The 71,806-nt window shown below is 45.3% G+C and overlaps 2 protein-coding genes across 6 annotated transcripts in view; both read left to right on the top strand.

The window, feature by feature from the left end:
* zeb2a (zinc finger E-box binding homeobox 2a) overlaps positions 1-25,198 on the top strand; it is a 58,624-nt gene extending 33,426 nt beyond the window's left edge. For 2 of the 3 annotated variants that reach the window (XM_070976365.1, XM_070976364.1), the window contains exons 3-10: positions 8,765-9,043; positions 10,478-10,543; positions 11,117-11,311; positions 11,678-11,892; positions 14,846-14,954; positions 16,022-17,946; positions 18,907-19,087; positions 22,135-25,198. In XM_070976365.1, the coding sequence (XP_070832466.1) occupies positions 8,765-9,043; positions 10,478-10,543; positions 11,117-11,311; positions 11,678-11,892; positions 14,846-14,954; positions 16,022-17,946; positions 18,907-19,087; positions 22,135-22,745 (3,581 nt within the window). In that variant the 3' untranslated portion in view covers positions 22,746-25,198. The remainder of the gene's footprint in view (positions 1-8,764; positions 9,044-10,477; positions 10,544-11,116; positions 11,312-11,677; positions 11,893-14,845; positions 14,955-16,021; positions 17,947-18,906; positions 19,088-22,134) is intronic. The other variant, XM_070976366.1, reaches the window with a different exon arrangement.
* A 1,898-nt stretch (positions 25,199-27,096) lies between these two features.
* On the top strand, positions 27,097-64,598 carry gtdc1 (glycosyltransferase-like domain containing 1). 3 transcript variants are annotated; one of them, XM_070976373.1, is made up of 11 exons: positions 27,097-27,128; positions 36,867-37,057; positions 39,256-39,423; positions 43,904-44,077; positions 51,738-51,830; positions 52,572-52,688; positions 56,174-56,283; positions 57,659-57,803; positions 62,292-62,362; positions 62,459-62,547; positions 63,262-64,598. In XM_070976373.1, the coding sequence occupies exons 1-11, from the start codon at positions 27,117-27,119 to the stop codon at positions 63,334-63,336; spliced, it is 1,245 nt and encodes a 414-aa protein (XP_070832474.1). In that variant the 5' UTR covers positions 27,097-27,116; the 3' UTR covers positions 63,337-64,598. The 3 variants fall into 3 exon arrangements, with proteins under 3 accessions (XP_070832474.1, XP_070832472.1, XP_070832475.1); XM_070976371.1 differs by having other exon boundaries at positions 62,456-62,547; XM_070976374.1 differs by lacking the exon at positions 62,292-62,362 and having other exon boundaries at positions 62,456-62,547.
* Positions 64,599-71,806: the final 7,208 nt, after the last annotated feature.

The raw sequence follows: 71,806 nt of genomic DNA, 5'->3' as shown, positions 1-71,806 counted from the left end.
TTGAACAGAAACATTTATTCTTCCTCTTGTTTCCTTCTAATTCTTCCTCCTCTGCCTCCCTCTGTCCCTCTTTCCTTCCCTTTCTCATCTTTATTTCCCAAAGTTATTTCTTCTTGCTTCCTTCTCTCCTTTCCTACCTACTTCCGTCCTGTTATCCTTGTTTCCTCTTTGACATGTGACATGTGGTCACTTGGCCTTAACGGCAGACTCTGTGAGCCAATCAGGACAGAGGCTGTTAACTGTGAGTTTAGCAATAGCAAAGAGGCAAAACCAAAAGAAAACAGTTCAGGTGTTGAGCACCTCCACCTGTCTGATCCGACACCTGACTGATGACCAGAGAAATGAGCAGCTTCCGTCTGATCTGATCTCTGCAGGTCTGCAGCTGATGGTCAGCAGACAGGAAGGAAGAAACGCAATAATCCAAACAAATATTGTTCCTCCTGAAGGAAACAGGAAGTTTATCAGCTGCTTTGTGAAGCCACAGAAATGTTTCTTCTTTGTTTGAAAAATAATCCTCAAAAATCTCCATTCTGAGAATTATAAGAATCATCGTTCTGTTTCTGTCCGATGAGACGACCTTTATTTTTGAAACTTTGTTAGTTGAATGTCTGTTGCCATGAATGAATGAATGAATGAACGAATGAACTGTGCTCAGTCCAGAAAATACACACAAATCGAACCTTAGTTCAGTTGTTCCTTTCATGTGTAAGAAATCACAAACAGAAACTGTTTCATCTAAAATCATGTGATCAATCAGGGACAGAAACGTAATTTTGTGACCTGATTACTTTCTTTTTAATTCTGCTTCACACATATTCTTCACATTTCTGAGTTTTTTACCCCAGTCCTTAAGCTTCTGTCGCATAAAATGTGGTTTTGGCTGAAGCATGTTGGGAGACCGAGGACAGACCCGCCAGTCTTTATGGTCTTCCTCCACTGTCATCGTTTAGTACTTCAACATGTAGGATGTGATGTTTGACCCTTCTCCCACTGTGATTTGATTTCTGATGCCTATCTCGGTCAAGGTCAAGGTCAATTTTATTTATATAGCACATTTAAAAACAACCAAAGTTGACCAAAGTGCTTTACAGACTTCTAAGCACTACAAAAACAACATACATGAACATAAAATGAAGAAAGGCAATATATATGCAGCCAGGATGTCAACGCCCAACCGAACTGAAAGCCACTGAGTAAAGATGGGACTTCAGCTGGGACTTAAAAGATTCCACAGTCCGAGCAGCCCTAATGTGCAGCGGCAGGCTGTTCCAAAGTTTAGTCCTGAGTCTGGATCTGGGGACCTCCAGGACCACTGGAGTGGACGACCTCAGGTCTTTAATAGGTTTGTGGACCTGAATAAGGTCTGCTAAATAAGGTGGGGCCAACCCATGTAAAACTTTAAAAACAAGAAATAAAACCTTAAAAACTATTCTAAAATGAACAGGAAGTCAGTGAAGCGATGCCAAGACTGGTGTTATATGCACCCGCTTTCTAGTCCCAGTTAAAAGCCGAGCGGCACCATTTTGGACCAACTGCAGCCGGCGGAGAGAAGACTGATCGAGGCCAACATACAGAGAATTACAGTAGTCCAGCCTGGTCGTGATCAGAGCGTGAATGACTCTCTCAAAGTCACCACGAGGAAGGTATGGCTTGAGTTTGGTGAGCATCCTTAACTGGAAGAAGCTGTTTTTAACGACAGTGCTAATCTGTTTGTTGAAATTAAGGGCATCATTAGTGCCAATGCCCCACCATGACCAGCACTGACCAGATCAAAAACTGTTTCATGTTAACCTGGACATCAACGTTGGTGCCACAGCCAGCTACTGATACTTGACTTCAGTGAAACCTGAAGACACCAAGTTTTGTCTCACTCATAACAGCATGATATTCCATGTACTGAAGTGCAGGAGAACTTCATGGATTCATCCACCTTCACACCACCAGCATTTGGTTGACCAGGTCATCATGTTGGGGAGCAACTGGCAGGATGTCAGGGTGACGAAGGACAAAGGTTAATGTGTTCCTGGATGTTGGACTGACCATTGACAGTCTGGATCTGGAGGAAGCATCCCAGATGCCCCCAAGGAAAAACAACGTGTAAGCGTCATAACATTCTTCACCTGCAACAGGAACACAGCGGACCGGCCTTTGTTGAGGGTCTAGAACAGCACCTGAGTGTCTAAGCTTTGTGCATAGAGGCACTGAGGTGGACTGGATTGCCCTGAAGACAGTGCTGCATCTGGCATCCCTCAAATCAGTTGGTCTTCCCTTACATGTACGTCAAGGCTGGTTTGATGAGAACAATGCAGAAATCCAAGCACTCTGTGATGAACAACATCACCTGCATACAGCAAACCGGAATGACAGCAGCTCAAGCTTGAAGGTCTTACAAGACAAAGGAGTCATACAAGACACCTGGCTGTGAGCAAACGCTGAGGACATCCAGTCCTACGCTGGTAACACCAAGTGCTCTTTCCACCGAGGAAACCAGGAAATTAACATCAGACTGACAAAGCCAGCACAGCCTGGCTATGGCTTGAGCGGTCTGAGGAAACTGCTGAGGATCAAGTGACAGGACAGAATCCCCAGCAGTCCTCTGCAAGGCCGGTATTCCCAGTGTCCCAGCCCTGATGGACTGGACATGGGAATGGAATGCCCTGTATGAGACAGCCAAACCAAGTCTTCTTTGGCAAGCTGAAAAATAGCAAGCAAGTGCAACAAAGACGCCCTGAAAGCCTCCTTGAGCTTTGGATTTGAGCAGGTGCTCAGGACAGCCTGCCTGGAGGAGGAAGTCCAGGAAGGTGCAGGAAAATCTCCTGTATGATGTTGAAGAGGCAGCAGCGCAAATCTGGCTGCACCCCAGAGCTCTACTTCCTCACATACAAATACATGAATCAGAATTTAAGTGTGTAATTATTTCCACATTCAAGCACTATGCTATATGACAATAATTGATCATCAATAATCACAACAGGATGATTCGTGTTTCCTTCATATTAATCAGCGTGAGATGCAACAGGGAGCCTCTGTTGACTCTGATGGTTGGTGGGTGGGGGGCCGGTGGAGGCCCCTGAACATTTGTTGACAACAGTGACATGTGCGGAGATCGGGCACAGATGGTGGCTTCGTGTCAGTGGAGGTGGAGGGGGTGGTGGGGGTGGTGGGGGAGTCTCCCAGCTCTGTCCTCTCTCTGCTGGCGTTTCCAGCCTGTTGCACCGGGGCCCCTGCATATAAATGGGGCCTTAATTCAGTCACTGTTGATGCCTTTCTGTGCAGAAAGCTGCAATAACGCAGGTTGTTTTCATACAAACATGTTTTTAATAGAAAACACAGATTCAGTTGTACGCTATGTGTCCAAAAGTAAGTGGACACTTGGTCTGGTTCTGTTTGTGCTGTTGGGGGCTGGATCAGATTTGTTGGCTTGTTTCCTACTTCAGCACAAAGCAGATCCAGTCTGGATAACTGGTCTGAGACCTGAACCCCATCAGCACCTCTGATGAGCTGGACCATGGAAGAGAAGCTGTGTGGAATACATTCACTATGTGGCCAAAAGTATCAAGACAAAGTCCACCTTAATTGCATGTAAAAGGTGTCCACATACTTTTGGACATGTTTTTTTGTTTGTTTGTTTTTTAATGAGGTTGTAGGGAAATCATAGCGCAGCATAAATAAATACATATTATGGCCAAAAGTATATGGACGGACCTTTGGGTTGACTCCATACAGATGTCCCAGTCAGCTGTCCACATACTTTTGTCAGTGTGTGTGTGTTACCTGCCTCAGTGTTTCCTGTCTGTGAGGAATCAATTCAGCTTGTAGCCGCTAGGCAGCGACCTCATTTCCACAGAGCCTTACCTACCCCCCTCCCCCCCCCCAGTTGTTCGCCCAGGTGATGTGCTCTCAGGCGAGAGAGAGCGAGAGAGAGAGAGAAAGAGAGAGAGAGAGGAGAAGAGAGCGAGCTGGTTTCATCTCTCATTACCTTTCAGCGAGCGGCAGGATGTGGATGCAGCACCTGGACGAGGACCAGCGCTGCGCAGTCACAGCCATTTGTGGACATACTGATCGATCTATCGGAGGAAACGCAGTGTGGACACCTGCTCGGTCCAGAGAGGAATAAAATGTCTAATGTGCTGCTTTAAAGGGACAAGACGTCTGACAGGTTCACTTTGTCGTCATCCAAACGGCTGAAAATCTGCTCTGAAGCCCCGCCCTCCTCGCTCGTGATCGCTGGCGTGTGATTGAATGGGCAGCGGTGATTGGCTGCCATCATTTGAGCCTCACATTAAGGTTTGACACTGATTGGATGTTTTATATGACGACTGAACATCTCAATTAGTTGATCAACAGAAAATGTTGTTTCCAGCTTTTTTCTACACAAACATTTAAATTAAAAAGTATCAATTAGGAAAACACTCATCAATAATCATCAATAAGTGGTTGTAAGGTTACTGAAGACAGTGTTCCTCAACTTGAGGGGCGTGACCCCCCCAAAGGGCTCGACAGACAAACAGTTGGAGGGGAAGCTTGGTCGACAGTTTAGATTTGTGTTGTATTTGTTGTGATTGTTACCGTTTTTGTCGTGTTCGTGTCATGTTTGTTTTTGTGTTTGTTGTTGTGTTTGTGTCGTGGTTGTTTTGTTTGTATTTGTTGTGTTTGTTGTCGTGTTGTTGTGTTGTCGTGTTTGTGTCGTGTTTGTTGTCGTGTGGTGTTGTGTTTGTTGTGTTCATTGTCGTGTTCGTGTTGTGTTTGTTGTCGTGTTGTGTTTGTGTTTTTGTTGTCCTGTTCATGTTGTGTTTGTTGTTGTGTTCGTGTTGTGCTTGTTGTTGTGTTTGTCGTGTTCGTGTTTGTTGTTGTGTTCGTGTCGTGTTTGTTGTCGTGTTTGTGTCGTGTTGTGTTTGTGTTTTTGTTGTCCTGTTCATGTTGTGTTTGTTGTCGTGTTCGTGTCGTGCTTGTTGCTGTGTTTGTTGTGTTTGTCGTGTTAGTGTTTGTTGTTGTGTTTGTTGTGTTCGTGTTTGTTGTTGTGTTTGTCGTGTTCATGTTTGTTGTGTTTGTTGTGTTCGTGTTTGTCGTGTTGTGTTTGTTGTTTTTGTTGTCCTGTTCATGTTGTGTTTGTTGTCGTGTTCATGTCATGCTTGTTGTTGTGTTTGTCGTGTTTGTCATGTTAGTGTTTGTTGTTGTGTTTGTTGTCATGTTTGTTGTCGTGTTTGTTGTGTTTGTTGTCGTCTTCGTGTCGTGTTTGTTGTGTTCATGTTTGTTGTCGAGCGTCTCCTGTCCTCATGTCTTCCTTCGGTCATCTGTCCGATCCGTTGAACGTACCTTCTCTCGACCACCTGCCCAGAAACTCGGAGCCCCCTCCCCCGTTCACCCCCTCCCTCAGAAACAGCTGGCGGCATTAGTTCGCATTAAAACACCGGCGTGTTCCTGCGCGCAGAGAGAAAACGTTGGTGCTGAGGAGGAGAGGATGACGACACTGCAGGAGGAGGGCGAGGAGGAGGAGGGGGAGAAGATTAATGTGTCTTTGTAAGTCGCCCTGTTTGGGGGGGGGGGCTTTGGGGGGTAATGCCCTGCGATGTGTTGTCGCTGCTTTGTCCTCGACTCCCTGAATGGACACAAAGAGTCGATGGCTGCAGAGGTGACGGTGACACAATAGAGCTCTGTGAGATTAGCGGGTCGCGGCGGAGGAACGGCGAGTTGGCGGCGGCGAGAACGAGCGTCAGAATGGACGAAATCAAAGTTTTAACACTTAAAGAAGCTGCAGCCTGACTGGAGAGGTGTGTGTGTGTGTGTGTGTGTGTGTGTGTGTGTGTGTGTGTGTGAGAGAGAGAGAGAGAGTGTGTGTGTGTGTGTGTGTGTGTGTGTGTGTGTGTGTGTGTGTGTGTGTGAGAGAGAGAGAGAGAGAGAGTGTGTGTGTGTGAGTGTGTGTGTGTGTGTGTGTGTGTGTGTGAGAGAGAGAGAGAGAGAGTGTGTGTGTGTGTGTGTGTGTGTGAGAGAGAGAGAGAGAGTGTGTGTGTGTGTGTGTGTGTGTGTGTGTGAGAGAGAGAGAGAGAGAGAGTGTGTGTGTGTGTGTGTGTGTGTGTGTGTGTGTGTGTGTGTGTATGTGTGTGAGAGAGAGAGAGAGAGAGTGTGAGAGAGAGTGTGTGTGTGAGTGTGTGTGTGTGTGTGTGTGTGTGTGTGTGTGTGTGTGTATGTGTGTGAGAGAGAGAGAGAGAGAGTGTGAGAGTGTGTGTGTGAGTGAGTGTGTGCGTGTGTGAGTGAGTGTGTGTGTGTGTGTGTGTGTGTGTGTGTGTGTGTGTGTGTGTGTGTGTGTGTGTGTGTGTGTGTGTGTGTGTAGGAACAAAATGGTGGACAGTGTTTTCAGATGAGCCGGCTGCGTTGCCCCCGGTGACATCTGCCACTCTGCCAGAGTCATGTGACCCGGCAGGCAAACAGCGCCGTGAATGGCTTTTGTTTGGGAGGTCAGTGCGTCTGTGTGTGTGTGCCTGCTGCCCACCAACACACAGAGCGACCAATCACAGCGTAGACACACACACACACACACACACACACACACACACTCACTCTCTCACAGTCACACTCACACACACACATTCACACTCAACAACCCGCCACCTTAAACTCTGGTCACCGGCTTAAGTTTTAAGGTGGAATTTTTCCTCTTTTTGGCTGAAAATAAAAGAAATGAAGAAAATGTGCAGAACAGCAAAATACACGAGCAGAACCAGGAACTGTGTACATATTTCATGTACTTATACTTCACTGTAGTATTTCCATTTGCTGCCTTTTAATGAAAATCATGTGATTAGAAGTGATTGATAACTCTTATTACTTGTGATCTATGAATGAAGCATTCATCAGACCTCCGTGTCCTCAGTGTCTGTCCGGCGTCTTCACGCCTTATTTCTTGTGTTTTTTGAATGAGGTCTGGCAGCTAATGACACCTCGTCTGGTAGTTTCAGGTTTCTTCATCCTGTGTCTGAACGTCTTCAGTGCGACGTTTCCTCCAACTTTGTCTGAACTTCAGAAATCTGTCGATAAGTTGGTGTGATTTGCTCGTTGTGTTTTTGTTGTGTGTGTTTTTGTCTGCAGGATTTTGTGTTTGTGATCAGAACTGAACTAAGCTTTGGTCTGAATGTCACTGTGAACAAAAGGCAGTGAAGGAACTTCAGATTTCTGCTTCTTCTTCGTCTTCGTCTGCTGCAGGTCACAAATGCTTTTAGCCAAAAGTTAAAAAGCACAGCGGCAGTGGGTGTGGGGGGGTTGGGGTGTTCCACGGGGGGTTGCGTCGTCGAGCGAGATCATATTATATCCTCACATATACCTTCGACCACACAACGAGCCTTCACGTCTCACTTTTCAGCTCTTTCTTTCCCTCGTCTTTTCTTTTTTTGATCACAGAGGGCATTACCCGGTCTGAACTCCCCCTAAATCCTGGTGGTCACACCTCTTATTAAAGCCGGTTTTGTCCCACGCCCTCCACCCCCGCCCCCGCTCTTGGTATTCAGCCCAGGTCAGCAGATTTCGGCCCGGCCCACCGTGGATCCCCTTTTTAATTTGCACCTGTTGTGCAGTTGTCCGGGAGGCAAGTGCCGCAGACAAAGATCATATTATGAGCAGATATGCGGCCTAATCTCCGTGTACCCGAAGGGGAAGGAAAAGCCCAGAGGCTGTATTTTATTTTCTCCTCCCTGGGAACCTGCGCGCCACTCGGATGTAAAGGGTTACAGTTTGGAAACTGGCAGCAGATAAAATCCCCGGAGGAGGAAAAGCTTCACTTCAGCCACTTCCCACTCGCTCCTGAGCCGGCAGCCCCCTCCTCAGATAAGACGCATGGTGGAAATATGGCTTTATTAGGCCACGCTGACGGGAAAATAAGCTGAAAATTGTTCTCTTCAGGCCCCGCGAGCTGGTTCCCATGATGTCATCCCCCTCACTTCACCTCCACCACAGTGTGGAGCAGGTTTATCTCTGGGCCAGTCTGCTGGATCATGTATCAGCCAGCGGGACGTTTGGACCTCGTCCTCTGAAAAATCCTGTTGACGTGAACAACGACCAGCGATCATCAGCTGAACATTTGTCACTTCTGGTCGCCTGGATCAAAGACACACACATCTTTAGTCAGTGCTGTTAGTGGAACCAGTCCAGCAGGAACCTGGAGCCTGGCTGCTCCTCACCATCTCAGAGTGGTGCTTATTGATTAATTTATTGATTGCTATTGATCAGTTCTGATGTCACAATGGGGCTGCACTCAATAGAGAGAACGGCCTCAGTGTCCTCTGTGATTACGCTCTTTTGTACACTGAACGTGACGTTTTGCTGAGTACTTTCAGTGAGTAATATTTGCAGTGTAGGACTTACACTGCAGTATTTTTCTGTTCTTACACTTCAGTTTTCACACACATGAAACAAACAACGGTGGATCTTGTTAGCTTTGGACAGAGCCAGGCTAGCTGTTTCCCTGCTCCCAGTCTTTATGCTAAGATAAGCTAACACAGGGTTCCTGTAGCGTGGTATTAGTACTTTTACTTCAGTAAAGGATCAGAGTTTGCAGTCTTCTCATTTGAATGAGGTTTATGTTCAGTCACGGTCCCTTGAGAGTGCAACAGAAAAAGCCTCCCAGTCCAGGAATGTGCCCTCCTCCTCCTCGTCCTCCTCCTCGTCCTCGTCCTCCTCCTCGTCCTCCTCCCCCTGTCCTCCTCCTCTTCCTCCTGGTTTTTGTCTGTTGTTGAAACCTAACATGCCTGCTGGTGTTGTGTTTGTCTTGCAGTGTTGAACTATGAGAATGTGCTGGAGACGGGTTCAGAAACGGACGAGGACGACAGGACGCTGGTCTCTGAGGACAACGGCCTCGCTAACGGCAGCGGTAGAGGAGGAGGCGAGGATGAAGAGCTTGGCAGCCCGGCCGGTGTGCCCACTCTGGAGGCGTCGCCTCGGGTCGGCCACGCCCTTCTGTCCTCAGAGGGCTCAGAGGGCCGGGAGGTCCTCCAGAACCATCGCTGCCGCTGGAGACTCGGAGATGACACCGACGGACACCCGGACAGCGCCGGTGAGTCGTGTGTGATGCTCGTCGGCAAGCGTGTTGGTCAAAATACAGAAAAACAGGAGAATCAGAGAATTTGAGTTGTTCTTGCATCCTGTGTTTAATGACGTTCCCCTAAAAGGCCACTTACTGGCCTTTCTGAGCTTTCATCCTCGACCACTGTGGCGCCTCAGTCACATGATAGGAAGTAGTTGCTTATATGAAACAGGTGGATGAAGACTAAGAGATATGTTTGAAAGCTCCACACACTAGCAAGTGGAGCTGTGAGATTTTTTATTGTCAGCGGAGAAAAAGAATTCAGAAAAATAAGAAGTAGTTTTTCATCAATTAAACGTGAAAAACTAAATAAAAACTTCTAAAGCATAAAAAATGATGCTGTTGGTCAACAATTAATAAATGCTTCAACTGCGAGTCCGGGGTTGAGTCCACACAGTCCTCACTTTTTCAATCGTCTGAGCAGCAGCTGATGAAGCAAAGCTGCTGATTGGACAGTCCGTGGCAGCGGAGCCACAAATTCTTTTAATTAGGATTCAAATGGGTTGGTTAGGCTAATGAGCTGAATGAAATCTGGAGCTTTACATGAATAATGAGACCAGCAGAGAGACAGAAACAGGGAGACAGACGCTGTAACTGACGGACGGCAGCGTCCATTTGATGAGGAGGAGGAGGAGGAAGAGGACACGAGGAGGACAGGAGGAGCAGTGGGTGAAAATAGAAAGAGAAGAGGAAAGAGTATAGACGTGTCTTCTTGAAACTTAAAATAAGAAACTTTATTTAAACGTTAAATTGGTCAGAACCCTTTCTGACATATTCGGTTTCGTCTCTCTCCATTTTAATCGTTCTTTATCTCTCATGTGATGAAAGTTAACCAATCAAAAGTGACACATAAAAATCACATAAGACCACTCTAGCTAGCTCGTGGCTAGCTAGCAGAGCGATATTCTGAGTCAGAGGTCAAAAACGCCGTCACCACATCACGAGCGACGCTAACGATGACCTTTCTGTTGAGAAATGACGTTTTAATGAAATGCAGGTTAGATAAAACCAATGAGCTCGTTCCTTCTTCTACACAGTAAAATTACACATGCATTTATTCTGCCGTCTGTCCCAAAGGCTTATGGGATGGTGGGGGAGGCACTGCTCCTCCTCCCTCCGTCTCCCTCTCTCTGGCTGTTGTGTGGGACGGAGGAGGAGGAGGAGGTGTGTCCCTCCTTTGAAGGGGTGAATGAAGCTTGTGATACTTGTGACTTCTGTTGAGGAGCCACATGAGGAGGCCCAGGAGGAACAAACACAAAAGGCCACAGTTGTGTGGAAAATACCTTCAGATTGTGATGGTGTGAGGAGGGAGTCCGGCGTCCTCCTCAGACCTGAGACCGAATGTAAACTCAGCCGAGGACAACATGAAGAAATGTCTCTGCCTTCTGTCCTCTCATTCAACAGATGACAGGAAGGACGAGCGCGAGCCTCTTGGCCCGGAGGCAACTCTGCACACTGTGGGAAGTTCAGGTGAGATCAATACAGATCAACCCCCCCCACCCTCCATCCCCCCATATATATATATATATATATATATATATATATATATATATATATATATATATATATATATATATATATATATATATATATATATATATGTATGTATGTATGTATGTATGTATGTATGTATACATACATACATACATACATACACATATATATACACATATATACACACACACACACACACACACATATATATATATATATATGTGTGTGTGTGTGTGTGTGTGTATATATATACATATACATACATACATACATACATACATACATACATACATACATATATATATATATATATATATATATATATATATATATATATATATATATATATATATATATATATATATATATATATATATATATATGTGTGTGTGTGTGTGTGTGTGTGTGTGTATACATACATATACAGGACTCTCTGGACCGAGCTCACCTGAGTCAGACTGTGGTGGTCTGACAGGCCTCGCTGTAGCGCTGCCTGGAAATGGTCTCTGTGCATTAAAGAGTCTAAACGTGTTTGTTTGGTGTCATCAGTGAAGCGACTGGAAGGCGTCTCTGAACTGGACGAGTACTTCCTGAAGCGTAAACTAGAGGAGAGTGACAGTCACCCCGCAACCATCGCCGAGTACCTGCAGCGCAGTGACACCGCCATCATTTACCCAGAAGCCCCGGAGGAGGTGACACGACTGGGCACGCCTGAGGCCGTCGGACAGGACGACAGTGAGCACGGTAAGAGGAGGATCCAGGTCAAACCCTGAACACTGAACTCAACATAAAAACAAAAGATTCAACACACGAACATCATGTTGGGTGTCGACATCAAAGACACCGACACCAGTTCTGACAAACCACCATCAGACCACATTAAGTCCACTTCTATAAAAGCTGACTTGATGACCGTGTCAGAATGTTGAATTCATGCATGAAGATCGCCATCAGCAGCAATGTGAAACAAACGAGGAAAAACAGATAAAAATGAGTTTTGGTCCGAGTCAGTGACCTTTGCTCAGTGGAAAAATCAAGAACTTTTATCCTTAATGACCCATTTGTCCAATAGTCTCCATGACCTGATCTTTGACCTCTCTCTGGCTGTAGACCTGCTGTCCGGCACACCTGACGACTTCGCCCAGCTGCTCACCTGTCCGTACTGTGACCGCGGCTACAAGCGCCTGACGTCTCTGAAGGAACACATCAAATACCGCCACGAGAAGAACGATGAGAGCTTCACCTGCCTGCTGTGTGCTGACACCTTCAGCCACCGCTCGCAGCTGGAGCGTCACATGACCACGCACAAACCCACCAGAGACCAGGTAAAATACACCTGGACAATCCTCTGCCTTTTCTTCTGTGTTAACGTGACAGACGTGTCATCACTGGCTCCTTAAACTGACATTAACCACCTGATTTTCCCCTTAAATTTCCCTTAAATTTATATTTTTCTATGAAAATATTCTGCATGTCAAGTGCATCATTTTAGTCACGTTTCAGCAAAGTTCAGCCTGGATCAGTTGGCATCTTCGGAAACTTTGGGAAGAGTGGAAGAGTTTTTGAAAGCAGGAGTTTATTGATCAGTGCTTTACATTCAGATATCAAATATATACAGATCAGATATCAGATTACATGTGTACATGTAAGAATTAGGAATAATAATTCAGTGAAATAGAAAATAAAAACTATGGCTCCAACCAAGAATTATTCTCATCACATGTAGATTAACTTGACAGTTATTTATTTACTCAATTCATCCAACGAAACGTCCAACCAGCTGTCCAAAATCCAAAGACGTTCAGTGTGCTATCACAGACAAATGACACAAGCAATTTGTCAGTTTTTAAAGCAGACTGATTTTTTGCTGCTTGACTAATTGTGTCAGTGTAAAAATGAGCTAAAATGGAATAAAACTGATTGCATGAGACAACAGTCACTTGATGATATGGAATGTAAATCTTGCAGTAAAAAATGTTGCCGTTTTTCATGATTTATGGCCACGTAAAAATCGAACAGGTGAGGCTCGAGGATGGAGCCCTGGGGAACACCACAACTCATTTTTGTTCATTTAGATGTGTAACAATCAAAAGGAAGTCCTGTTTCTTTAAATCCTGCCGGATTCAGACCATAGGCGGATCCAACATGGGGCTTTGGTGGCTATTAATTGATTAGCTGATTGAGTGACAGGTGATTAGAAGCTATTTTGATCGCAGAAATGCCCCAAAATGGTAAGTGGTATCAGCGTCTTGGCTGCAGAATCACTGATCACTGCAGCAAATCACAATAAACAGAATATCTTTGGGTTTAGAACCAGCAGTCAGATAAAACAATATTACAAGAACAGATATTTTTCACTTTTTAGAGGTAAAACATTTGCTTGATTAAGCCAATTAATTGATAATGAAAAACTGGTCAGTTGGAGTCACAATTATTATGTACAGTGTGTCAAAGCTAGTAGAAATATCACCGTCTGTAATATTTCGCTCTCCTCTTCCTGTCGGAGTTTGGTTTTCTTTGTGTTGCAGCTTCACGGAGCTGCTAGCATGACTGAAGACTTTTGTTCAATCCTCTTTGCCATCGTTCGAACTTTCAGACCAGTTTTGGAAATTCTAGCAGTGATGCTAAAGTTTCCGAAGATACCGAATCTGTCTCTGTGCTAAACATCCCACCCAGTTCAGCTAGTCAGGTCAGGAACTGAAACCTCGTTTGTTCTTCTGTGATCAAACCCGGTCCTGCTCGTTAGCAGCTGGATTGTAGCCCCCACCCCCTCTTTGAGCACTGCATGTGTGGGATGTGCGAGCAGCTCGATGTCCTCGGGCCATCTCAGGTTTTACGTCAGCTGTTGGAACTGAAACTGGAGCAGATTTGATCAGAAGTTATCACTAATGGAGACACACAGACCTTTTCTCAATTCAAAGGTTTCACACTGTGTCCTTTTAAACACGTTTAAACTCTGAGCTGATAATAAGCTGCTGTTCAGTGTTTCCTGTTTGCTGCCGATCATGATCCAAAACTCACATTAGACTCAGTAACTAAGAGGTGAATCATTCAATTTTTCAATGACACTGTGATCATAATGAGATTTCCTGAGTTAAGCCTGTCAGCTTCAGACCTCGTCAGATCACCAAACCCCCTGTCTGCATACCTGACCCCCCCCCCCCCCCCCCCCCCCCACTGCTCGACAGCAGCAGATGGTCTTTTCCCTGCTGGTTTAAAGACTCATAATCCCCAAATGACTTTAAGTGCTTGTTTATTTGTGTACTTCCTCTGAGTTAAACTGTTAAATTGAGACTGAGGAGAGTTACTGTGACTCACATTTCGGCAAACATCACTGAGGATCACACAAATGAGCCACTGTTATTGTTCTTTAATCTAGATGACAAGCCATTTTCTACCTGACGAGGAGTCTGACACTTTCCAACATTCCAGCTGTATTTTGGTTGGAAATAAGAAACAATGAAAGATGATGAAGAGTATCTACACATATCGGTGTTTCACATGTTGAACAGGTTCAGTCAGCCTTGTTTGACAGATGCTCCTTCTTCTAAAGAAACCACCTTCAGAACCATTTGAGGACCTTTAAAGGTCTTAATGTGTAACTGAGTGGAACCGGAGGACATGGCCTCTGAATCCAGCTGTTGAAACACAACCTTTGACCTGCCAGAGTCCTCATCGTGTCGAGTCTCTTTGTCTTTGAGATGTTTCTGAGAGTGAAGACTTCCAGTTTGTGAGGTGATGGATTCACTTTGCTGTTCCTCCTGCATATTGATTTGCCTTCATGTTTTTCATGTCATTAGTTTGATTTTAACTTTGGGAAATACAAGAAAGTCAAAGCAAACACAGAAAAGGTTTTTGAAACTTTTCTGCCATTAAATAAACAGAAATGATTCTTCTGTAGAAACCAGAGTTTATCCTCCCCCCAACAATCATCTGCATGTTAAATGATTTGGATCAGCATCAGCTCTGTACATGGGCTACAGTCTGGGGGGAGACGCTGTTTGTGTTTGTTTATCTCTGAATTTGCATTTCAGATGGTGGGAATGCACCTACACGACAAACTGAACAAACACAGCCCTCAGTGTTTCTCAGAAAGTCATGCAGATAGAAAGAGTTTAAGAATCTTTCTCTCACTATCAGATCTGCTTTGCTAAATGCTATTAAATTTCCCCGTTAGCTTCTGTTCCACAGTCTTGTAATCTGCTTCCCTCTCTGCTCAGCGACTCCCACTCATCCTCCATCACATGATAACTCTGCTGTTTGTTTTTCTGTCTGCAGCCGCCGCTGCTGAACGAAGGAGCTGGAAACCGCAAGTTCAAATGCAGCGAATGTGGAAAAGCCTTCAAATACAAACATCACCTGAAGGAGCATCTTCGTATTCACAGCGGTGAGTTGTCCTCCCTCCGACACAAAGTCTCACTGCACATCTTATAATTAATAATCTTCCTGTTCAACTCTCGGCTGAATGACTCATGACATTTTCTGAGTAGTCGGTCGACCTGTTTCGTTGTGAGTGATTCAGCCATGTGGACGAGATCAAAGCTGAGCGCAAACAGAACAACCCGAAACTTTTCTTTGAATTCACAAACAATAATTGATTCTAGTACATTTTCCTTCACAGCAGTGACGCTAATCCTGAGCACAATGATTCATATTCAAACCTTCTTGTCGAGTCATTCTTCTATAACTTGCTGTGATAATGATGATGTAATATGCCTGCCAAACCTGCCAAGTCACCTTAAAGTGCGAGATAAAAAGTAAATATATCATTATTACATTATTTCCTTCAGTCTCCAGTGAGAGATGATGATATTTTGCTGCATCTTGACAATAAACAGTGAACTTCAAAAGCATCTCAAAAACCACAATTTCAACAGTAAAACAAGGCTGGACATAGACACAGCAGTGCTTTGAGCTAAACGCTAGCATCAGCACTGTAAAATCAACATGCTAACATGCTAACAGTGACAATACTAAGGCTGAGGCTGATGGGAATGTCAGTACAAGTCAGAGGATCAATGAAGTTATTACAGTTCATCCTGAGAGGAACATGAACATCTGAACCATGAACCAAGTGGTGGACTGACTGACGGACCTGATTATCCGTAGAGCCGCTCAGCTAGCAAGGTTAGAAACATTGTGCATTCACAGGCCGCCAAATGTGGCCAGATCATAATTTGAAATAGGGAAAAAGTAATGGGCCTATTAGTGTACTGTGTAAATATTAACCGAATGAATTTGTTTGGTTAAGGTTTTTGGGACCAGTTCATGAGAATAAAGCTTGATTTTTTTTACTGGCAAAAAGTGCCCAAATGCTAAAAAAAGTAGCTCAAATTATTACAGGCCACAGAAACAAAGTTTTTACCGGCAGAATCAAATAAAATAACTGCCAACTCAATAAAACAGCAGTTATTTGAAGCCAAAAAATAACCCATACTTCACGTTGTGTTGCAGGTGAGAAGCCATACGAGTGCTCCAACTGTAAGAAGCGGTTCTCCCACTCTGGCTCCTACAGCTCCCACATTAGCAGCAAGAAATGCATCGGCCTGATCGCTGTCAATGGACGAGTGCGCAACGGAAGCAACGGCAAGCCTGGCTCCTCCCCCAACTCCACAACCTCATCACCTGGAAGCCCCACCCTTGCTCAGCTCCGCCACAAACTGGAAAATGGGCGAGCGCTCGGCCCTCAAGACCAGCAGGTTCAGCTCGACATCAAAGCCGAGCCAATGGACTTCAATGAGTACCGGCTACTGATGGCCTCTCAGCACGGGTTTGGGTCACCAGGGGTATACTTGAATGGCCGTGGCGGAAGCCCCCTGGCGCTCCACAGCTCCTCCCAGAGCCCCCATCAACATCTGGGAGGCATGGGGCTAGACTTCCCCCTGATGGGCTATGCAGGGCCTTTTGGGAACAACCTGAGTGAAGTGCAGAAGGTGCTTCAGATTGTGGACAACACGGTGTGCAGGCAGAAAATGGACGGGAACCCAGAGGAGATCTCCAAGCTCAGGGCCTACATGAAGGAGCTGGGGGCCCAGATGGAGGAGCAGAAGCTGGCCCAGGCTGGCTTCCAGGTGGTGGGTCACGGCAGCCCCACAAAGAGCATCATCGATTATACGCTGGAGAAGGTCAACGAGGCCAAAAGCCTGATTGACGACTCCAAGAGGCAAGTGGACATCAAGAAGGAGAAGCCAAACCATTCAACTGATCTCAGCAGTGAGGAGAAATCCCACGATGACCAGAACCAGTTCCTTTCATTCTCCTGCCAATACTGCAAGGAGACATTCCCAGGGCCAATCCCACTGCATCAACACGAGCGTTACCTGTGCAAAATGAACGAGGAGATCAAAGCAGTCCTGCAGCCAGCTGAGGGCAGTCCTGCCAGCCGCAGGGGGGCGATGGCCTCTGAGCTGTCCAGTAATGAGCAAGCCATCAGCCCCCTCAACCCCTTCAAGGACCATGTTTCGGTGCTTAAGGCCTACTTTGCCATGAACACTGAGCCCAACTCAGAGGAACTGCTCAAGATTTCAATTGCTGTAGGCCTTCCTCAGGAGTTTGTCAAGGAGTGGTTTGCCAGGTGGAAGAGCCAAAACCACCAAGGAGGCAGTCTGAGGAAAAAAACGCCCCCTCCCGACCGCAGTGGACTGGATATCAACCACAGCTTGAGCCAGTCACCGATGTCACTTCCTGCCACAGATTTACATGGAGGCTTCATGAAAGATGACGCCTCCCATAGATTCACAAGGGCCAACCAGTTTACAGCCAGCAGGCAGACAACAGGAGACAAACCTCTAGACCCCTTGGACCACTTGAGGAGCAACACTCCGTCGCCCCTCAACCTTTCCTCTACTTCCTCCAAAAACTCTCAGAGTAGCTCTTACACTCCAAACAGCCTAACTTCTGAGGATGCGCATGGGGATATACCACTGGATCTGTCGCTGCCCAAACACATGGCACAGAAGCTCATCTCTATGGGAGAAAAGCGACCCAGGCCCAATGGTTTCATCACTGAGCGCAATGGAAACGTTCAAGGACGAGAACAGGTGTCTGGGCCCTTAGATCTGGTCAACATCAAGAAGGAGGGCCTGGGCTCTGATGGTGGAGGGAACTCAGTCCATCAGCAAGAGAAAAGCACGAGTCCCATCTTTGGGATTAATCCTTTTGCTGGTGGTCCCGTCTACACCTCTCTGCCACCTCACGGAGCATTTCCTCCACCCACCTTCATGTCTCCTGCTCAGGCCACCATCCCGGGCCTCAGACCTTACCCAGGTCTAGACCCCATGAGCTTTCTGCCCCACATGGCCTACACCTACGCTACTGGGGCGGCCACATTTGCTGAAATGCAACAGAGGAGAAAGTACCAACGGAAACCAGGTTTCCAGGTAAAACCACCCAACAATCTAGATCAGTGGCTCCCAACCTGGGAGGCGCCAGAGATCACAGGGGTGCACACAGTTTTATCTGCGCTGAGGTTGTGAGGTTACCAATATTATATTTGTGCACATTAAATTTATTAAATCCCAATAACACACCCAATTGAATCAGAACAAAAACCATACAACTGCTGTTCATTTTTTCAATAAAAGTTTGTAATTAATCACTTTATTCTTTTGATTTGTTGCTCATGCTGCTGCAGGCATGAGGACTTGATACAAAATCAGTAATGTTGTGTGTTTTGAGGTGGTAAATCAACATTATGTAAAGCAAAAGATGGTGAAGGAGATGCAGCTTACTCAAACTGTGGATGTTGTGGTTTATGGTCAGTCCAACGCCACCATGCCCCCATCAACTGCTCTTTTCAAGATCAGGAGTCAACTTTCAACCTTAACCTTTAAGTCAACAGAGTCAAGAGCTCAGGAGAATGGACATGTGGACATTTGTAATTCAATAGCAGCTGGGCAACTCCATCTGCTGAGGAGACAGTGTGATATGACCAACAGACACTAATAGACCATTGTCTTCTTCAGTGAATAAAGGCAGCTTCAACGGCGACTGATGTCGTTTTTCTGCGGATCAGCGTCACTTTTTCAGTTCTGTTGAGTTCCTTCCTCCTTGGTTGTAGCCATAATTCCGTCTTGTGAAAAATCACCTGGTATCTGTTTTTATCTGTAAACACAATCCCAATACCATTCAAAACCTCCCCGTCCCATATGCCCCCCCCCCCCCTTTTTTTTTAAGTGTCTCCTGGATGAAGGGGACTTACCCAGGTTGGGCTTTTAAGCTCTGTCCAGACTTGGGATCATGGAGGCGGTAGGGGGTTGAACCAGAAGGTGTCTCTGAGCGTGAAGTCGACAGGTGTGGGATTATCAGGCGTATTGAAGCGATCTGTCTTTGTGTCTCAGGGGGAGCTGCTGGACGGGACGGCAGACTATCTGTCAGGCCTGGACGACCTGACAGACAGCGATTCGCTGCTCTCCAGGAAGAAGATTAAGAAGACTGAAAGTGGTATGTACGCGTGTGACTTGTGCGACAAAACATTCCAGAAGACCAGTTCCCTCCTAAGACACAAATATGAGCACACAGGTATATATAACATTTGGACACTTCTTTTTTACCCCACCCCCGATGCTTTTGTGCCCTCTCCCTTCGTATCTCATGTCTACAAATTTTGGTTTCATCCTATCCTTTTTGTTCTTATGTAGTCACATAGCTCACCAGCTTGCAGTTTTTTCTTCTTCTCTGCCGTTATTTTTTCTGTTTTGTTCTTTGTAAACCATGGCCTTTAACATGTTCCTTTCTTTTCAGCGGGGGGTAGGGATCATTTAATATGGAGAGGATTACATAAACATTCAGCACCCAAATATAAGCAATATTTTCTCTGGCATCTCATTCACACTGTGATGTGTTTGTGTAGAGGAGATTGAGAGAGGAGGAGGAGGAGGAGGAGGAGGAGGAGGAGGAGGAGGAGGAGGTGTGCATGTTTGCATGTGGGTGTACTCCGGCTGTACGGCAAGATCAAAAGGAAATATTCATTACAGCAGAGAGATGGTCCATTTCTTCCATTTCTGAACTGGAAACAAACAGTTTGTGAACACACAGTAAACATCTGACAGTTGAACTATCTGTCAACCCTTGAATATTGAAACACGACTGTGAGTACAACCCCAACTCCATAAAGCTGGGACGCCGTGTAGAACGTCAGTCAACCAGACTGTGATCACCTGCCGACACAAACTGACCTGAGAACCGCTCAAAGTCAATATATTTCATGTTTTTCCTCATCAGCTTCATTGATTTCTGTTGGAATCTTTCACAGACTGAAAGATGTGGAACGCTCGAACACAATAACCGTCATCTGTCTTCTCCACGCTGATGCATTGGAACGAAAATTCTCAGCATAAACCTTCTTAAAAAACTTTAAAAATACATTAGATTTAGTTTTTAAGTAAAGTTTGGTTAAAAGTTTGGTTGGTTTGGTTACATGACCTGCCTTCACCTCTTACATGTGGTTGCCATCATGTGTAGGAATCATGAAAAACGTTTTCAGGCTGAACAGTGTTTCGATTTTAAGCTACGAAAGATGTTTCATTATTTCATATTACAGATATGTAATAATAATCTTGCAAGTTTTATCTGCTGGTTGCAAAATGGCAGCTGCACTCTGACCTTTTAATGGACACCTCACTTGACCAAATAGGATGGTCTATTTCACGTCCAGCTGGTACGGCTTCATGCTGCGCTCCCATTGTGTTTTCCAGCTGATGGGGAACAGATCTAGTCATCTGCAAGCAAAAGAAGTATTCATGCTGAAATGAAAAGCCAAACTTCGATCACTCGATGCCAGTGTTACTGATGCTGGGCATACCGCTGGGCATAAAAGTTCAGAGTGTTTCTTTTCAGAAGAGACCAAATCAGCAAAATCTGAGCAAGTCAACAAAATCGGGCCGGCAAAACGTTCGTCCTCTGAACGGCGGCTGGCAGGGAACAAGGCGAGCTCTGTCCTCTTAACTTCGTTTTAATCACCAAATCTGATGCATAAAATGATAACGAGTGTTTTTTTCAAAGAAGTTTGGTAGAAAGCACAAACGCAGGCTCTCACCTGAGCAGCACACAGTTTAACGAGCTGTGACCGAGTCTACCTTCATCTCTTTCACTCAGTTGCATCATCCGTCCCCCCAGTCACTCCGAGCAGGAATCCACTGTCTCGGTTATTTTTGCCACCCCGTGTGTGTGTGTGTGTGTGTGTGTGTGTGTGTGTGTGTGTGTGTGTGTGTGTGTGTGTGTGTTTGTGTGTGCTACAGTAAACTATGTCAGCTATGGTGGATGTTACAGGCGTTCCGTGTCTATTTGTGGCTACGATCTGCCTGCATGTGTGTTTGTGAGGAGCTGTTTTTTTCTGTGTGTGTGTGTGTGTGTGTGTGTGTGTGTGTGTGCGCGTGCGTGTGTGTGCGTGTGTGCGTGTGCTGGCATTGCCAGGGTGAAGCCGTGTTTTTGGTGCATGTGTGCGTGGGCCGTGTGTTTGGACGGCGTTCAGCCTGTCGGTTGGCAGCAGACTGAAGCTTCCTGTACAGAGTCAGAGAGAAGACATTTCTGCTCGTATGGAGTTGTAGTAAATGTAGTGTGTGTGTGTTGTGTGTTGTGTGTGTGTGGTGCTGTGATGTCATCAAACTGTCGCGGGGTCATGTTGCCTCGCGGCATCTTGTCTGACCTCGGCGTCGCCGTGGCAACAGACAGAGAGTAACCAGGGGTCTTATTTTGGAAGTCAGTTTAGGAAGTCAGAATTTGAACGTTCAGGTGAGAAACGGCTTCACACAGTTCAAAGTCCGAACATCCAATCTGCTTCATCTCGGATCAAATTGGTAAGAGAGAAGAAGAGAAATGTACCAAATCAACTTCCTGCATCAGCAGGACAACTCAGATAAGAACAGACACGAAGGCCTTCAACGAGGTGATGGATCAGATCCTCTGCTGTTAGGAATAAAGTCCAGAATGAAAGAAGCCATCATTTCTTTGGTGTTTTGACCTTCATCCTTTGGTGTCTGCAGCCTGTTTGAGCCTCGCCCTCACAGTGATTCATCACAGGAAGTCTCAAAGTTTGACCGTCCGTTGAAACATCCAATATTATGAATAGTTCTAATGTTTCCAGTTTATGATGAACTTCATCAGCAGTTTTTCAGCCAAAACTTCAAACCTCAAACTTGGTTTGATTGTCCGTTCCCTCAGGCCTCATCACTGGTCTCTTCTTATTGTGACATTCGTATCATTGAGTCACTTATGACAGATTTGTGGTTACGACAAGTGAGATCTCGTAACTTCTGATAATTATTATTTACAAGATCTGACAAGAATCATTCAGTGATGAGACAAAACTACAAAATACGAAAGTTCAAGAAAATGTCTCCAGAAAAGTTTCATTCTAAGAAAATGACTTAATTCCATTGATCGATTATTGTGTTTGATCAAATGTTGCATATTGATCTGAATTGACGGATTCCATCAAGGACGTTTGAGAAGATGAAGCTGAAGTTCAGGATGTGTCTTGTTTTAAAGCAGAATCATGTGTCTTCTTCTGCGATGTCACATGGTCCTGTCGTGACTCTTCCTCTGCTCTGTCTGTCGTGTCTCTGCAGGGAAGCGTCCTCACCAGTGTCAGATCTGTAAGAAAGCCTTCAAACACAAACACCATCTCATCGAACACTCGCGCCTGCACTCCGGAGAGAAACCCTACCAGTGCGACAAGTGCGGGAAGCGCTTCTCTCATTCAGGCTCGTACTCGCAGCACATGAACCACCGCTACTCCTACTGCAAGAGGGAGGCGGAGGAGCGCGAGGCGGCCGAGAGGGAGGCCAGGGACAAGGGTGGAGGAGGTGTGGCGGTCGGTGGCCTGGAGCCCACCGAGCTGCTGATGAGGAGGGCCTACCTGCAGGGCCTCGGGCCGCTCGGGTACTCGGACCCCGAGGACCAGCAGGAGGACGCCGGCGGAACGATCCTGAGGGACAGCGGCGAGGGAAGAGGACGGGAGGAGAGGAAAGTGGACAAAAAGACGTACGAGGAGGTGACAGACAGACAGGAGGCAAGTTTCAGGGAAGGAGAGGAGGAAGAGGAGGAGGAGGAGAAGGAAGGCGACAGCAGGAGCCAGATGGACTCAACGAGGGACGACAAGGGCAAAGACACGACGCAGCTGATGGACGAGAGTTCACGAGAAGGGAGGACAGACGGCAAGTCGGACCAGGAGGACTGATCCGGAAAACCAATTTAAAAAAGCTTTCGAACATTTGTCCCGTTGGCTCCACGCAGAAGAAGAGCTTTTTATTTCTAAGGAACTGTACACAAATTATCAGGGGTGGACAAAAGTTCTACATTTTCTCTGAAGGCGATTCCAGCATTCACCTGTAAGACACACGAGTGAAGGTGTCCTCTGATCTGTGTCAGACACATTCAGACCACCCATCTGTGATTTTTGACAGCTCCTCCCTCTCAGCGTTAATATTCGTAGCAGAAGAAAACTCATGACCTTTATTCACGTTCACGACAAGTTACTAATATCTTACATAGGTTTATTTAGACTTTCATGGCCTTAAAGTTTAGAAAAACAAGCGGTTTCATGTCCAAATTCATTCTCTAAGTTGCTTTGGTGAGTTTCTACTTGTAAACCAAACGCTGGCCGTTACAATCGTTAAAATGCTTACCAAACGTTGCTCATTATCGGTGACACGTACAAACAGGTTGCAAATTCGTTTGAACCTGTTTTGCTTCATTAGCTACCAGACGTAGTCTTCTTGCTTGTTTTAATTACAGAGCTTATGCTAACGTTTGAATGAATGTTATTAGTAACTCAAGTTCCGGTGAAAACTTCAGAAATGGCAGAAATTAAGTCCAAAATTTTGAATCTCATGAATAAATTGTGGGTCCTCGCTGCTAGTTGTTGATGCTAACCATTCGGCTAACTGGGCTAACTAGCGTGCTGCAGCAGACACAATGATGTCATATTGAGTCGGTAACAAAACAGAGAGAGAAACTCCAGGAGCTGTTGTGACTAATTAGCATTAGCATGGTCTTGGTGGCTAGCGAGTGTTTGGCTCTATAGCTAGCTAGCTACCCAGCTGTGAGTCCTCACCACGTCATCAAAGTACTAGAACCAAACAAGTCGTGAAGAAATGCAGATGAATTGCACTGATCGTTGAAACGTCATGAACTGTTTGGCACAGAATTCACCATCACGACTTGTTCGGCTGCATGAAGTTAGGTGAAATCAAGTGAAGGTCATGCTTCCTTTGCTAACACTGGGAGGGAGGCCTGTTTTAAACAGCTCCTCCTCACACCCCAAATAATTTTGGTGCAGTCCCTAACTGCAGATGCAACTCGATAATGGCCAACATCCACGTCATGAAGCTGGGTGGGATTGTTTAAAAATCCACATTATGCAAAAAATAAAAAAGAAAAGAAGTAATAATGATTATCATTATAATGAAATGAAGTGAAGCTGTTTTTAATGTACAGTATTATAAAGGCCTAAAAGCTGTGTGGTGCTATAACGTTCTTAACTTCCTGTGTCTTGTTGTGTTCGAAACCCCACATCAGGAAATTGCACTCGACTCCCCGAATCACTACAAAAAAAAAAGAAATAAAAAAGAAAAAAGAGGGAAAAAAGCCTCGAACACTCGTGTCACTTCCTGTCAGTGTTACTGTTGTATTTTCTGTCTCCTTTTACTGTGACGTTTTTTTATTTCGATCCTCTTTTATTATTTCTGCCAACTAACCACACGACTTTGGGCCTCTTTTTCTTTATGTGAAGGAACATTGAAACCTGTGTGATTTTCAAAATAAAATGTCGATGTGAGTCTTAAAAAGGAGAGGAGGGAGCAGAATATGAAAGGGCTCCGTGTGAAAAAGACAGACGTGAAAAGGACCGAGCCTTTTTTGTGTGTTGACTTTTCTCCAGAGAAAGCCTTATATGCAAACCTCTCACCTGTTCTGCAAAGTGCCATCCCTGTACAGTGTCCATCACCTGTCCTCCCTGCTCTGCTTCACATGAACAATGAGTACTTCATCTTGTTTTTGATTCGTCAGTATTAGCATAGGTAGACGGCAGTTTGTTAGTTTACATATGTTTGTGCAATTTTCTGTATTTTTTTGTTCCATGACAGTATTTTTTGTCAGTATTACTTTTTGGTTTTTGTTGAATTTTCCAACACAAATTTCTTTTTTCTTTTTTTTTTGTTTTATTTGAGAATTTACCATTTTATTTATGTGACTCGTTTTATATTTCCTAATTTTATTTATTTCATACTGTAGTGTACAGTATTAGAGTTCCTCACAAATAGATATATTTTAGTACAAATGATTCTGTCATTGACTATTGGAGCAAAACTATGAATAGAGCGCGTCTGTGGTATTTGGAAAAATTCAAGTGTTTTGTTTTTTGTCTTATTTCCTTTGAAACTACTGGAAATTCTAAATTTGGGGAACTTTTGATACCATGATTATTGTGAAAACACTGTATTTTTGAGAGTAAAAAAAATCCACTTTATTCATCCCATTGAAAAGGTGATGAAGGACTGATGATGACGATGAAAGAAATCCTAAAATGTATGACGTATTAGTATTGAATTTTTCATTTCTCTCAGAGATGACCATGCTCGAATAAATGTAGCCAAATTGAATTTTAATAAAACTGTGTTATTCTTCTTGTAATCTCTTTAATTCATTCACACATCCACGATTCTTCTTGCCACGAATATTTTTAGGAGATAATAATCATTGGCCAGGAGAAGTCCTCTGATCTTTTACTTCAGTAAAGTGTGGAAAGGCTCAGCAGAAAACCAGGACTGAATCAGCAGGAGAGCAGGAAAACATTTCCAGAGAGAGCTGAGAGAGACAATCTGACAGGCATGGGCGTAGCGGACGCGGGGTACACGGGGGACATGTCCCCCGCACTTCCTGTATCTGTGTCCTTTTACAGCCATTACAACCACTTAATTCATTTTTAACATGTTGATGCGTTTTTCCGAGCTGCCTTTAAACGCATCATGACGCATAACACCGCTGCGCTGCGTCATCACAGACTGCTTGAGCTTCATTCAACATGCTCAGCAAACCAACCAAGAGGCAAAAAGCTGAGTAATGCTGTTACGTGTAGATGAAGTTTATCTAAAACAAACACATTCTGTATTGGATATTATTGCCCAGGACTTTGGCTAAAAGATGACAAATAGATGTCAATTTAATTAGCTAAGCTAGCTAGTTATAAACCCACTCCTCCTTCATTTCTGCACAGAACATGTGCTCACTATTGTTTTGCACACATTTTTAAATCTTTATACAATAGAAAGAGCAGTGTGAGGGAGGAAAAAGTGGGCCAGAGGCCAGCAGCAGGGATGGACATGGAGGGTCTTCACAGCAGGTGAGGAGAAATTAGAACTGAAGTTAAATTCTACTACTATTGTATTCCTAGTTCTATTTCAAAATGTTGCTTTCCACATATTTTTTAATCTTTATTGCCACAATAGAAAGATGCCCCAGCTTTAGATTTTAGATTTTGACTTTGATAGTACATCATTTTTAAAGAACTACCGTCCGTTCCCTGGTGCTGTGCTGTTTGTGGTTACGTGGTTCTTTAGCTGCTAAGGAGAGGTGCAATTGAATGCCAGAGGATGATAAATCACTCAATAGACCTCTGAACAATTTGTCCCCCCCACTTCTAAAATAATGGCTGTGCCCCTGCTGACAGGAAATGACAGGGAATGGGCCAGAATGCCATTTACTGCAACCTGAATAAGGTGAGCAGGTGAGACAGCAAGTGAGATGACAGGTGACACGACAGGTGAGACGCCAGGTGATGACACTGGCAGGGAGTGGCTGGATGTGAAATGACAGGAGACAGACATCAGTAATAATATGAATGCATCTCTAGTACAGCTCATCAATAATATTGATCATTTGATCCACAAACAGATCAATATATAAGATACGATTTGCATGAGGAGCAAGAAGTTTGATTTATTACTGATCACTGATCCCGAACACTGATTTAATACTAAATGCTAATACTGCTAACACTGCTACTGCTAACACTGCTACTGCTAATACTGCTACTGCTAACACTGCTACTGCTAATCCTGATGCTACTGCTGCTACCACTGCTACTGCTAATACCACACTCTCTGTAAATATTAGTATGCTAACAAGATCTGCAGTCGAAGTATTAGCGACAGCAATAGCAATAGTAGTCGCTACCTCTGCTGGTATGACTGCTGTTGTTGCTGTGTTGCTCCCACTACTGTGACTACTGCTGCTAAATAAGGTCTACACACACACACACACACACACACACACACACACACACACACACACACACACACACACACACCTATCTATCTATCTATCTATCTATCTATCTATCTATCTATCTATCTATCTATCTATGATCGTTTAATAAACAGTAAAACAGTATGCTGTTGTTCACTGTTGTATTATCTTTTTTAGATATATTTTTATATGTAATACATCCTTGATCAATAAAGCAGTTGGTTTTTTTTTCAGAGGACGAGGCGCCAAAGAGTGACGTGATGACGTGTTGACTGTGCGTATGTTGTCAGTTGGCGCCTGGCAGATGCAGTCAGAGGTGAGTGTTCGTTGAACTGTTATCGTGAGTGAAGTTGGACCGCTTTTTGTTCTCCTCTGAGGATACCGTTTATCGAGTTCTCTCCGGAAACAGCCGGTACGCTGCCCCGGGCCTCCAGGGGGCTCTTACCGGCTGGGAATGGGGAGACGTGGGTTGTTCTTAGCAGGAGAAGGAGAGCCAGTTAGCTGGTATCTGCTAGCTCTTCGCAGCCGGTGAGCAGCAGGCTCCTGCTGTGTTTTGGCTAACAGAGCTAACAGCTAACAGCGCTAAACACAGCAGAGGAACACCAAGGGGCAAAAATAGTGACCTGTAGCTGAATGTGAGACACCTGAAGCTGGCAGTAAATACGTGCACTGAAGTACTTCAGCAGAGTACAGTTGGCACTGAAATGTATCTTGCGTTTGGAGTTACAGACAGGACGTCTCATTGAGTCCTTTGCTGTGTCTGAATATTCTGATTACAAGTGAATTTAACCGTTAATCAGTGAAAGACGACAGAGAGAAAACTAAGCTAATAACAGAGTGAAGTCAGCTGTCAGGTTATTAATCCAACTCCTGCTTCTAAACATGGTGGGACCGGGAGGTTCGCTGTTTTATTTAGCATCATTTAATTCACTGAATTTATCAGGAACATGTTCCTGTTCTGCTCTGAATCCTCATACATGTGAAGATAAAACTGACATTAAAGGATGTTTCCATAATGAACCCTAATGATTAAAGCTGCCTCCTTCCTTAGTTTGACCTGTAAACATAAATGAAAGTCTGTGAACTGATATTAAATGTTTTGTGTGTAACGTTTAATCTGTAAACTCAACCGATGGTGAATTAGTGCAGTAAATACTGGAGTGACGGGAAAGTGCTGAATGTCAGTGTGAGTAAATATTTAACCAGTACTGCATGTGAGCTCTTCAGTCAGGTACTCAGGTGAATACCAGCAGGTAGTGGTTGGTACTCGGCCCGTACGCAACGTGATCTCATAAACACAGTATTCCTCAGTGTGTTCAGCTTCCTGCATGCATGATGATGATGATGATGATGATGATGATACCTGGTTTGTCCTCTGCTGTGTGTTGCATCAGTTTGTGTACTCTGCAGACGTCCTGTGGGACACTGACTGCTGTACTGTTATGATATACTTAGTGTCCTCTGTGGACTAAATGCTGTTGAAACGTCTGATCCTGACTGACAGAGTAAGTCTACGTTATGGAGCAGGTGACTCCTTCACACCTGAAACTCACACTTTCCTGTTTGGAGCCAATGAACATCTGTTTTTCTCTCCTTTTTTCTTTATGGACATTTGTCCTCTGACATGGTCAGTAGAGTGTAACAAAGTGGAGCATCCCTTTTATCACCTTTATTCCTTTTATTCTGCTGCTGCTGTCAGAGCGCCGCCGTCTCTCACTGGAGCCTCCACCCAAAGTGAAGCTGTTCAGCACACAGAGCCAGTTCACCTGTCTCCTTCACACAGGTGTGCTCGGAAACCACGGATGTCACATATTTGTGGTTTTGTCACACCTGTGTACCTGCTATGTTGACACCTGTATAGAAACACATAGAGGACATTATTACATGCAAAAGGTAAATCCTAGCAAAAAGTGGTGCCCAGGTAGCTCACCTGGAAGAAGGTGAGTCCCTTGTACTAATCCTGGGTTCATTTCCAACCTGGAGCTCTCTGCTGCAGGTCGTCCTGTCTGTCTGCCTGCTTCCTGTCTGTCTGCCTGCTTCCTGTCTCTCTTCAAACACAGTAAACAGGCCAAAAAAAAAATGATTTAAGAAACAAAATGCAGTAAAATGAAAAATTGTCACGTTTTGACTGCAGTAAAAGTACACAGCAGGAAAGGATGATATTTTCAGACTGAACTGTGGAATCTTGCTCCACTGTGTTTCAGGGGGAAATACTGCGTGTAATACTGCAGTATCTGGATATGACCTTTCCATTCAGAACGAGATCACAGAATATGACTCAGGTTTTAAAATGAAACTCGACAATATGAAGCAGATTTGTGAACTTTTTATGGCCTCGTCTCAAGTGTGAGAACTTCATGTGATCACAGCTGTGAAGACGTTTTCTACCAATAAATCAGCAGGATGTTAACCTGCGGTCCCAGGAGTTTTCTGTGTTCTATGATTTCAGATCAATGTGAAGCCCTTTAGTAGTGAAAACTGACCCTGGATCTGCCAAAAATGATCACATTATATGCATGCAACAAACGCATTTATTAATCAATGCCCTGATTGACAGAGAATTGATGAGCAGCATGTTTTAGCTGATTGATCAGTAGAACTCAGGCGTTCTGTGGATGCACTGTGACTGCTCCCACATCAGAGTTAGTGTAGCTCCAGGACCGCTGGACCTCCTGCGCTCCACCCGTTAGCCTGGGTCGACACAGAAAAGCCCCCCACGGCCCATAGCACGTCTGAGCCGTGAGCGATGCCGGGCCTCGGTCACATGACAGGAAGGATGTAAAGCGCCTCATCTGCATCACTGTCTGTAAACGCTGTGTACAACTCAAGCAATAGACTTAGACTGAGACTGAGACTTTATTAAGCCAGGTTTGGGAAGTTCTTTTGTTGCAGCAGCAGCTTAAACAATACACATAAACATAGAATAAAATCAAAATAAAAGAGAAAAGAGTTCTTAAACAATACGGAAAATAAGTATAGAAACATGGGATAGCAGCAATTCTGAGAAAAATGAAGTATGTCAAATATAACTAAAATATATAAAATATAACGAAGTATGTCAAATATAACGAAGTATGTCAAATGGTCCATAGTGTGCATCGCCCTATTATTATTGTCCAATCAGCAGCCTGAATATTGCTGCGACATTCAGCAGCCTGATTATCACTTTCTAACCAGAAGCCCCGCCCCTCGGGGCCCCAGGCGCTCTCATAGGCTTACATGTTGAGATTCTTTTTTTTTTCAAATTTTGGACCCTGCAGGTCATTTCTACAGGCTCTGGGAGGGCTTGCCCTAACGTGATTTCGTCGTCCGCACTGATGCGTGCTCGGACGATGCGCACACGTGTCTCAGGAGACTGCACGATCAACATGGCCAGCAGCTGTAACATCTGCCTGGCTTCCATGGAGAGAGAACTTGTCAGGAACACGCCTGATTTCAGTGAGAGGGTAACTGATCACTGCCCTGCGATCGGCTGGCGAGCGGTTCAGGGTGTACCCCGCCTCTCGCCCATTGACGGCTGGGATGGGCTCCGCCCCCCTGCAACCCCAAAAAGGGATAGTCGGGTATAGACAATGGATGGAGGGTTATTGATCACTTTGCCTGCTTGAAAGAGAGACGAGCAAAATTTCAGTACAAGTGATGAGTGAGTGTGGCAGCCAAATACTGAATATACTGAATATGTTCTGGAAAGATTTGATTCATTACAGTTCTGATGAGAGTATAATTTGATTTGGTTTGATTATTGCTATGGCATCCATGGTGCCTGTAAACTGTAGACTGTGCTAACAGTGATTTCATGGGCAAACTAGTCGATGACAGCATATCTGCTGACGCCACGGCGGAAGTGTTTTATTGTGGAACCTAATTTATTGTATTCGAGACATTTAACTTGATATAGCTTTACAGAAATACTGTGCAGTATGTACATTCATGTCTGGTGTTGCCATATTTTGGTTGAACAGGAAAACCAAATTAAACAATACAATGTAACACAGTAAAGTTAGCTATCTGACTTTTATTTAATATTTTTTTGCTCATTGAACGGGTCATCTTAGCCATCGTTGCAACAGTTGCCCCCCCTGTCAAATTCAACGACATATATATATGTGTGTGTAAAATATAACAAAGTATGTCAAATATAATGAAGTATGTCAAATATAACTGTAAAATATGTAAAATATATAAAATATAACCAAATATATAAAATGTAACTATAAATATATAAAATATAACCAAATATATAAAATGTAACTATGTAAAATATAACTAACTATGTAAAATATATAAAATATAACTATCAGTGTCTAAACAAATATTAACATCAGTTCTTAAAGAGAGAGACAGAGCTATAAAGTATATATCAGTAAAAATATGTGTAAGTCGCAGACGATAAATAAATAAAACAATAAACAGTATTGATGTGGCGCCTCATGTCGTGTTACTGATACCTCTGGAATGAAACCAAACGTCAGCAGTGAACTGATCGCAGCTCCAGTGTCGACGCTTTAAATATGTCAGAATATCACAGTGAAGTGAAGATCCTCAACTTTTTCATGGACCACGTTCATGAATGACATGATTCATCCAGAAAATCACAGATGAGTCAGAGGAGCGAGCTTCGTTTGCTCCACTCATTTATATCACCAATACATGAAACGAGAATAAAACCGAGAGCAGTTGAAATGTTTGTCCGACCAGCGGTCCAGAAACCAAAGAGTTCACGTCAGCTGTGATAGCAACAGAAAAGCTGACACGAGTGCACATCTGAGGCGACGGAACGAGTGATTTTGAGGATTTCCACCTTAAGAACAGAGTCATTGTAGATATCAACTGCAGATTTCTGACTAAAATGTCGCTCGTTGAAATCAGTTCAGACACAGCGTGTACTCTTGTAGTACCTGTGTGTATTTGACACTGAGTGAGAGTAACTGTGTTTTCAGACCTCTCTCAGTCCCTCCGTCCTCAGATTACCTCAGCTGTGTAATTACAGAGTGATTGATGATTAACTCTCTAAGCTGTGAACTACGACTGCTTCAATTAACAGAAGAAAGTCGCGTCTCGCTCTCATTAATCCTCTGATGTGAGATCAGAGCTGCTCACAGTCACATGTCCCTGTTGGACTGGACGACTGTCTTTGGTCCTGCTGACGGAGGCGGACCTGCGGAGCTTGGACCGCTCTGTCGGTCTCTGTCGCAGTACGAGATGAGGATCCATCAGCTGATCCATCGATCCACAAGGAAACAATCGCACGCGACGGCCATCTTCCTCTGATGTCGCGCTCGGGGTGGGAAGCTGGGACGTCGTTATCAAAACGTCGTAGTGTTTAAACATAGAGTCCGACAAATCGTCATCAGTCCGCCGTGTCTCCATTGATCAGCGGCTGAAGAGACACTGATGGTAAACAGGAGACATTGGACCTCATTTCAAGGAAGACAACATATCTGATAACCTGTTAGCTACGATCAGGCAACAGCTAACATTAGCATTCAACCACTTCCTAGCTAACGTCACCGTTTGATGGCGTCACACGATCTGATTGGGAAAAAAACCCACGAACATCTTCACTGCTTCGACCATCGTGTCCTGGAAGGTTTCAGCGTCTCTCATGTCTCAAATGGAGACATCAGTCTTTGAGACGAGCTGCAGTGTAACCATCAGCACGTTAACATGCTAACGTTAGCATACTGAAAGCATGCATGGTTATAGTTACTCGTTAAAGGTCCTCGTAACGTGAATGCGTGCTAAATGTCAGTTACACATTAAATGCTCTGATTTCATGATAAGACATTTCATGACGTCCGTCCAGCAGCTGTTGACATCCGTTGGAACGAAGTGTTTGACTGAGGGACGTCCTCAGTGCGATTCTGCTAGCATGGCTAAAGGTCATCATGTCACCTTTTTGAGTGAAAAGTGAAAAACACGACCTGTTTTTCTTCTCTTTTGTCTAAATATTGTCTGAAGTGATGTGAAAGTGCACTTTTCCAGACGTGTCGGGAAAACCCTGAACACGGTGACTGTGAGGCGTCCTTAACGTGGAGGTGAAGGCCGCCGCCACGGCGCCCGATGTCATCAGGACGAGGCCGTGAAGTGGCAGCAGCAGAAAAACATTTCCAGGCTTTAGTTTCCAGCGTCACTGCTGCTGACTCACGCCTCAGCGGCCGTTTACCCCTCGCCGGCTGCTGGGGGGATCCCCTGCCAGGGGGAAATCGATGACATTAACCCTTTGTTTCGTGGGTGTCGGCAGCCTTCCATGTTTGAAGCAGTGGGCGAGGAAAGGTGTCTAGGTGAGATGAGTCTTGTGGAATCCCCCGCCGTGGTTGACAGGGACTCTTTGTGTTTAAGGTGGAATGATCGATTTCACGTTGACTGACAGGCTTCCAGTCAGGCTGCTGCTCGCTGTCACGCTTCTGTTTCCTCTGTTTCCTCATTCCCTCTTTAATCTTCACGTCTTCTCCTTTCACATTACTTCATCTGTCGACGTTTTTAGATTTTCCACTGTTGTCATCATCATCATTATTACCATATTACTGTAACGCTGCTCTTATTATTGACCAACCTTTATTGACCCAGTTTTTGTGTCGGCCTGTGACTCTTTGGCGTCTCTTTTATCGGCTCAGTTTGATCATTTTTATTTTTTATTTCTCTTTTTTCTTTCTCAGTTTTTATCGTTCCAATTGCTGACTTTTAATCAAAGTTACGTTTCCACTCTTGTACCACTTCATGAGTGAGACTTAAAAATCTAATATTAAATATTCAATAAAAACTCCACGAGTCGACTTAAATGTCCACTGGACGGCTTTGATTATTTTATTGTCATTGAGCTTCGTTATTTTCCCTTTTGTCAGGTTTCACTCTTCTCAACAGTTTTTAACGATATAAATATACACATATAAATAGAAATATATACATATATAAATAATATACACATATAAATGGAAATATATACATATATAAATATATACAAATATACACATATAAATGGAAATATATACATATATAAATATATACAAATATACACATATAAATGGAAATATATACATATATAAATATATACAAATATACACATAAATAGAAATATATACATATATAAATATATACAAATATACACATATAAATGGAAATATACACATATAAATATATACATATAAATAGAAATATACACATATAAATATATACATATATAAATATACACATATACATACATATGAATATGAGACAGATTCTTTTTTCATTTTTCAGCTTTTTTTTGCTGTTAATCATCATAAATGTTTTCCTGACAAATAACAAAAAACACTGCAGCTGATCGTGAAATGAATCTTAAAGTGTTATTTAAGTTTTGTCGTCTTTTTCCATCTGCTGGTTCCCAGCCTCTGGCTCAGGACCCCTCGGGGGGTCCCCTGATGACTGAAGAGGAAAGTGATGAACTTGTTTTTGTTTTTTCTGATTTTTCTCCACCTTTGTCTCGCTCTCGGACTCTTTGAGCTGTCGGCCTCTAAAAATCGTGAAAGTGAAACGACGTGAGAAGGAAGAATAAGCGATGTGGTCCACACTGAGGCCTGAGCCTGAAACCAGTCCACATCTCTTCATCTTAAAGACCAAAAGGTCAAAACCAGCAAGTCAATCAGCGCCCATCCTTCTCCCCATCTGACACGTTCACATTTTCATTTTTCACATTATTTTGGCAGCATTCAGGAAATAGATTGGACCATTTGAGCACAATGGGCGACATTATGCTTCTGTTTCCAATCAGATTCTTATTTTTGACACATTTGCATTGAACCTGTGGTGGAGGGCTGAGCAGTATCAGGCAGAGAAGAAAGGCCTCATTTCCTTCTCCTGATATGAGTGGTGTTACAGCGCTGCAGGAGCAGATATTGACTGATGAGCAGTCTGTGGGCGAGCGCTGAGTGCTGCAGCTACATTAGCTCCCATTGTGGGCAGCTAAATGGAGGGCGGACTGGAAATGACTGGGAGGGAATTCAGAGGAAGGACAGAAAGCTCGGGGACTGGAAGACGTCCACTTCCTGTTAAACCTCCTTGCATCATAATGGACTCGCAGCTTCTCTATCAGGACACATTGTGCTGCAAATAGACAGATATTATGATTTATTGTGGTTTGCTGCTGCAAAGTTAACTTTCTGCAGCGTCAACAATAGTTTTCCATTTACTGATGCTGAGGATGAGCCGCTCTTCATCATGTCAGCGTCTCCGTTTCCACTGAATGACACGTCTGTCTCTTTGCATGGTGGAGAAGACATTTCCGTCCAGCCATTAGAAGTGATGTACACAAAGGCGTGACAGCATGCATCACTGTGAGGAGACACAGTCATTTGCTGAGCCCTCTTATTGTTGTCGGGACCCGTTGAGAGGTCCTGGTCACCGGGTTGGTTTAGATTAAAAAACATCTTAAAGTCTTCCCTGAGGTCCTCAGGTGTCTTATTTTGTCCGACCAGCAGCCCAGAAGATTCAGGTTTGTGCATGAATGAAACTGGAATGAGTGACTCTAAAAACCTTTGATCATTATTCGATTATCAGTTTCTGATTAATCGGCTGTTGATTAATGGACTGATCCGACAGGTCCGACCACTTAATACAACACTTAATAACAGAGTCGGTTTGAGCTCGCTGTAGACTCCAGCCAGTCCACCATTAAAGCCAAATCCCCTCAGAGTCCTTCAGGACCTCCACGGCACCGAGCCTCCTTCGAACTCTTCATTGATCCTGAGCGACAGTCAACATGAGTATCATGACGATATGACTGATGCTGATGCTTCGAACAGGCAGAACGTGGACCAAAGAGATGTTTCTGTGGCATCATCCCCACTGATGAGGACCAGGATCCTGGTTCAGGAGTCCAGATCAGGCCAGAGTCTGTTCAGGAGGATTTCAAAGGTTTACTGTCAAACTGTTCATCAGCGTTAGACTTCAGGTGTGTTCTTGTTCGCTTTGTCCAGCTTGTTATTGTTGTAGTTTGATATGTTGTCTGTTGTGATCCGTTACTGGACATGTTTATCCAAACAACTTAATCCTCTGGGGATTAAGGAAGTCCAAAAACATCCAAAAACAAGAACAGTCAACCATCAAAACCGGATGAACGCAGCCCTGATTCCAGAAGAGTGTGGACTCTGTGAAAGACATGAAACCTGGACTCAGTCTTTGAAAGACAAACCGCTGCCTGACAGCAGCTTCTCCAGCGTTCTGGTCTTTCGTTGGTTCTGGACCGACGTGTTTGAAGGGCGGTGCTGCATCAGATTCACGTGAGTGAAGCTGGTGAGGTCGAACATTAAATACTTTTGGTCTCCACGCTGACTTTTTGACAGTTGATCGAGGCGTCATCGATGTGATTGGTGCTCTGATTGCCAGAAAAAGAAGCCTCATCGTAGATGGGCTGATAATTTCACGTCGGTGTTGTTCAGCGTCTGTTTGTTCAGATGTGACTTGACTTCTTTCAGCAGAGAGAAGTTTGATTTCCTGTGTTTCTCCTCGAGTTTTTCATGTTTAGTCATCCTGAGTTTTACTTTGTTGCTGTGACACAAATGCCAACAACAGGATGTGGATCGATCTGTCAAGCGCTGCTTCAGCTGATGATGATCTGTGTTATTGATATTTATATCAAGTGAGGATTGACACACAGTCAAAATTCACACAGTGAATCAGTGAATTTGTAGTGTTTTTACTAAAACATGAACATTTATTCAGATCGGTTTGTCAGTTAGTTATTGTCATCCTGATTTCTGCCACATTATTGTGACACTAACAGCATTTACATACAAAGTCACTTTCTGTATTGTTAAATGTGTTAAATGCCCCAGCTGTCCACTGGTCAATGACACATAACAGGGAAGCAATCAGTTAGTCCTAAAACAACAATGAGGCTAAAGTTAAGTGATACAGCATTGATCAGACAGAATACTTTCCAAAAACCAAACCATGAGAAACAGGAAAATCAAGAGAACAGGGAAACGTTTCAATCTCAAACTGTCATCCTCGATCAACTCTCATTCTTACAGCTGATCGATACGATCAATAATCCCGTCTGCGTTGTCTGTGTCAGAGCTCTCAGGCCGCCAGCGTCCTGCTGGTGGAGGCGTTTCACGGCGGCTCTCACAAACAGCTGATCGACCTGCTGAAAGAAAACATCGACCGCTGCGCCGTCTTCACGCTGCCTGCCAAGAAATGGCACTGGAGGGCGAGAACGGCGGCGCTGCACTTCAGCCAGACCATCCCCACCTCCCCGTCATACAGGTGAGTTGTTGAAGCAGAGTCTTCAGTCATGCTGACTCAGCTCGCTGGGACTCTGCTTTGCCACAGCAGTGTTTTAAATTAAATGTAACCATCAGCATGCTAACATGCTCACAATATTAAGAAATCTAGATTTTACCATGTTCGCCATCTTATATTAGTCTGTTAGCAGTTAGTTAACGTTTGCTAATTTTCAATAAACACACACTACAGCCAAGATTAATGTGACTGTTCTGCAGGTATTTGTTCACAAACCAGAGGATCATTAATGGTGTCAATTCATCCTGAGGGGAACCTGAATGTCTGAACCACATTTCATCAGCTAGTGTGGTGAAGAGTGTATCTGAGGGTCATGGATCAGAAAAAAACTAATCAGAAAACATTAGCACATTAATGTGTTATGTTAGCATGTTAGCATACTGCTGTGGCACGTTGGAACAGGTGGTAATACCATCGCCTCACAGATGGAAGGTCCCGGGTTTGATTCCCGCTGTGGGCACTGGGGGCGTGTCCTCCACCATGCCTTCGGTGCCTGCTGCTGGAGTTTGCATGTTCTCCCTGTGTTCACCTGGGGTATCCTCCATAAAAATACCCCCACTAAAAACATGCAAGAAGATCACCACCTGACCAATGGTGACGACCAAGAAAACTGGGTCCCCGGGCGGCGGTCGGCTGGCAGCCCACCCCTCCTGGTCTGCCGCGGAGGAAGGACCAGGATGGGTCAAAGGCGGAGAAAAAATTTCACCAGTGCATGGCGTGTGTGTCCACGTGCATGTAATGTGTGACAAATAAAGGGGATTGTCCCTCTGATTCTTCTTCTTCTACTGAGACGGAAATATGTTAAATGTTTTATAATTCTGTTCGATGTAGCATATTAAACACCACGCTAAGGCAAACATGCTAAAGGGTAAGAATGCTAAATGTTATCATCACCAAACGTTCCACATTCATGCTGACCTGCTCGAGATGTAAGATGGCAAAAGTTAATATAGCATGTTGCTAAATGTCTAAATGATACTTAATGTCGTGCTGCTGTTGGCTTATTAGCACGCAGCGTTCGTTTGTCAGCGTGCTGTTGTTGCTGCTGGGTTGAGCTCGTGTGAGCTGGGACATCTTTTTGCTCCAATAAGAAAACACAGATGTCTTCAGAGATATGGAGAGGTGGTTTGACTCGGCGGGTTTAAATCAGATGGTTCCTCTGTGCGTCCACATGGATTCACTCAGTAACTCCTGCAGGTCTGAACCGCCAACTCTGAAGTCCACAGGGAGGCCGTAAGAAGTAAAAATAGACAGGACTCATCTGCTTTGAGTCAGAGTGATTCCTGTTCCACTTTTCTGTCCAGGGGCCTGAAGAAAGACCCGAGCAGGTCCAGGAAATTAGCCTAATCCTGGTCTGTGAGGACAGCAGTGATCAACGATGGTTCGCTCATGGAGAAGCCACATCAAAGCTGCTGGGGGAGGCCCAGAGCTTCAAAGACGCACAGGTGGTTCAGATGAAGTGGTTCATGGAACAGCATCAGAGGGATCGGTGGGGGGGGGGAGCACTGCAGGATCACCCACAGGGGTAGACCTTGTCCTGGTGGTCCACCTCCTCATCTGAACTGAGCTTTCAGAACTGTTATTTCTGTCCTGTCGACCAATTTGTCCCAAATTAAGTCCCACGTCAAGCCCACGTCCCAAGTCTTATAAGTCGCTTGTCCTGGAGTGAAACAGACAAATCCCCCGTCACATTCCAAGTCCTGTGTCAAGACTGATCAGCTGTCAGTCAAGACCATCGAGTCGTGTTCACAAGTCAGAATGAATTAATGTTTGGTCTTTGGGAGGATTTCAAGTCCTTTGAAGTGACATCAGGAGTCATCGGTCTAAAGTCGTCATCACCATTCATGTTCAGAGGAATCAGCTCAGAGGCCGAGCACAGAGGAGGATTTTCATGAAATGTTTGACCTGCCTTCTGCTCTCCAGAGGAGGAACCCCTCAGATGTTTAAGGTCTTTCCTGGAGCTCCATCTTCAGGACACACTGCCCTGGTCAGGATGCTCGTACCTGGAACGATCAGCCTGATCGGAGGGCTTCTTTTCAACCATCTCTCTGGACCTTCATGTTGACTCCAGATGTGGTTCTGAGCAGGTTTCTGACTCCAGGTTTTTGGTTGTCTTTGTCTTTGTCTCACCTTCATATTTCTGTGCATGTTTTTCTCTCCAGAGTCCTCTTCACCTCTTCGGTCCTGAACCTGTGTGAGCTGGTGGCTCTCAGACCAGATCTGGCCTGTCTGAAGAAGGTTCTGTACTTCCACGAGAACCAGCTGGTTTATCCAGTCCGCAAAGACCAGGAGAGAGATTTCCAGTATGGATATAACCAGGTCCTCTCATGGTAAACACAGTCCTTCTTTCTATGGGGCAGTCATTGTAATGATTATTAAGATTTTTGGCATTAGTGAGTCGCTTTTATCGGTTGTGAAGTCCTGAATCAAGTCCAAAAAGTCAAGACCAGTTAGTACCAGGTCAAGTTTTAAGTCCCGCATCAAGACCAGTAAGTCACAAGTTTGCTTGTTTTAATGTCCAGAACCCAAATATGTCCTGGGGTCCGTTGCACTAAACTAGGATAAGGGATTCAGCCGGGATATGTTGGTGATCCTGGCTCAGCTGATCCCTGATCCGGTTGCACAAAAGCAGGATAGCTGAAAGTGGGATCTGTTATGGGATGAGTTACCATGGAGATTTATTGTGTGGAGCTGGCCTGCTCCACACCAGGTGAAGCTCCAGGATCTGTTGAATCTCATCCCTTATCTCAGTCAGCATCATCACAAACAGAAACCAGCAGTTATTCCACTGAGCACTACACACTGTTATCACATCCAACCTGATCCACGTCATCATTTACACATTAACACAAAACATGAGCAGCATTCATTTCAGTTTGAAGTCATTTCATTCATTTCAATCATTGTAGATCAATGATGATTTTACATGATGCTGCAACCATCAGATAGACAGTTTCCCATAGACCATATATAAAATACACATCCAATATGAATATAAATACACATCAAAGAGTAACGTGATGTTCCTTTATTGAATCAGGATAAATCAAAGCATCAGTTCTTTCCAAACTGAAGTCACACAGTGACTCAGAATCAAAGCATATTATACAACACAGAAGAAACACACATCCAAAGGTCTGTATGTAACACAACATGTCTGCACACTGAAACAAAGCAGCACAAATCAAATGAACAACAGATGAATGGATGCAGGAGCCTGCAAGCTTGTATACACACAGTATACAGCACAAACACAAGAGGCCAAATCAATCCGAGCTGATAAGATCAACTTTATTTATCCCAAAGAGACATTATGTCAGAGATAATGCCCGACGAGGTGTCCATGATCAGAAATGAATGGACGACGTGGAGGCATGAACCGTCCAACAGGAAGCTCCGCTAATACCACTTACGAAAGAAATGAATATTAGATCAATTATTAATACGTTAATGTTGCTTTCTACCGTTAAAATCGTAAGTTTTCCACAAGAAGCGGCTGAGTGGACTATTTAATATGTCGTTATGACGCGTTGCCATGGTAACCGGCTCTGGCCGCAGCTGTTAAATTAGACCTAATCAGTGGAGGGAAGAGAGACGACTGTTTAACATTATGTTACGATACAAAGCATCATTTCAGAGGGCACGTGCACCTCTGACCGCTTGTGTGTGTGCAGAGGATGATGCGACATTTTGTTTAAAGAATCAAAGTCCACAGAGAGTGTCCTAAATCATTTTTATTGCAAGAGATATTATCCACCATTCACTCTGATCATTAAATGTGTATCAAGCAAGTAAGTCTCCCCTAAATCCATCCATCCATCCATTTTCTATGCCGCTTATCCCTTTCGGGGTCGCGGGGGGGCCGGAGCCTATCTCGGCTGTCAACGGGCGAGAGGCGGGGTACACCCTGGACCGGTCGCCGGTCGATCGCAGGGCACAAACACACAACCATTCACACTCACACCTCGGGGCAATTTAGAGTCACCAATCAGCCTAATGAGCATGTTTTTGGTCTGTGGGAGGAAGCCGGAGAGAACCTACGCATGCACGGGAACAACATGCAAACTTCACACAGAAAGGCCCGACCCAGGAATCGAACCGGTGACCTTGTTGCTGTGAGGCACGCACACTACCTGCTGCGCCACCGTGCAGCCGTCTATCCTAAATCGTTTTTATAAATATTATTTACCATTTACTCTGTATCAAGCAAGTAAGCAAGCAAGACAGTTTCTGTTGCCACGGTTACCAGCCAGCGTTTGAGCCAGCGCAGTAATTCAGAACAATCAGACTGTTTGACCGCAACTTTTTGCAGCCAATCAGAATGGAGTATTCACCCAGACCATGGTATAACAAGGAGTTAAACAGACTGATGCAGTTACATTTACACAATTTCACTTACAATTTCAGCTGATTCATAATCAGAGTGCAGCTACTTTTTCGGAGATGTGAATCAGCTGATTGGATTGTAACTGTGATGTTTCAGTGGAGCACTCAGTGGGTATTTGTGCATCCAGGCAGTCTGCGATACTTCGCCACGCTTTCTCTCGCTGTTCTCTAACTGTGGCGGTGTTTCCTTCTTTTTAATTTGCTCCTTCACCTCCTCGTCAGCCTCCATGAGGACTTCTGCCTCCGACAGGGAAAGTACGCCGCTCTGGTTGCCATGGTGAATCGGTGAATCTGTGATCGATGGCGGGGTCTGTTTGAGGAGGCCGCGTGCACACACTGATCCAGGATAGGTTTCAGCTGGCTTGTTGACTCGTGTCTGCTCAGCCTGTTTTGGTCTTTGTGCAGTCGATGAAGCCTGGACGCTCATGTTTTGGATTGGTTGAACTCAGCTCAGTCACTTCCTGGATGTCGTAATCCTAATTTTGTGTCTGTCGTCAGACCTTAAACAAACAATGACGTAAACAACATTAAACATAAAATTAAAAAATAAATAAACATTTTCCGGTCGATCGATCAGTTAAAGGACTCGTCGTCATGGTGATGGACTTTCTGTTTCCGGTCACCACAGTTATTTAAGACTTGGTGGAAACATCGCCGTTGACATGTCGATCAGTCAGTCACTAAAACACACTGAGGTTTGATGATGGACAGTAAAAAGTGACGAGTGTGATTCATCGTTCATGCAGCGACTGAAAGTTCAAACCCTGAAAGATGTTACTGATGACTGAGCTGCAAACCTCCACGTCACTTAAAGTTAAACTTCGATTCTACTCAGTGCCGTAATGAAATAGAATCAAAAATGAAAACCTGGACGCAGTGTTACGTCACTGTTCGTCTGCTGGCTCCTCTCAGCTGCAACACTTTGTCTCAATGAGCATGTCAGGCTGCACACGATTGGTTAATGAGCTGCTGTGACACGATTGGTTAATGAGCTGCTGTGACATGGCGCTCGGTGTGTCATTGAAGTGGTCTCACTGTCATTAATCAGCTGTCGAACAGTGAAGAGAAAACTGATTGTTGTTGATCTGCAGGGCAGCTCGTCAATAAGTGGCGTCTCTCCATCTCCTCTAACGTCGTTACAGCAGCATTAAATAACTGATCATTAAGAGGCCTCTGATTGGATCAAAGCCAGATTACTTCACTCATTTCAATTAAAATGCAGCATAAAGCTTCGTGATGAAGCCGAACCCTCCACTATGAATCCAAAGTACATTTAGAAAACTGCAGTTTTTACATCAGCAGGTCTGCTGTCCCCATCAGGACAGTGTCTTCATTTGTTATTATTCTGTCCCATAATGTCCGTCAGAGACACAAGGACTGATAGTAAAAGATTATCTAGACTGTCTGCTTTTGTTACAAATTTAAGTAAATGAATAAATGTCATTAGCAGACATTTGAAACCTCCAGATATCGACAGAAGTATCAGGCTCAAAGTCAAATATTGATCAGGCTGCTCTGCTTATTGCTATCAATACTCACCACTGATCATTCTGTGCACCTTTCTTAGTCTTCATGTGAGCAATGTTTTAAACAAAATCAGCTGATTCATTCCTCACTGACATTTGTCCTCACGTTTGGCCAACGTGGACTTTTTCCCTGTTGACCAAGAGCAAAGAGGTCCAAAGTGGACAAAACTGTTGTTGCTAATTAGCAGTGTCCCCCCGTCCAGCTTCACTGAGGAGTCTGTAAACCTGACTCACCACAGGAACCTGTTTCACACAGTGAGGACACCACACTGGTTCAGACTGCTTATGATTTCATCTGATGATTTCATTTTCTCCAATTATTGTTTAATTTCCAAAATGTGAAACGTCCAAATGTCAAACAGAGAAAACAGAAAATCCTCACATTTGAAGAGAATGGACCAGAGAGATTTTTTTTGGTCAATTGACTAATTGCTTGTCTACAAATACTTCTTTCTTTCTTCAATATACTGTGTTAACTTTTTGTACCGTTTGTGCCTCATGTACCCTTAGCTAATGTACTATACTGTTAGCTAACTTACCCTTAGCTAACATATTGTACCATTGCTAACGTATTGTACCATTAGCTAACATATCGCACCCTTAGCTAACGTATTGTACCATTAGCTAATGTATCGCACCCTTAGCTAACATATTGTACCATTAGCTAACAGATCGCACCCTTAGCTAACATACTGTAGCGCTAGCTAAGCTTTGTGGTCACGACGCACACGGAAACGTCACAGATTGCAGTGGTCTTCTGCTGAAGATGTGTGCTGTGACCATGAACCTGCATACTGAACTGATCACAGGGGGATTGTTGACCACCTCAGAGATTCGCTGCTCAGTCATACTTTAAATCTAAGCGTCTATCAGATATTTTCCATTTGTGCGTTGGCAGCCTGGTGTCGGACGTGGTGGTGTTTAACTCCGTCTTCAACATGGACTCCTTCCTGTCCTCCATCTCCTCATTTATGAAGAAGATCCCAGACCACAGACCCAGAGACCTAGACCTGCTGATCCGGCCTAAGTGTGTGGTCCTGCACTACCCGGTCCAGTTCCCTGATGTCACCAGGTCAGTGTTGAAGAGTTGAATCTGCTGACAGGTGTTGGACTTTAATGAGGATGTGATGCTGAACTCAGGGGGTCGTCGTTCCATCCCATCGTCAGCACAGTCTGTTGATTCACGAGCAAAGGTCAGATGACGACAAACTGATCTGGGTGCTGCTGTGTGCTGCTTTAATGGAGACACCTGAAGCTCCTGAAAAACTGAAGCTGTTCAATAATGACCTTCACCCCTCTAACCAATCATATCAGCTCTGATGATAATAATGCAAAAATGTTGTACTCGGCACGAAGCTACAAAGTGCAGATTAAAACATTTCAGGAGGGAATGAGCAAATAAGATCAGATGATTCACAAAATACAAAAATGAAATAAAGGATAAAAGATAAAAACAGTAATAATAAAACCAACCAAGACGTGTTTGAAATCAAATGGTTTTGTTTTTGAGGAGTGATTTCAATCATGTGACTCACTGTACAGTTTACAGTTAGCGTGTATGCTAACGTTTACCCTATGTAACATTTAGCATGCTATATTCCCTGAATACTAATATTAGCATGCTAGCTTGTCAGCATGCAAACTATCAAACACATACACCCCAGACCCCCCAGGAAGCTTTGAGGCTGTTTTAATCTTGTAATGTTTACCATGCTCACTGTGTTAGTTTAGCATGCTAGCATTAGCTAATTAGCAATAAGCCTGTTTGCTCCTAAAGTGTTGGTCACATTAACATGTTGACCTGATGATGGTGCTGATTAAAAGTCAGAGGATCACTAAAGTTATTTCAGTTCATCCCGGGGGGAGCATGAAGTCGTCCAGCAGCTGCTGAGACGTCTCAGTCTGAATAGAGTGATGGACTCTCGTCCTTAGAGTTTGTTTATGGAAAGAAAGATGTCTTTGATGCTTTCAGTCTTGTCTCTAGAAGGACTGTGTGTCTCAGGACTTCCTTCATTAGCAGTCAGCGGACTCGTGTGTGGATATAATATTTAAAGTGTGTGTTTGTCAGTGATGCTGAGCTGCAGGATGACTCGGCCTCTCGCCTCCAGTGTTTCTCAGCTCATTTTCAGATGCTAATGTGTCTGATCCAAAGCAAACTCACAGAGTGTAAGTAAGTGATGATATGCATGGCCGACAATCCCCCCACACGCCCGCGGCCCCTCCACCAAACACTGTGAGTCCGGCTCTTACATTCCTCTGCAGAGGTATTAAAGGGACGTGTTGTATGGAGGAGGATTCATGGTGAGAAACCTCCAGCTGGAGCAGGTGGGCAGCACGCGGCAGGCTGGAGGGCGCACCATCACTCAGGGCTTTGGTGGTGAGTCGACGGCTCGAATCTCAGAGCTGGGGTACACCGAGAAGACGACCAAACCCTGTTTGATCTGCAGCTGCTCATTGACGCACTGGATCAGAGCTGCTGTTGTTGTCCCGCCTGTGGCTCTCTGGACATTTTCTCTGTTTCCTGCTGCTAGCTTTAGCAAACTGCTTGAACCCTGCGTTGTGTTGGTTTTTAGATGTTTCATCAAATCGCTTGTTTAAGTTTACGGTAGGGCTGGGCGATGTGGCTGAAAACTCTATTGCGATATAAGTGTTTTATATCGGTCGATATCGATAATTATTGATATTTTTTATGACCTATTTAAAATAAGGACCAGGAGAAAATTACATTCAACCTTCCTCTGATTATAATCCCTCAGCTATCAAGGCAGAAAGGAAATGTCAACACAACCATGGAAAACACTCAAATAATAAATGTAAAAAAAGTGTAAAAATGTAAACAGAGAAACCTGAGAACTTTTTTTCTGCAGGTTTCGTGCAGAAAGTTCACAAACTGATTCACCTTCTGCTGAATAAAATGTTTTCAGATATGTGCAGTGTTTTGGAAACATAGCAGAAACAAACAAACAAACATGACAGACAGCACAGTAACACTGACTGAACTATAAAACCAGCCTGGACATATGAACAACTTCAGTCGCTCTTCTTCCTCTGAACATACATGAACTGTTCAGTTATATTTTTATTATAAGAGCTGTTTGTAAGCTGGCTTCTCCTCAGTGCTCAGTGAAGCGTGTCTTTAGCTGTATGAGATGCCGCTGCCTCCGTTACGGCTTCGTGCCTTTTAGATGATTTGTCATCAGGCACTGAAGCAGATACCTCTGCATGGCGGTCAGCTGCTTGTCGGTGGTGCTGCGGTTGGCGGACGTTGGCGAATACGGCTGCGCTCCAAAGAGTGAGCGCGGCTAAGCTGGTTCAATAAGTTTGTGGTGTTACTGGTCTTGGTGGGGACGACAGTCTTGCATAAGTTACAGACCACATTGGTCTGACGACGGTCCGACTTATAAAATCCAAAAAACTCCATACTGAGCTGACTTTCCCTGTTTTATGGACGATTTCTTCGCTCGCTGCAGCGCTCGCTTTCTGTTTCTCATCTCACTCCTTGCAAAGCATCAAACACGAGACGACACGGCGCAACCGAACTTGATAATGTTACATGATTGGTTGTTAGCGTGTCTCTCTCGCTGATTAGCGATTACGCCATACGTTGCTCGGTTACCTGAGAGTGAGCGCCTTTGTTCATGCAACCAACCTCGCTTCACAACTTCAGGTTTCTTCTGAAAAAAAAAAAAAAAAATCGAATGCTTTATCGAACGCATTTTATATTGATATTGATGACGTGTCTATCGCGAGACATATCGCTATCGTTCTATCGTATCGGCCCAGCCCTAGTTTACAGTCTGCTCTCCTGCTGACAGTGGTCCTGCCTCCACCTAACTATCTGCGGCCCTCAAACCTCAACTCAAGCTGCCCTTGAAGTTAGCTGCTTTAAGTTAAAAGTGAAGTTTCTAAGGAGTTAGATCAGTCTCATAATTAATAAATGCATGCAGAAGGATTCACAAATGTATATTGGGATTTATATATAAATGTCTCTCAACACACAAATATTTTTCAATGCACACACAAATATTTCTCATTCTATATAAATGTAAAAATAATCCACATATAAATGAACAAAGTTCACAAATGCTTTTTTTTTTTTTTTTTGGTCCTTGGCTGTGGCAGGCATTTATAGTGCTGTGCGGACGTGTTCATATGATTGGCTGAAAAGTACATCCCACCCCCATGTGGGGCACGTTCTTGTGATTGGCTGAAAAGAGGGCGACATCTGATTGGCTACAGATACTTCCCTGTTAAAAAAAATGCATTTGTGGATGGAGAGACGGCACGGGAGTCTCAAAAACATTCACACACAAATGCAGCGAAGTTCACAAATGGAGAGCGGTTCGCAAATGCAGATTCGACAGTTGGTGAATAAATGTCACAATATACATATATGATTTAGATGAAAATTGCAAATGTTTTTAGATACAGATATTTGTTGATTTCCATGATATATATTTAAAACAAGTTATATTTGTGTGTGCATCAAAAATGCATTTGTGAACTTTATTAATTTATATGTGGATTATTTTTACATTTATATAGAATGAGAAATATTTGTGTGTGCATTGAAAAATATTTGTGTGTTGAGAGACATTTATATATAAATCCCAATAAACATTTGTGAATCCTTCTGCGTGCATTTATTAATTATGAGACTGATCTAACTCCATAAGTTTCAGCTCCCATCACCGACCTTTGTGCTCCACACCTCACTGTAGCTGACGCTTCAACTCCCTGCAGCACCTCAACTTAAGCGTGAAGTCCCACACAGACGTTTGCTTTCAGAAATGGAGATTTGAACACTTTCTAACTTGTCTTTGCACCTGTGATTTTCAGTGCAAATGAGCACGCTTCAGTTTTCTTCAACCTTATTTGGGTTTTCCTTCAAACCGATTCACTGTGTCGTAGAAAATGCTCCTCGGGCTCAAATTCAAGTGTAGTTTGGGGATCAATTAGTCCTGTAGTGTCAGATTGAGGTAGATTCATGAAGAAAAAACTCTGCCGGTCCAAAGGAAGCAACAAAAGCAAACAAAAAAGGCTCTTTTGTGAAGGGAGTCTGGTGAGTCTGAATGCACTGAGGCCTCTTTGTGGTCGGCATGTTTGCGGTATCCATCTATCAATCGGCCTTTGAGTGGTGGACTTTTGTAATTTAATAGTGATTGACCCGAGCTGGCAGAAACCTGCGGCGGGACACAAAGACATCACATCCATCACAGCCGAGGACCCTGACGTCTCTCTGAGGATTGTCGGGCTGAAATCAGATCAATGTGGACACCACGTGACCAGCAGGTGTCTGAGTCCCGAGGACCTTTTTTTCTTGTCCGTTCAGACCAGTTTGATGTGGGTCTTCAGCAGCTGTCAAGGTTCTGCTGGTCGTCAGGTGTTCAGCTGGAGGATCTGATTAATCCTCATCACGGTTTTCTGCTGCAGCAAAATATTTGCTCTGAAGAAACTCTGATGATGATGGATGGCACCAGAGTCTGTCAGTATACAAGGAAAACTCAGTTTCTTTATTTATTTCATGAACATATACCTCTCAGGACCGTTGGATTCCTTGGACCTGTGTTACACCTGCGACTGAAGTGCCGTCTTTGAGTTTGTAAACGAGTCACAGAAGGTTCAGAGCTGTCTGCTGTGTGTGCGTGCGTGCGTGCGTGCGTGTGCGTGTGTGTGTGTTTGTTTGGATGGTGATGTCACAGTACGCTCCGGTACAGGTGTGTTGGATGAAACAGGTGATTTGACTGGTCCATAAGTTTTCCTTTGAAGTGCGGTGTGACACCTGAGTCCTTCAGTCACATGACAGCAGCTCAGCTGGAAACATGTGAAGATACTTTCAATAGTTGATCAGTAAGCATGGAGCGTGAGCCTGCCGGCCGGCCTTTGCTCTCGTGGCTGAACTGTTTGTTCTGGAACGTTCTTCTCTCTTTCTGGCTCTAATGGATTCATGTTGGTTTGTTGTTGATCAGCTGAGAGAAAACACTTCTTTCAGACGTAAGTAACGAGCAAAGAGCTGCTAACGACCAGGGCCTCGGTGTCCTCCATCAGTCACTGCTCATTGGTCAGAGCAGAATAACCCTCCAATCAGACCGCAGGTCACAGTGTGCTGCTCGGGGTCTGTGTTGTGTTGGTTGTCGCAGCTGAACCTGCATGTGACCCCAGCAGGTTTTACATTTGTTGTTCTGGAGCTGCTTCTTCTTCTCTGGACTGAAAATAATACTGACGTCACACTTTTCCCTCCATACGAACACAACATCAAACCACCACGAAGTGGATTCGACTCTGAGATCCTGGGTCCTGCTCTCGGTCAGGACCCCCCTCAGGTCATCGGACCGTCAGCGGGCTAACACTGGACTCTGGCAGCGATTGGTTTTGACTCCCAGCTCTCTCATAAAGGCTCTAATGTGGATCTTAATGTGCCGTAATGACTGGCTGAACGTCCTCCGGTCTGCTGATGAGATGGTTTTAAAGTGACAGGGACCTTCGGCGTGAGCCGGCTGATCCCAGGACAGCTTCAGGCCCGAGGGCTCGGAGCTGGATCGGACTCCTCATCCTTCGGCGTGGAGTGTGAGGAGCCGTCAGATAAAAGTGGACGTGGTGTTGAGCCTGAAGCCGGCAGACATTCGCGTTTAACGGCCGGCTGAATGTCCTTCTTCATACAGATAATGAAACCCGAACCTCCGCGTGACCTTTGAACCTCGTCTCCGCATCCACTCAGCCTCGTTGAACCGCTCTGAGTGGGGCTTCATGTGTCCGTGGGTCCAGGTCCAGACCGGGTCCGGACTCAGTCTCTCAGACTCCAATAAAGTAAATGAGCTGAAATGATTTTGACCTTCGTCTCCTCGTCTTCAGTCGGCCTCAGAGGTGAGGTCATCACACAGATTACTGTTGATTTATCAATAACGTAATCGTCCACTTTTATTGGCTCCAGTCAAACGTCTCATTTCTCAAATGGATTGTTCCATCAAGCTGCTTTCCTCCGAGACACAAACAGAGACTGAACCCAGCGTCCACAGCTGTTACATCATCTGTCCGCCCGCTCGGTCCACTCTCTGTCCGTCTGTGCATAATGTCCACTCTGTCCACTCACTCTGTCCACTCTGTCTGTCCACTCTGTCAGTTATCTTTTAACGTCTGTGTTTGCTCTTTGTTCTTCGTGTCAGTGTCCCCGTGTCTTCCAAAATAATACTCTTTTTGACTTTCTTCATATCTTAACATCTTCATGTCTTCATGTCCTAAAGTCTTCTTCAAGTTTTTAAACACCTTGATGTTTGAATCTGACTGTCTGTCTTTCAATTCAGTTCAATTCAATTCAATTCAATTCAATTCAATTCAATTCAATTCAATTCAGTTTTATTTGTATAGCGCCAAATCACAACAGAAGTTGTCTCAGGACACTTTCCATATAGAGCTGGTACAGACCAAACTCTTTATCTACAGAGAACCAACAATTCCCCCATGAGCAGCGACAGTGGCGAGGAAAAACTTCCTTTTAACAGGCAGAAACCTCAGACTGAACCAGACTCTGGGTGGGCGGCCATCTGCCTCCACCGGCTGGGTGAGAGAGGAAGAGCAAGAGAGGGAGAGTGAGACAGACAGACAGACAGACAGACAGACAGACGGGGGGGGGGGGGGGGGGGCGGTGAGGGTGAGCGGTGTTCGGTGTGATGCTGGAGGATGAGATGTCCTGGAGCTTGACAGACTGTGGCCTGTTTGTCAAAAAGTCCAGGACCCAGTTACAGATTTAATCCAACATCAGCAGTTTACTGGCTAAAATCCGCGGAATGATGGTGTTGAAGGCAGAGCTAAAGTCCAGGAAGAGCAGTCTGACGTAAGAGTCTCTCCAGGTGAGCGAGAGCAGAGTGGACCACAGCTGACACTGCAGCAGACACAGACCGACTTCCTGTGTGCATACTGGTGAGGGTCTACACGGACGTCAAGAGTATCCTTTATGTGGGCCAGAACCAGCTGTTCCAAGCGTTTCATGATGATTGGAGTAAGAGCCACCGGTCTGTAGTCATTCATGCTTTTCACAACCAAGTTTTTGGGCACTGGGACAATGGTGGATGTCTTAAAGCAAACTGGTACCACAGCCTGGGAGAGAGAGGTGCTAAAAATGTCCGTCAGCACCTCAGTGAGCTCCTGAGCACAGTCTCTCAGGACCTGTCCAGGGATCTTATGTGCCTGCAGCTTTGAGGGGGTCATCCTCCTCAGGGTCCTCTCCACATCCACAGCAGACACACTTGAGGGCAGCTCATCTGATGAGAGGGTGAGCCTGGTGCTCTGGGAGGAGTTGGATGACTCGAAGCGAGCGCAGAAAGTGTCGAGAGCATCAGGAAGTGATGGATCCCGAGGACATTCCACATCCTTCCGCCTGTGGTCGATTCATCACGATAGCGCGTAGTTTTGCTCAAAAAAAAAAAAAAAATTTGCTCCAAAGTTTTCGGAGATGTGTCGTCCTGCTAACGGACGAGCTGAGATGGTGATGTCATCAAGTACGCTGCCGTCCCAATTGCAGAATGGCGGTCCTGCGTCCTCCCGTCCTGGAGAGACTGTACTCCCAGGTCGAACTTGCTAAGTCCGAACTGCCAGTCCGAACTTGCCGTACTTGGCATTGAGAAACGACCTTGGACCAGGATGATGAGGCGTTCAGGGGCGTTCAGGAGTTTGCAGTTGTTGTTGACACTGTAAACGTATTTCTCTAATGGATTATTCTGCTGGTCTTTTTTCAGGCTGCTGCCCAAACACAAACTCCTCCGCAGTCCTGCAGAGACGTCTCCTGCTGATGACATCGTCACTCCTCAGGACGAGCAGCTGACGCCACGGTAAAAATACTGCTTTCACCTCTACAAGAATAACACCTGCGTTACACCAGATTCAGCTTTCATCACATAGATTACGTACTGCACACGTATGAACCGTGGAGTGGAAATGACACGGAGCGCAGAGAAACAGATGAATGGCCTGCTTCACCGTCCCAACATGTCTGCCAAAACCCGTCAAAGAGAAACAGACGGTGGTGATGTCAGAGCGCACATGGCAGCCAAATGAAGCAAGCGCCTGACGTTGAAGTCAAGCAGGAGAAGTTCAGTTCCAGTTCAGAGGTGCAGCTGTAAGGCCCAAAATCCACCGCGACCCTGAAGTATCTGTGACTTGACTCCCAACAGAAGAATGAGAGAATATTCTGGTCAAATGAAGCCACGGTTCATGGACGGCCTGAAGCCAGCTAGGACAGTTCGTCTTAACATATACATTATATAATAATATAATTATATATATTATATACATATGCAATATATTACAAACGAGACGCTCTGAGCAGATCAAGCGTCTGTGGAGAGAACTGCCGGCTGCAGCGCTCTGGTTTAATACGGACCAATTTAAGACCTGTTGAGACGCTTACACATGAAATGAAGCAGGTCCATGAACGCCACACCCAAGCTCCCTGCGGTTAGTGAAGAGCACGATTAGCGTCTTAAACGGCTCTAATCATGTATTCACAGGGTCAGGGACATCCTGGTCCTGACGGGTGTTTTTAATCAGTGTTACTGTGATGACCCTGACAGGCCTGAGCAGGAGGATCCACATCAGTCCACTTCAGAACCCAGAACAGACCAGGGACCAGTGAGCGAGGACACCGAAGACCAGATGAAGCCTCTGCACATTGTGTGGCCTCACAGGTGGTGAGTGGCATTTATGTGTGGCATCTGATCTGAGATCTGTTGAGCTTTGTGGTCAGTTAGACTTTCTAACTTGACAATATCGGACTGAACGGCCACCGTCCGTCAGCCGTGCGTGTTTCTGTCAAAGTGTTTTTCACCTTCTCTTGTATCAGTGACAACAGCAGCCGACATGTAATCTGCTCTGAACTGAGCAAAAACACAGATGGATTAGAGCTTTTATTCTGCTGGAAATGAGGATTTCTGTTAATCTGTGATTGAAGCTTCTCGTCTGTTTGTTTTAATCTGTGTGTGGCCCCGATCCTCAGATTACAGCTCCGTCTTATTGCTGCTGGGGGGGGGGGTTAACAGCTGTTCCAGGTGAAGATGCTGCTGCACCGGTGGGGGGTTAAATCTGTGTGTGAGAGCTTTATGTTGATCAGGATCAGAGGATTGACGTCCTGATTGAAACAGCAGAAAACACAACGCTCTTATTTTCCAGGTTTTTTCGTATGGAGTCTGGAATACTTTTAATCTCATAAGTGCCTGAGTCACATGTAATCTCTGCTGAACACCTCTGCTGCAATCACCTGCTCACCATCACAGTCCACCTGTGTGAAGACCTGAAGCTTCATCACTGTTTCAAAAATCAGTTTGTCGTTTCTGTCACTTTTTTTGTGACTCTGATCCAATACGATGCACATTTTCACTCCTCCTGGTCTATCGAGACAGTAACTAGCAGGTGATTCATTAATGGCAGCGGTGGTTATTCGCCGTCTGTCTGTGTGAGAGCCAATCAGGGCTCCTCTGTGACCGTTGGTAGTGGACATGGTGCCTTTCCTGAAGCGTCCTGAACGCATCGTTCATCCGGTGACTGAAACGCAGCTGCACTTTGAAAGTGCTTTGAATTCTCTATGATGTCAACAGACTGAACTCAGAGTATGAAGTGATGACACGTGACTGCAAGCGGAAAAGGAAAAGTCTGTTCATCTTTCAGCCAGAAGAAGAACAGCTCTGAACTAAACTTCTTTTCACTTTCAAGTCCAAAGAGTTTCTGAAGAGTCAGCTGACAGCTGTACCTGAGATCAACCTTTGGACAGTAAGGTGTGTTTTAAAGAGATGTTCAGTCTGCTAACGAGGACTCCTTCAGTTTGAGGTTTTCACACTCATTGTGAACGTCAGTGAATAATATCTGAATTTTCAAAAGCACCTCTTGCGTTCAACATGTGAAGGAGTCCGAATATTAACGAGCTCTCTGCTCTCCACTGAGCATGCTCAGTCCTGCCTCTGCGCTCTGCTTTTTAAAACAGAAACGTGGTCACATGAGGCAGATGAACTCGTGAATGTTAGCTGATGAACTCATGAATGTGAACGTTAGCAGACGAACTCATGAACATTAGCAGTTGAATTTGTGAACGTTAACGTTAGCATACGAACTCGTGAACGTTAGCTGATGAAATCGTTAACGTTAACAGATGAACTTGTGAACGTAAGTGCCGATGAACTCGTGAGCGTTCGCTGATGAACTTGTGAACGTCAGCAGATGAACTCGTGAACTTTAACGTTAGCAGATGAGCTTGTGAACATTCGTGATGAACTCGTGAACATTCACTGATGAGCTCATGAACGTTAGCAGATGAACTCGTGAACGTTAGCAGATGAACTCGTGAACGTTAGCAGATGAGCTCGTGAACGTTAGCGCTGATGAACTCGTGAACGTTCACTGATGAACTTGTGAACGTCAGCAGATGAACTCGTGAACTTTAACGTTAGCAGATGAGCTCGTGAACGTTAGCAGATGAACTCGTGAACGTTAGCAGATAGATGCGTCGGTTTGTGAGGAGGTCTGAATCAGCCGTCCTCCTCTGTGGTGGCAAACGTGGATTCATTTGTGACATCGATTGATTGTTCAGATTCCAGTGTGAGCACATTCATCACTGTGAGTTGATCCAGTGTTTCCTGTGCTGCTGAATGAGATCCTCACACAGTAATTAACACTGAGGCCTCCCCTCAGAGGAGCGGGGGGGGGGAGGTGCGTTATCTGTTGTTGGGTCGCTCTTTGTCCTCCTGTATCAGCACCGGGGGAGTGGAGGAGTCGTCGCTCACAGAAGAGTTAAAAAGGTTTTGTGGAAATGAGGGAATTATCTTTGTGTCCGCGGGGAAACGAGAGGCTGAGAAGAAATAATCTGCTCAGCGAGACGTCACCTCAGGAAACGCTGCTGTTTGACCTTCACACTCAGCAGCGTTCATGGCCGACGGCACTGCTGTTTCAGACCGCCGGCAGCTGATCCAGAGTCAGCCACCACACGACGCACACAGATACTAAAACGTCAAGTCCTGGAACTTCATTTGAGTTCCAGACCAGTAAAAAAAGAACAATTTAAGAGAAAAAAGGGAATAAAAAACAATAAAAGAAATGACAGAAAACAACAGAAGCAGGTCCAAACTGACCTGTGACCAGCCGCTCACCGGGAGAGGCTTTGTCGTCTTTGCTTCTGTCATCGTGTCAGACAGAAACACACATTTCATTTCCAGTCTGATTCCACTGTGTTCACCGACAAGTGAAGCTCAGCAACAGCGCTTCCTGTAGGTTTTTCACATTAAAAGCCTGCTGGTACAGAACTGAGTGAAGGTGAACCTCTGAACTCTGTTTAAAAGGTGCTTGATCTGAACCAGCTGAGTCCAGGTTGGGTCCTCCTCCTCCTCCTCCTCGTCCTCCTCCTCCTCCTCCTCGTCCTCGTCCTCGTCCTCGTCCTCCTCCTCCTCCTCCTCCTCCTCCTCGTCCTCCTCCTCCTCCTCCTCGTCCTCGTCCTCGTCCTCGTCCTCCTCCTCCTCCTCCTCCTCCTCGTCCTCCTCCTCCTCCTCCTCCTCCTCGTCCTCCTCCTCCTCCTCCTCGTCCTCGTCCTCGTCCTCCTCCTCCTCCTCCTCGTCCTCGTCCTCGTCCTCGTCCTCCTCCTCCTCCTCCTCCTCGTCCTCGTCCTCGTCCTCGTCCTCCTCCTCCTCCTCGTCCTCCTCCTCGTCCTCGTCCTCCTCCTCCTCCTCCTCCTCCTCGTCCTCGTCCTCGTCCTCGTCCTCGTCCTCCTCCTCGTCCTCCTCCTCCTCCTCCTCCTCCTCCTCCTCCTCCTCGTCCTCGTCCTCGTCCTCGTCCTCGTCCTCCTCCTCGTCCTCCTCCTCCTCCTCCTCCTCGTCCTCCTCCTCCTCGTCCTCGTCCTCGTCCTCCTCCTCCTCCTCCTCGTCCTCCTCGTCCTCCTCCTCCTCCTCCTCCTCCTCCTCCTCCTCCTCGTCCTCCTCGTCCTCGTCCTCCTCCTCCTCCTCCTCCTCGTCCTCCTCGTCCTCGTCCTCCTCCTCCTCCTCCTCCTCCTCCTCGTCCTCGTCCTCCTCGTCCTCCTCCTCCTCCTCCTCCTCCTCCTCCTCCTCCTCCTCGTCCTCCTCCTCCTCCTCCTCCTCCTCCTCCTCCTCCTCAGATCAGACTGACTCTGAGTGTTTTGTGTTTGTTTGTTTGTTTGAAGGGAACACGATAAAAACCCTGAGCTCTTCTTCTCCACTCTGATCAAACTGAAGGAGCGAGGACTCCACTTTCACCTGTCGGTGCTCGGAGAGACTTTCACTGATCCTCCAGGTAAACACACACGCGCACACACACGCACACACACACACACAGAATCGTGTTCACATCATCTTTGGGAACATTACAAAGACTTACATTCGTTTCCTGGAGACTTACCTGAACCATCACCACTACTTAACTTAACTTACCCCGAGCTTGCCCTAACCTTAACCTTAACCCCAGTCTTTACCCTTAAATTTAATGGTGCCCATTACGGGGACTTGAGTTTTGTCCCCAGTGTGAGTAACACACACACACACACACACACACACACGAAACATACGTAACAACGTCAAAAAAAAAACAAGGCATAATTTCAGGTTTCAAATAGCAGTACCAGTACCAGTATCAGTGGCAGTAGTACTAGCAGTATCAGTATCAGCAGTGTCGGCCGAACTGATGGTCTGACTGCACTCACTCGGTGTCAATGAGTCAAATCAAAGATCATGAAAAGAAAAAGAAAAGATCACGAGTCAGACATGTTGTTTCTTTATCACAGATGAGAGTATGCAGTAGTCCTGTGTACATGTGTGTAGTAGCAGTACTGCAGACTGCTCTATCACTGAAGTTCTTCCGTCTGAGTTTTCTTCATCACATTAGTTTGATGAAGAAGTCGTCTGACTTTTCTTTCACCTTTAAAACTCGTCCTGTTTCTGTGTTTTACTGCAGGCTGGAGGTAAACCATCATTTTCTGTGTTATGAGATTATCTGAAGGTCAAAGGTCAGCGCTGCCTTCAGGCCTGAGGACACTTTTTAATTGATAAAACACACTGTGTATCATCAGCTGATGATGCTATAATGACTGTGTGTGTGTTTTAACTTAATGAACACACTCTGAGATATTGAGACGTAAAGTTTTACTGCTGCATAAACACACTGACCATAAATTCAGCTTCATATTTAGTGATTAGCTTTATGAGTGCTGGGAAGGCAATCACATTAGGACAATTTTAATCGACTTTGATTTTGTTAATAGGGTCAGAGTATTGATTATCTTCACCCCTCACCTGTTTGTCTTTCTGCCCGTGTCATAAATGTCCAGATTCATTACCGTCAGGCTTTTTTAAAAATGTGTTTTTAGCTCATTTCCTTTATTTCTTTCTTCCTCGTCTCTCTGAGTTGATGCTGGAACGGTAACGGAAGGACACATTTTTAAATGGACAGTAAGACATGAAGAGCATAGCTCAGTTCACAGAAGGACTTTTACTCTTTGATTCACCTTTGTCTTTCATTTTCTTTATGATTGATTGCTCATATTGTGTCTCAGATTTTGAAAGGACGTCTTGATGTCTCGTATGTCCCGTGGAGCTCCTCCAGGATGCGTCCTGGGTCCTTTTTCTTTTGTAAAATAAAGTGATTTATTGTAAAAAATGATGTTATTCTGCAGAGGTCTTTCTGGAGGCCAGACGTCTGTTGGACTGTCACATCCTGAACTGGGGTTTCCTGTCCAGTAAAGACGATTACCTACAGGTGTTGTGTCAGGCTGATGTGGTCGTCTCCACCGCCAAACACGAGTTCTTCGGAGTCGCCATGTGAGTTCAGTTCACCTGGATTGTAGATGTCCATCAAAGACGGTGCGTGAACATCATGCTTTCAAAGCAAATGCTGGTCATCAGCTGCTGGTGTGCTAACTCTGTCGTGACAATGCCTTTGAACAGGTTATACTGATGGTCTTCATTTCAAAAACGAGTTTCACATCTGCATGCAGGTATACAGCATCGAAATTTAACTATGGGGTCAAAGGCAAGAATGGCCCAAGAAATCTCAAAATGTCCCTAAAAACTCTGATCAGGAGCTAACATTAGCAGCAAATGTTGGTTGACTAATGTTAGCAGCAAACGTTAGTTACTAATGTTAGCAGTGAACGTTGGTTAACTAATGTAGGCAGCGAACATTGGTTAACAGCGAATGTTAGTTACTAATGTTAGCAGCAAATGTTAGTTAACTGATGTTAGCAGCAAATGTTAGTTACTAATGTTAGCAGCAAATGTTAGTTAATTAATGTTAGCAGCAAATGTTAATTAATATTAGCAGCAAACATTAGTTAATTAATGTTAGCAGCAAACGTTATTTAACTAATGTTAGCAGCTAACGTTACAATCTACAAACTGACCACTAGAGGCCACTGAATCCTCCATGCTGGACCTTCAGTGTGTCACTGAGTTTTTCTATCAAACATTTTGTGTCTAAAATGTCAGACAGAGATTCAGTTTCCTGTGATACTGATCGAGTCAAATTTTCAGTTCGAGGTTTGAAGCTCAGATTTACTGTCATCATACAAAACAGGACTTCTTGATGAGATGCCGCTGGCTCTCCCTCCATGCAGAAATATTAAAATATTGAGAATTAGAGTAAATCAAAGGATATCACAGCAGCTCTGCTCTCGTGTCGATGAGTCTGTTGTAAGTCGTACATGCTTCTGTTTTTACAGCCAACAGCAGGGCTGCTGTGCAGTGTGCTGCACAGAGAGCGGGGGATGGGTTGAACCTCTAACTGACAATGTTGGAAACTGAACACTGAACACGTTTCCGTCCAGTTTCCTCTCAAAATGCACAAAAAGCCTCATTGACATGTCCATGTCAACATTAGAGAATTTCAGCTCAGTTCACCCTTTTAATCTCACCTGTGCTTTCAAACAGAGTGGTGCCTCACTCTGTCTTGACTCAGGTTCTCATCAGATCAAGGTCTCCTTTAAAGGGGCCCGACAGAGACCTGCAGGTGTGGACTCGGTGAGGACCAGCAGCCCCTCAGTGTGTTTGTATGTGAAGCTCAGACTTCAGTCAGACTTCAGTCACCTGAACTCTGCAGCCGAATCTCTGATCACACTTTCAGTCAGGTGGATCTGAGCTGCAGGCTGAACAACAACAACCAATCAGATGCTCCGTTCTCTGAAGCACAACCAATCAATCAGCTCAGTGATGGTGTCAGCCTGCAGTCCCGATCGTCTGATCTTCACCTGATTCATGTGGGAGGTCTGTTTGTAGCCCACTGAGATGTTTATTTACATCTGAGCTCCACAGTTCAGCTCTCACACCAGAGTCCTGTGACAACTTCAGTAAATACACAAAAGCAACTGGATTCAAAAAGAAGATAGAAATTAGGTAATAATGCTTTATGTAGAAAAAGCCTAAATTTCCTGAGGAAACATTTTGGAAGGCTGAAATGACTAAACGAAGGTCAAGTGGCAGTACAAATGAAATGTAGGCACTGAGTGAAGAGAAAGTGTAGTTCAGTGCTGCTGCAGCAGCAGGCTTGGTGCGAGAGGTGTCTGCATCAGGACGACTGTGCTGCACGTGGTATCACGCTAACAGTTAGCACAGGAGCACGTTAGCATGCTATGCTAACAGCAGCTTGGTTTTGGTTGTGTTTCTCAGTGGATTTGTTGAATTAAAGTTTAAGAAGGTGATTGGAGTTGATTAGTATCTCGGTCAGTTAGCAGTTAGCGTTAGCCGCTGACACGGTGACGTCTGTGCTTCTGGGATGTAAATGAATAAAAGCCTGAGTATTATTTGTGTAATGAGAGTCGACGGCTCGCTGCTGCCTGTGTGATAATGAATCAGGAGCTAATTATGGCATAGAGGAGAAGTGTCGTCCCCGAGGGGGCGGGGGGGGCTGATGTTTGTGTTTGTCTTTGATCCAAAACCAGGAGGGACCAGGACCCTCGGCCCCCCCACAGCGCTCTGTTCATACTCAGCCCTGTGCTGCTCACACAGTCTGTTTCTGAAGGTTTCCGTGTAGAAATGTGGACTTTAAAAGGATCAATATTAGCGAGGAGCTCCCATCATGTGGAGAACATGGCCGAACGTTCTTCTTCTACGTCTTCATTTAGAGTCGTTTACATCCTCTCAGTCTAAATCCCTAAATCATTTCACACAACACACACGTTTCCATAGACCGTATATACAGTGTTAAGATTTTAAACTATGACCATATTAAAGACTAAACGTGAACGCATGAACCAGCCTCCCTCTGCCCCCCCCACCCCCCCACCCCTGAAACAAACCTCATTTATGTGACTGCTTTCATCTCAGCTGAGAAAAGAGCACAGTGTTCGAAAATACCCTGAGAGTAACACGCTAAATACACGTCACGTGGTCACAGAGCAGGCGGTTTGGCCCCGTGTGCTCTGATACATCAACACGCCGTTAACACGCCACCCATAATTCATTCAGTCGTAATTCATTCAGTCATAATTCAGCTCTAAAGAAAAATCCTGGTGTTCACGTGCGTGTGTGCGTCATCTTGTCCTGGTCGCACGAGGACCCCGTCGAGTCGTCTGAGCTGCGTCCTGCAGCTGCGTCATGAGTTCACCTGCTCTGGACTGAAGTTCAGTCAGCGTCACGTCAGTCAGTCCAGGAAGTCCGAGACGAACGGGACGTGTTCAAAACACACACAGCGTAAACAATCCGACGCACAGCGAACGCAAAGGTGTGTAGAAACAACTAATATGACACATTTCTTTATGTCAGGTCATCAAAATAAAAGCACCAGCTCAGGTCATCAAAATAAAAGCACCAGCTCAGGTCATCAAAATAGAATAAAAGCACCAGTTCCAGTAATTAAAAAGTAAAAGCACCAGCCCAGATCATCAAAATAAAAGCACCAGTTTGCTCTGTAGTGATGTACAGCGTGTCTGAGGTCAGAGCAGAAACAATAGAAGGGCCCTCAGCTGAGCGTTGTTGGTGTCAGCTCAGAGTTTCATCCTCATTATGACTGAATATTGTTTAATCTGATTAATTATGATCATCAGTGTGAGCAGACGCCTGCTCGTGTCCTGCGGTGACAATGAAGTCATTCAGTCCAGTGAAAGCTCAGATAATTACATCTGAGATAAAAAGTCTGATAACATTTACTCACTGAACTGAACTGACCTCAATAATCCAGACCAGAGACACACAGGAGCTGGACCTTCACACCTTCACACCTTCACACCTTCACACCAGAACTCAGCTCGCTTCATTTTCAAAACCAGTTTTTATTCATCACGTTTTGGATGAAATAAGTTAGTCAGCTCTGCCGTGTGAATATGAATGATGTGAGACTGAAACCTTATTAAGGATTCATCAGTAATCTAGAAGCATTTTAAATTTGTGGCAGCTGGGTTCACATCAGTTCAGCGCTACCAAATCACTACATCTGCTCATTTTTAAGACCCTTTTTATGCGTTTTAGCCACATTTACAGAGATGTCAGCTGACGTACGTTGTCTTCTGAATACAGAAGTGAATCATTGAATGAATGAGTGAAACCTGATCCTGATCCAGGAGGATCCTCCTCTGAGTCAAATGGTGAAATTGTTCCTCAGTTGTGGGGCTGCAGGACGATCGTCCTCTTTGTCATGTCTTTGCTGTTAAAATAGAAAATCACCACAAAGAGAGTCCATGGCTGTGTGAGCAGCTCTGTGAGACAAACCTCAGCATGCTAACATGTTCACCATCTTAGCTTAGCCTGCTAGCATGCTAACATTAGCGGACTAGCAGTAAACACAACGTCATCAGTTCTGCAGGTGTTTGGCCTGAAACCAAAGTGTTGGGAGCATGAACGTGTGATCATCCAACAGTTGTTTCAGACCGACTGTGAGAGACGTCATCATCCATAGAGAGTGTGGCTAGCATGACGCGACATGTTGAAGGTCATCATTAGCTTGTTAGCATATTAACAGTGTATGATTAAACTATAGCAGGTGCTAAACTGCTAAAAGTGAATGTGGAATAGTTTTACAGAAGTTAGCTCAACGAAGCCCTGCTCATAAAAACACATTTCAACATTGCAAACAACAAAATAACTTGGCTCTATATGAAAAACACCTCAAATTACACAACAATACTCAGAATGATGAACAATTTACAAAACGGGTACAAAATAATCTGAGTTTTAGATGTTTTGTTGTCTTTGGACAGAGCCTGGCTTCCTCGTGTTTACGCTAATGCTGCTAGCTTCACATTTAACCGAGTGACATGAGAGTGACATCAGTCTGAACATCTCATTCTCTGTCTGACGTGTTTTAATGCTGTTTTCCAGGTTAGAAGCAGTTCACTGTGGCTGTTATCCTCTGTGTCCAAAGGCTTTAGTGTATCCTGAAATATTCCCTGGTAATGAAAACATTTTCAAAGTGAATGAACTATGACAGTCTGTCAGTGTTCAGTGTGGAGCTGTAGCTTCTTCTCGTCTGCTCTCTCATGCAGCAGAGTATCTGTACTCCACACCCGAGCAGCTCTGCAAACGGCTGCAGACCCTCTGCAGGAGGCCGGACGTCGCTCGCAAACACGTCGTCAAGGTAATCGACTGAAATCCACACATCAAAAACACAGTGGTCCACATCTGAGCAGCAGACACAGACACATCCTGGGTCCTACGTTACCCATAATTCACCTGGCCTGGAGTCTTTCATTGGAGCCACCCTGCTCGGTAAAAGGTTTTGACCAGTAAGCTTTGAGCTAGCTTTTAGCTCCAGTTAGCTTAGTGTTAGCTTCTGGATTAAGTTAGTGTAAGGTTAGCCTTTACATGGAGTTCGCTTGGTCAGCGCCTAATTCCAGTAAACTTTAGGTTAGCTTCCAGGTCCAGTTAGCTTTTAGCTCCAGTTAGCTTAGTGTTAATTTGTAGTTGTGGTTTTGAGTTGTACTAAAGTGGATTTTCATCTTGTGATGTAGCAAGGCTAACGGTTTCCCTCTGGTTCCAGTCTGCGTGTTAAGCTAGGTTAAACAAAGCTCACTTTGAAGCTAACGCTAAGCTCACTGGAGCTTGTAGCTAACTCTGTTTTGATGCCAACAAAGGTAACTGGACCTGGAAGCTAACTCAAAGTAGCTGCTGCTGCTGAGTTTGGAAGGGGAGGGTGAGGTGAGGGGTGTTCGGCTGGTTGCAGTCTGAAACTTCACCACCAGGTGCCGCTGAATCCTTCACGCTGGACCTTTAAGCTAGTTAGAACACATGGAGGAATACAAAGACAGAGGAGAGTGAGACGTCCCTGTGATGTTCCTCTTCTGTTATTCAGGTGGACACCTCCTCCTTCTCCTGGACCTCTCTTAAGGAGCGTTTTGAGAGCCTGCTGGCAGCACAGCGCCCCTGAACGCACCGCGCAGACTTCAGCCCATTAGCGTCTGCTGGTTTGTCGGAGCGTCTGCCAGGCCGTCGTCATGCCTGACTCGACGCCACGTCCCACAGAAAGCGGCGGTGACTTCCAGCCCGTCTCAGGCACCTCTGAGCCCCAAATGAAAGGCAGGCCGGTCGGCTGGAGACGCAGAGTCTGGACCTGTAAACGTCCCCGTCCTCTCAGGCTGGAGGAGAACTTTCTTTTATGTGTGTGGTTTGGGTGGAGGAGGGGGGTTAACGTGTAAAAGCTTTCATGTTTCCACAGGCGGTGCCACCTCATATATCCGGCTGGATCCATTTTTATCCTTTGTGCTGTTGAGTTTCTGTTGTTCACCACAGCGACTGAGCGGCAGCCAGGCTGTGGTTTGTGTATGCGGCTCCACCTGAGCTGCCAGGTCCAGGACTGTGAAGAAACCAGAATAAAGTGGATCTGCAGACGCTTCGTAACCACTGAGGCGACACCAGGCAGCGTTAGCAATGTGTAACACAGTGATGAAGGCTTCATTTTATCCAGACCAGAGAAAAGATGTGCCAGCTTTAATAAACAAGGACTTTGTGAGACTTGACTTTGATTCGGACCTGATAACCAACGTTTGTCTCAGAGAAACCACTGACATAAAGACTGTGCATGGAGGCTCGTTCCTGCCTGGACTCCAGTAACTGGTGATTAACGTGATAATATGAGATAATCAGACAGGAAGCTGGGCGGGACTTCCTGTTTCTGCAGCAGCTTCCTCCTGAAGAGAAGCCGTTTGTTGTGTCGTTTTGGTTGTTTTCTTTGTGTTTCAGAGAGCAGCTCACAGCTTCAGGCTGCAGCCTTCACACGCAGCAACAAACCGCTGTGGAAATCTGACCTGAGGCCAGTCACACACACGTCTCTCTGCAGCGTCTGCAGGACAGAACTGATCCAGAGCGACAGTAGCTTCGCACGCATCAGCAGCACTGAGCTACCGAGTGCGCTCACACGCCTCCACCCGCCACTTCAGCCTCCGCCAGCGACCACCGGCCCCCGCGCCTCCAACCGTCCTCATGATACACACAGTAAACACACACACACACAGTAAACACACTGTAAACACACAAAGTAAACACAGTGAGCACAGTAAACGTGTGAGCAGCGCAGTGAGACGCTTTAATGTGTCGTGTTTTATGGACTGCAGTTAAATCTTTATTAGCGTCTTGTTGTTCTGGAGGTTTATGATGTCATCAGGTCATGACCTGAGCTCCAGGATGATGTCACCGCCGGCCGACGACGAAAACAAATTATCGCTGCTGTCCTGACCTAAAATCTGCTCAGAAAACAACAAAATGTGGTGCTTCAAATCACTGACTCGTCAATAACTGTTGTGATCATTGTTCAATAGATTTTTCCAGCAGAAACAAAAGTTCAGTGAGCGCAACTTTATTCATTCATTACAACTTTATGAAATTATTAGAACTTCATTCCATTATTTTGAAAAATAAAAGATGAGGAATTCACATAATGCTGTTTTTTTGTCTTTCTGTTGGATTGAATTCTGGAGAAAAATGGTGAACGAGATGTGTGTGCGTGCGTGTGTGTGTGCACGTGTGTGCGTGCGCGTGTGTGCGTGCGCGCTTCAGTTAAAGACTCATGAGGTTAAATCTCGGTGTAAAACATCGGTTTCTAATCGAGCCTCAGAAAAGAGAAGTGCCGTTTGCTTTGAGGCTTTTCTGGAAACTTGCATATCAACAAAGAGCAGCGACATTAATTTCACGCTTGAGGAGCGAAGCTGGTTTCATCCTGTGGGCTCTGCAGAGCTCTGATTGGACCTCCAACACCTGCAGCATCGAACTCTGAACCTGAAGCGGTGAGGAAATGTGTTAAAGTGTGGATCGATTGATAATGATGGATTTTATTATCATGTGTTTCAATATCCAGCTTGAGTTGCATCAGTTAAAAGGAGCAAATGTTACATGATGAGGATGCTAAGCTAACATCACTAACACATACAGTCACTGGTAAACCTTAAACAGCTATCCCGAACGCATTGGCCATGTGCTGTCCTAGCTAACATTTTATCCTCGATCGCTTAGCGCTGCTAACGCTGAAACGGTGTGGTTTTGCTTCTGTGCTACGTTAGCCCTGCTGTGTTAGCTTCTGTAAGCTGCTGTCCAAAACTATCAACCTGAAGATTTTGTTCAAGGATTTTTATTTTAAGGGTGGTGAAAAATGATGATAAAAATCATTTGAAGCTTCAGTACGAAGTCCAGCACCATTCAAGTCTGTTTCTTTGACCGTTTGTTCTGTAGCTTCGTGTCGCTCAGCCCTGCTAACGTTAGCTTTGTGTCAGACTGCGGGTGCCTCTGCTCGTGCTTCGTTAATGTCGTTTTTCTCTGTGTTGCTCAGTTGAATGGCGTCTGTGAGTTCGCAGAATGCGACGGGAGTGAAGCCGTGGACTCACGCCGCCCCCCCCCGCGGTGAGCTGCTTTGTCACACCTGCCCCCAGCCTTTGATAAATTACTGTCTGCACTCCCCTGGATGAGGAAACACGGCTGTACTTAAAGTGTTTAAATAAATGTCTGCATCTAAAGTGGAAATTTAATTTGGCCTGTTTTGTACAGCGAGCAGCAGAAATAAAAGGAAATCTGCATCAAAGCGCCTCGACTGTCAGCCGCTATCTCGGGATTTACTTAAAAATTCAGCACATGAAAGATCCATTTTTAAAGGAAGGCCAGCCTCAGTTTCCATGTAGCTTCAGAAGAAGACGCCCCTCCCCGGAGACATTAGAGCATTAAAGGTGCTGTAATTAGCTGCGCGAGCTGCCGGCTCCACATTAGCTTTTTACCGCTGCCATATGTTCGCTGCCGCTCGCCGGTGCGTCCACGAAGGGACTGAAGCAGCCAGAGGAGAAGACTGGCTGTCCTCATGTAACTGCAGTCATATGCTATCAATATGCTGCTGGTTTTAATGGGCCCTCCGCTTAGACGTGGCACGCCTCGGCTCGTCCTTCTCACTGGATTTGCTCCTCTAAGTGAGGCCGCCGGCAGCCGTCCATCACCGCGACGCTCGTCCAGCGCTGCACACAGTCAGCGCTCCACAGTTATTATATGAAATAGCTGCTGTGAGAGGTTTGGCTGCAGGACACAGAGCAGAATCGGCGAGCTCGCCGTCCAAACTGAGCGGCTGGAACCAGAGCCTGAACCAACTTTATTAAGACGTGCTGCAGACGCCACGCTCAGGAAACGGTCCACTTTACGAGCTGGAGCGTAACATCACCTTCACGCTCTCTGTCACCTCAAACGCCAAACCGGGCTCTCAGAGCCGCGGTGGCCTCGCTGATCTGGTTTGGGGAGTTTTCCAGGAGGGATGTCTCAAAGCTGATCCCCCTCCCCCGTTCCTTCTCCTCCTCTGGTGAGATTTAGTGAAACATTCGACCACAAAAGCCTGTTAAAGCCTGTCACTTTCCCATCGTTCCCAGTCCCGCTGCCAAGCCAGAGACATCTGATTTAGGGAATAATAAAATCCAGAGAAACGGTTTTCCCATAATTACAGACTCTGTTATCTCGGCACGAGAGCCGAGAGAAGAAAAGAAGAGATTCCTCAGCGAGCGTCGGCCTCGATGGAAGCAGACTGGATATCAAAGAGTTTGTGGCTGATTTGAAGCTGATGTTTGAACACTTTGTTTCACTGCGCCTGAACGCTGACTCAGCAGTTCTGACAGAGAGCTTCTAGCACGCCGCTGATGTACTGCAGTACTACACAGCTTCCCTCTGATGATCATGTACTGCAGTACTACACAGCTTCCCTCTGATGATCATGTACTGCAGTACTACACAGCTTCCCTCTGATGATCATGTACTGCAGTACTACACAGCTTCCCTCTGATGATCATGTACTGCAGTACTACACAGCTTCCCTCTGATGATCATGTACTGCAGTACTACATAGCTGCTGTTAGCTGTACTCTGCAGTGAGATCTACTTTGTCCTCGTGTCTCGTTCTCCTGAACATTTGCTTCGATGATGTGGACGCGCTGCTCGTCTCGACAGGCCGGATCTGGACCAGGTTTTAGTCAGAACCTGCTCTGGCATGCTGCCCTGCTCGAAGGCAGCGGCGGACACAGTTTAACCAGCTTGTTGGATTCTGGACTCTTGTGTTCAGCGGCTGGAGGACGTTTGTGTTGTGATTTTAGCTCTCCATTCATGAATCTACAGCTCTGTTTGTTATATCTGTGTACTTTGTACACATGTATACATAAATGAGACAAATTACTTGTAAACTTGACTTTTGAAAGATCTGAATTCCTCCACATTTCAAAATAAACAAATAAAATAATGTCGTCTGCCGTGTTGTTGAATTGTTCACGTGGTTGAGTTTGGCCCACGTTTCCTCCTGGAGGAAAAACAGGAGGGGTTCTGGTCACGCGTTGTTGGTGGACCCAGTTTTCCATGTTTCAGCTTTTGAAGTCTTTCCAGTATTTAGTGAGACTACTGCAGCCGGCAGCCACAAAACGATGGCGTTCAAACCTCCAGAAGTTTGTGTGTCATCAGTGTTGGTCCACCAACTGATGGCTCAGGTTGTTCTTCTGAGTGTCTGACGACACGATGGACACGATGGACACGATGGACACGATGGACATGACGGTGCAGAGAAAGACCCTCTCTCTGTGAAAGACTTCGATCCTTTGAGTTTAAGCAGAAACAGCTGTTCCATCGCTCTGCTCAAAGCCACCAGACTCCATTCACAAAAACAGTCATTTAACATCATAAAGCACACTTCATTCAAACTGACAGAAACTAAACTAAACTCACCAAAACCTTCTTGGTTCATCTTTCAGTTCAGCCAATCAGGAGAGGAGCGAGAGAGAGGGCGGCAAACACAGCGTGTACAGACGAGTGTTTTCACATCTATTTTCATCGGACATGATGATCGGAATTTAAATACGCTGGACTTCAACAGATTTTCCAGTAAGAAAAAAATAACCGCAAGTAGAAGGTCTGGTTTTGTGACTCTGAGGTTCTGCTTTTTTCTTCAGTATTCATTCAATATTCATTTTCACATTTTTTAAATCTGTGACTCTGTAACTGTACGTAATGATAATGTTTTACTAGATAAATTTAGTATCCTCACATGTCCTCAGTTAGCTTGTCAATAGTACTACATTTTGTCATTATTTTATTACTCCTAATGAGCCCCAACCAGTTTAATTTATTGATGTAATTCTAATGTATTCTATTTCTACGTTTCACCTCCTACATAGTAGATTCTACTCGACACAATGTCACAACACTATGACACAAAGTTAACATCTTACGTTGTTTTATTACATTCTATACTACTCTATTATATTTCCATATGATACAAACAAGTATTGTTACTTAATACAACCCTGATTCCAGAGCAGTCTGAACTCTGTAATCAATCAATCAATCATCAATAATCAAACTGTCACTGACAGCAGCTTCATGTGTTCACCTCCTTCATCCTTCATGTGATCACAAAGTGGTGAACCTCGCTCAGCCTTTCCAGGACGCCCCCCAGTCATGATCCTCTCAGCTGTTCACCTGTGGAGCGATCAATCAGGTGTTTCTGGAGCGTTCCATCTTTCAGTCTGTGAAACGTGTCGCTGCATCAGATTCACAATCAGCAGATATTTACTGAAATCAGTGAAAAACATTAAATATATTGACTCTGAGCTGTTCCCAGGTCAGTTTATGTCAGAGAGGATCAGATCAGCTGATCACAGTCTGATTGATCAGCTGATCACAGTCTGATTGATCAGCTGATCACAGTCTGATTGATCAGCTGATCACAGTCTGATTGATCGGCCAGCTCTTAAGAATCTGCGTTGTATATTTATGGAGTTCCCTGCTCATGTTCTGTAGTTGTTCCCAGCAGAGCTGCTGTGTTATTTACTGAATCCAGCTTTAGGTATTCTGACAGCCAGGTTCAACCACCACTAAAACCACCCCCCAACCCCCCACCCCACCCCCACCAGCAGCACCTCACCGCTGATCGAGTCGCCGCAGAGCGTCCACGGACTTCTAAAAGTGCTGTGGATCGAGGTTTAACACAGAGAGTCTGGCAGGGAACAGAAACCAGAGAGAGTCTGGCAGCAGAGACCAGGATCCAGAGTGGAGTCCTGGAGGACTGCGGTGAGGTGTCAGTTCTGAAGGTGGAACTGAACCCTGCATTTATCTCGGTTTAGAACAATGTGGGTGAGATCCCTCCCTTCCTCGAAGAGGCCTGAGCAGGAAGGTGTGGCGTTGGAGGCTGGAGCTGCCTGCGAGCAGAGAGCTGAGGCTTGGCTGGGGGACAGACTGCAGACCGGAGGGGGGGGCTGGGGGGGCTTTCTGGGCCGCTGTGCATCCAGTCCTGGAACAGGATCCAAGGAGTGCGGCGCAGGGCGGCGCTCCAAGCTGTCAGCGGGCTCTTGACGGAGCGCTCTGAGGTGGACGGGGGCCCTCGCGGGGCCTCTCAGCACATAATTGCATCCAAAAGGTTGCTGTCGGCTCGCCAGACGAGCCGCGACCGCCAAACACTCGACTCCGCAGAGCTGCACCGACGTGATCTCTGGATTACATGTCAGAAAATACACAACACCAGCTTTAAATGTTCTGACACACACCAACGCGTCACACAGCGTCTGCTCGACACCACAGAACACTCAGTCCAAAGTACCTCACAACAAGAACATACACTGAAGTACAAGTACACAGGTAGTGTCAGCTGCCACCAGCACTGAAGCATCACTGTTAAAACAACAGTTTACTGCTGAGGCTCAGCAGGCGCAGCTCCGTCAGGCCAGGTGAGGCTCAGCAGGCGCAGCTCCGTCAGGCCAGGTGAGGCTCAGCAGGCGCAGCTCCGTCAGGCCAGGTGAGGCTCAGCAGGCGCAGCTCCGTCAGGCCAGGTGAGGCTCAGCAGGCGCAGCTCCGTCAGGCCAGGTGAGGCTCAGCAGGCGCAGCTCCGTCAGGCCAGGTGAGGCTCAGCTGATCCACCTGATTAAAGATGAAAAACAAAGTTCTGATCAAAAATTTTTTTTCAGCTTCTGGACGGTGATAAATATTGATTGTTTGATCAGGTATAGAAATGAAACACGTGAGTCGATATCCTCCTCAGGTGAGTCCTTTGTCCTTGCTGAAGATGAGGGGCGGCGCCGGCCATCATGAGTTCCTGTTTGATTCTCAGAACATGGATGTTTGTCTGTGTTTCCTGTGATGATTCATGACCTTCGCCTCTTTGTTGTGAAGCTGGTTTCTAACTGGAACATGTGGAAAGCTGAGCGTCGTCGTCGCGTTGGTCGATAAAGTTTGTGGACCGTTTTAAAGGATCCCAATTCGTCGTGTCGCTGACAGGATTTCAGTTAATAAGGTCAGAATCAGGAGGCGTCCGTCACCTTCGAGCTCTCGCAGCTCCGGCGGTTAATCTGCTGTGATGGCCGACATCTTGGCCTGCCACGTGTCATCATTCCAGCGTGGATGGAGAGGCGGCGTGCTGCGAATATTCCTCCACCTCATTACGAGCCTCCGCCCTGACGATCATCCACACTGACACAATCATTATGAATAATTATCATCTCGGCTCACTTTGAGCTCAAAAGTCACATTTTACTTTAAATATGCCTCAAATCTCTCATGAGAGAAAGTTCAGCGGAGCAGAAAGTCGAGAGGAGCTTCGTTTCATCCCGAGGACGTTTTCACGTCAGCGTTTCTTCTTCTGTGGTCTCTCGGTTTAAAGGGACAATCCTTAAAAATCATGTTCAGGTTTAATGTTCTGATGTCGTCTTTAGTGTTGAACGTTTCAGCACTGAGAGGAATCGTTTGTTATTGATCTGAAATCTGAAGAGTTTGTGATTGGTCTACATCAGATGCTGCACTTCCTGTTGGACGTGCAGCATCTGATGAATACACACAGCATGTGACCTGCACCTCAGCCACCTGCTCCTCCACCTGCTCCTCCACCTGCTCCTCCACCTGCCTCACCTTGGTCCTCCTCTCAGCAGGCTCATCGATACGCATCATCATTCATCATTCGCTGACCATTTATGGTTGAATGTGGGCGTGTAGAGGGCGGGACACGAGCTGATATTTTTATTTTTATTTCTCTGTTCTCTTCTAATTTCTTTCTTTCTTTCTTTGAAATGTATCATTTTCATGTATTTTAATGCTTCTTTAAAGCACTTTGAATTGCCTGGTGTATGAATGTGCAGCGTGTCCTGGATCAGGACTGTAGCGTGTTCAGGACTGTAGCGTGTCCTGGATCAGGACTGTAGCCTGTTCAGGACTGTAGCGTGTCCTGGATCAGGACTGTAGCGTGTTCAGGACTGTAGCGTGTCCTGGATCAGGACTGCAGCGTGTCCTGGATCAGGACTGTAGCGTGTCCTGGATCAGGACTGCAGCGTGTCCTGGATCAGGGCTGCGGCGTGTCCTGGATCAGGGCTGTAGCGTGTCCTGGATCAGGACTGTAGCGTGTCCAGGATCAGGAC

Source organism: Chaetodon trifascialis, chromosome 12, assembly GCF_039877785.1.
Source record: "Chaetodon trifascialis isolate fChaTrf1 chromosome 12, fChaTrf1.hap1, whole genome shotgun sequence".
Lineage (NCBI taxonomy): Eukaryota > Metazoa > Chordata > Actinopteri > Chaetodontiformes > Chaetodontidae > Chaetodon > Chaetodon trifascialis.
This window is presented reverse-complemented; position numbering and strand designations above follow the sequence as displayed.

Bases quoted from the DNA above. Each gene is read 5' to 3' on its own strand.
- gtdc1 (XM_070976371.1), top strand. The intron at 39,424-43,903 runs GTAAACACAGTC...GTGCGTTGGCAG, and splicing joins TATAACCAGGTCCTCTCATG to CCTGGTGTCGGACGTGGTGG. The intron at 62,363-62,455 runs GTAATGAAAACA...TCTCTCATGCAG, and splicing joins GTATCCTGAAATATTCCCTG to CAGAGTATCTGTACTCCACA.